The sequence below is a fragment of the Gouania willdenowi genome, chromosome 24, assembly GCF_900634775.1.
Source record: "Gouania willdenowi chromosome 24, fGouWil2.1, whole genome shotgun sequence".
Lineage (NCBI taxonomy): Eukaryota > Metazoa > Chordata > Actinopteri > Blenniiformes > Gobiesocidae > Gouania > Gouania willdenowi.
In genome coordinates, this window is record NC_041066.1 from 14,240,470 (window position 1) to 14,301,417 (window position 60,948).

General features: G+C 38.4%; 3 protein-coding genes and 1 long non-coding RNA gene across 6 annotated transcripts; 2 read left to right on the forward strand and 2 right to left on the reverse strand.

Annotated features, from left to right (window-relative positions):
- Nucleotides 1–8,864: 8,864 nt before the first annotated feature.
- chgb (chromogranin B) lies at nt 8,865–14,278 on the forward strand. Of its 2 annotated transcripts, none has more exons than XM_028439120.1 (7): nt 8,865–9,009; nt 9,128–9,174; nt 9,271–9,361; nt 10,944–12,522; nt 12,630–12,732; nt 12,883–12,984; nt 14,043–14,278. In XM_028439120.1, the coding sequence occupies exons 1-7, from the start codon at nt 8,967–8,969 to the stop codon at nt 14,121–14,123; spliced, it is 2,046 nt and encodes a 681-aa protein (XP_028294921.1). In that variant the 5' UTR covers nt 8,865–8,966; the 3' UTR covers nt 14,124–14,278. The 2 variants fall into 2 exon arrangements, with proteins under 2 accessions (XP_028294921.1, XP_028294922.1); XM_028439121.1 differs by having other exon boundaries at nt 12,630–12,720.
- A 426-nt stretch (nt 14,279–14,704) lies between these two features.
- trmt6 (tRNA methyltransferase 6 non-catalytic subunit) lies at nt 14,705–22,853 on the reverse strand. Its single transcript, XM_028439645.1, has 12 exons — nt 22,584–22,853; nt 22,227–22,357; nt 20,710–20,819; nt 20,511–20,602; nt 19,762–19,845; nt 19,561–19,685; nt 19,284–19,454; nt 18,941–19,086; nt 16,965–17,050; nt 16,273–16,375; nt 16,014–16,100; nt 14,705–15,108 (listed from the first exon to the last, which is right to left on the reverse strand). The coding sequence occupies exons 1-12, from the start codon at nt 22,688–22,690 to the stop codon at nt 14,947–14,949; spliced, it is 1,404 nt and encodes a 467-aa protein (XP_028295446.1). The 5' UTR covers nt 22,691–22,853; the 3' UTR covers nt 14,705–14,946.
- Nucleotides 22,854–24,685: 1,832 nt separating this feature from the next.
- On the reverse strand, nt 24,686–38,110 carry fermt1 (FERM domain containing kindlin 1). Of its 2 annotated transcripts, XM_028439815.1 has the most exons (17): nt 38,005–38,068; nt 37,487–37,594; nt 36,647–36,801; nt 35,915–36,012; nt 35,210–35,345; nt 34,996–35,133; nt 32,747–32,930; nt 32,552–32,654; nt 32,353–32,460; nt 30,736–30,867; nt 30,529–30,578; nt 29,557–29,681; nt 29,103–29,209; nt 27,905–28,129; nt 27,694–27,818; nt 25,497–25,638; nt 24,686–25,412 (listed from the first exon to the last, which is right to left on the reverse strand). In XM_028439815.1, the coding sequence occupies exons 3-17, from the start codon at nt 36,795–36,797 to the stop codon at nt 25,239–25,241; spliced, it is 1,998 nt and encodes a 665-aa protein (XP_028295616.1). In that variant the 5' UTR covers nt 36,798–36,801; nt 37,487–37,594; nt 38,005–38,068; the 3' UTR covers nt 24,686–25,238. The 2 variants fall into 2 exon arrangements, with proteins under 2 accessions (XP_028295616.1, XP_028295615.1); XM_028439814.1 differs by lacking the exon at nt 37,487–37,594 and having other exon boundaries at nt 38,005–38,110.
- Nucleotides 38,111–38,699: 589 nt separating this feature from the next.
- Nucleotides 38,700–49,177, forward strand: LOC114458018 (uncharacterized). Its single transcript, XR_003672984.1, has 4 exons — nt 38,700–38,786; nt 41,411–41,468; nt 47,829–47,917; nt 48,648–49,177. It is a non-coding gene; the product is annotated as an uncharacterized LOC114458018 (long non-coding RNA).
- The last annotated feature ends 11,771 nt before the right edge of the window (nt 49,178–60,948 follow it).

The window sequence follows — 60,948 nt, forward strand, 5'->3', positions numbered from 1 at the left end:
CCTATGAATCGATTTTTAACTGCCTTACGATTAATCGTTACACCCCTACCAGCAACACAAAGTCTGTATTTTTTTTAACACATTTAAAGTGTATTGATGTCACTTAATAAAAAATCCCAACATTTTCAGACAACTTCCTGGTAGGAAATGAAAGCACAACATGTCCGGATGAAAAAGGAAGGTCGGTCACCCTGAAAAATCACTTTTATTCTTTATGAGGCTACACTAACTCATGGTGCAAAGCACACTATGGACATTTTTTTTAGTCTCAGCCTCACACACTTTACTGAATTTTGATTAAAAAAAATATTTATATATTTTTTTAATTTATTTGATTCATCGGAGAAGCATATTAATACTGTAAAACAAAGATTACAGAAGGAAAAGAATACAAAGTTGCCACTCAAAAGGAGTAGGTGGAAGTTCAAAAAACTTAAAAGAAATCCTACTCCTCTTTCTTCATTTTATTAGTGCTGTATTGACACAATTCATATCCACAAAAAAAAAACAATAAAAACTGAGAAGCATAACACATAAATATATTATCATCATCATCATCATCAAGTATCTCTGGTCTTTGGAGAGAGCAGACGTGTTTTCATTCGCTCCAATAACACGACCTTGGCTACAGCTGGCTACAGCTGAACAGCCTGAAAAATTGGGCCCAAGACAAGATAGGATATGGAATGGGTGAGGAATAGTTTTAAGTGATGCGATGTGAAATTGTGGTTGTGTATATTGTGTTTATTGTTGTGTTGTCAAGCCAGTTTGGTGACCAGTGTGTGGTTTAGGAATAATGGTGGTGGCTGTGAACAGAGGAAGAGGTGAGTGGAAATTCCATAAAACAGGTATTTGGGAACAACGTGTCTAAGGTTGAGCCCAGTATGAGTGTTATCCCACAGCCCAAGGCCAGTGCATCCATGACAAATGTATTTCCAAGTACCGCCACTGCAAAACCCAAGAGCCGCCCCCGGGCCCGAAGAAGCAGTCAGGCCAGCAGCAAGAGCAGGCAGCCTAAGGGCCCCCGGCGACCACCCCACGGCCAAGCAGTCCCCCGAACGCCCCCAAGATCCCAAGCCGAGAGGCAGCCATCGCCCCCCCATACACACCCGAGAAAGCCCCAAGGAGCCAAGGACCCAGCGCACCACGCCACCGATCCCACCCCCAACCCCCAGACCCCCCACCCAATTCGGGTTCGGAAGAGGTCAAGGAGATGATACGCGAGGGTCTATGAAACCTATCTGCCGAGATAAAGTCGTTGGAAAAGACGCTGGAAAACTCACTGGAAAACCTACAAAGCGAAGCAAAGGTACTGAAAGAAAAGAATGAAAGAAATGCTGAAGAGATAAAATTGTTGAACGCCAGGGTTGAACAGCTGGAACAAAAGGAAAGAGAGAAAGATGTCATCATCACAGGCCTAAAGATAAAACCCAGGAGTTACGCGAGTGACAAAGAAACAAAATCGATTGAACAACAGGTCATTGACTACCTGGAGTCGAAGGACATTGTCCTGAACCCTGACAACATCAACTCCTGCCATCTCCTGCCAAAGAAAAATGATGCTGTACAAATAACCTTCACAAATATGAAATTCAAAGGAGAACTACTGAAGCAAGGAAGAAAGCTGAAGGAAACGAAGGTTTTTATTAATGAAAACCTGACAAAAAAAAATGCAAGCATTGCATGGAAGGCACGCCAAATAAAAAAAGGAGGAAAGATTTTAAAGACGTGGACAAGGAACTGCAGAATTTACATCACACCACTGGGAGAAGAGAACGGAAAACCAATCCTCATCAAAACGATGGAAGACTTGGGAAAATACGAAGGATCCACCTAAACAACAACATTACTGATGGTAATCATGGATATGGACCCAGATCTATATAAACACTGGAAACAAAACTCAGACTGTGATTATTTTACAGAGACTGAATTAAATGTGGAAACCAAGAGTAAAAAAGGTCTGTCATTTATTCATTTCAATTGCTAGGTGGTGGGGTGATTAAGGATTACATTAAATTTAAATTCAAAGTGTTTATTGTCATATGTGCAGTTAGAAACACGTTTTCCTGTACAATGAAATTACTACCTTGCTTATGAACTAAGATATAATAATGTGTTTATACAAGTTAAATCTAACAGTGGAAAATACAACACTGCCAATAGAACTAACAACAGCTGGATTAACCTTGATGTAGAGACAAAACAAGCTGCAAACTTGTGTGTCCAAAAGAGACATTCCCGAGTGGTGACACTATGGATGAAAAGGGAAAAAAACTTCCAAACACCTTCGAAAGAGGAACTATTCTTGCACTGGAGGAATGCTAACAACATCTGGCAGGGAACAAGGCCAACACGAACAACGATAGAGAGGAGGAGGAAAAAAAAAAAAAAAAAAGACAACACTGACTACAGATGAGAATACACAAAAAAGGACTGTTCAGAACAACTCAAGAATGTTTGACCAGAGAGACATGTAAACCCATGTAAATTTGCGATGGTAAAACAGGGGACGGGACCCAGATAAGCAAACTTCTCTTGTCTCCTTTTTCGGCATGTACAAAAAAAAAAAAATTGTAAAAAAAAAAAAAAGTGAACGTAACCATGTCGGAAATAAACTGAATAAATAAATAATAAATAAATTATCGTTTGTGGTCTTACAAAATAAAATATATAAAAAGAAACTGGAGAACTAGTGTATAATGTATTAATTTATAATAATAATAATAATATATTTCAAGTAAAATACAGACTTAAAACGATCTTTTAATCTATAGATTTTTAGTAAAGCAAAATACTGCTGCATGGGATAAAGTTTTGCTATTAAATAAGTGCTTATTTTCACTGAAACATTGTGTTTTATATTTGGTGTATGCCCAGTGGTATGTTATATATAATATGGTATATATAAGAGACATTTTTTTATAATTATTTTCATAAAGTATGACATAATTGTTTACATGTTTCACAATTAGTTAAAAGTTGTTTGTTAGCAGCTAGTAAAATAGGAACATGATGATTTTCATTGAAATGTAATGAAAATGAAACAATTGAATACATTTCCTACCTTTTTAAGCTACTGCTGGCTTTCCTTATTAGCCTATAGCTAATAATTTTCATGAAACCATGAAAATGTAGCATTTATGAACCTCTTTTCAGACTTCACAGTACCCATAAAGTAGAGTTTCAGAAAGGTTGGTGACTCCTGATTTACAGTTTCTAAATAATGTAGAGTCAAAGCTTTCCCAATATAGAAAACCTCCAAGTATCCATGGTAATTCTTGTGAAAGCTCATCTGTAGAATATCAATATGTTACTGTCTGAAGTGTTTCCATGGCTTCTTATTTAAATCTTCTGTTTCATCCATAAATACTGTGCCTGAGAACATTCGTATGTGTTCTGACACCCTTTGTGATTAATATCAACAGCTATGAGAGTTTCCATTGGTGTAAAACACTACAGATATTCTTCCATTCACGACCATGTCCGGGTCTTTACCTGACCTTATGCACTATTGTCATTATGTCATACTCGGTCCTTGTAAACGCTGTTTGGTTCGGTCTTTCTCATTATTTATTCATATTTGCCTCCTTCGCTTAAAAATCTTGTTTAAATTAAAGCAGAATAGGAAACTTTAAATACAACTCAATAGTAGTATTATAATTCTATAAATAGACAGAAATGCTATTTTCTCTGCATTTTCTATGAAAGTAACTATCACTGAAGCAAAGCCTTGTCCAGATTTACTACTGAAAGCATTGGGTTGTAAAATTAGCATACAGCGCACATGATAATTAGTGTAGATTAAAGGTTTTATTACTCAATAAATCAAAGCTGAATCCACTTTATGGACCATTTGATGATTAAATAGACCTCTGGGGTAACCCTGAGTACAGTTTGGAAATAAAAAAACAACAACACCTAAGCTGATACAATAGTGATGTTACTAACCTGATGGTGTTTCTAAAACAGAAGTAGGAGCCTTCTTTGTAATGAAGTCTGCATTAATCAATATATAATGTATCGTCTTTAATGCTTTCCATCAATCTTTTTTGTGCAGATATGCATTATCTTTTATTTTCCTCCTTATGATTATTAGGCATAAAAAAACCCAAATGATTATATCATGAAAACACATTTATTTATTTACAGTATGCTCAGGGACATTTATTGGAGTTGACTTCCTCTGTTGTACAGTATACAAATGCTTTTGTACGTAACAGAGTGCGGTATTTTATTGTGAAAGGCTATAAGCTTGAGTTTGTATTCTCTGTGAGCACAATAGACTGAACAACATTAAGACTGATCAAAGTCAATATGCTAAGGTTTCATTTATTCAGACAACATTTTTTAGAAAATTTACTTTGATCTCCTGACATGTTTTGACTGCCAACTGTCAGTCTTCCTGCTGATTTCTTTCATGACTTATTTTCTGAGAGGCATATATCAGTAGATGCCTCTGAGGAATACTGGCAGTTGGCAGTTGAAACATGTAAGGAGATCAAAGTAAATTTCAAAGTAAATGAACTAGCTGGATTTATGATCAAAGCCAATTTACTTACAGTATCTAGAATTATTATTATTATTATTATTATTATTATTATTATTATTATTATTATTATTATTATTATTATTATTATTATTTAAACTCAGTAATGATCTTGGGAATGAGGTTGAATTGTTTCATGTGTTTTATTTATACAAATTCTGTTTTAGGTAATTATTCTACTTTATGAATCTGTTTATTTTTTTTAATAAATCTACTGCTGTCATTGTTTTAGAGAATCCAATTTGAAGCACACATGCTTATGCTTTATAAATATATATATATATATATACTCTTATAAAATCACAAAAGACCAAAAAACAAATGACATTTGAATGTTGTAAATAACATTAAATCTGTAATAAAAGTTTATTTTTTTTAAAGAAAAAAATTAACTGAGGCACTCGACCACGTCAAACATTGTTGGCTCTAATCTCTCCTCACGTTGCATCCTGTCCCATCCAATGACAGATCAATCACACTTATACCAAAGGCTACGAGACTAAAGTTCAACCATTTTCATGAGCACAGCTAGCTGTACCGAGGGCAGGAAAACCTGATTAGCACATATGTTGTCAACTTAGTTAAGTTAGTGAAGATAGTTGAGATAAAAGGCGTTCTTTCATTCTCAGACAGAAAGGTTTTTGCTGACAAATGAACAACAAGAAACAACTGGCTCTTCAAAGCAAACATGAATCAGGCTGTAGTGATACAATAACCACAGAGTTATGAATGTATTTGTTTATTTATGGCCACAGACAGACCCTTATTGTTCATAGACTCACATCAAAGCCCCTCAGCACTCAGATCAAAGCCTAATGTAGGCTTTCATGGTTGCATTTGGCTGGACAACATCCCCTTGTGTTCATGTGTGATGAAAGCGATGCTGTAGAATGCAGGGATGCTTACTCAGGTCGAGCTCGGAACGACTTGTCTGAACACACTTGAGCTTTGCTTCTCAAATCTCATCTCCACTGCCTGCGAGCGTCCCTATAGCTTCACGGCTCGATAAAATATTAATCAGGCCGGGAGCAAATGCAGTAAAGCCACCAAGCCGCATACACACGGGCGTCACATGTGAATGCACACCATCATTGTTCGCAGCTTCGGACTTGTATACTCAGTTCACTGCGTTTAATCTAGTGGCTCACTTTGGAATATTGGAGCTCAACCAGGACGTCCACCTAAAACAAAACAGGAAACACACACTTCCTTCCCCCTAAATAAACATCAAATAAAGAATATGGAAAACTTTCCTAGTGAAATGTACATACATGGTTCACAATATGGCCCTAGGTCAGCATTAATTGCATGGGCTTCACACTGTGACTGGTGATTATTTCAGTCACCACCCCAGAGGAGCTTTTCTGCACAAACTGAGATAGATGTTAGTATAACCAGTGAAGTGAGCCTGAGAAGTGCAGGCATGAGAGCGGATTTATGAAGTGCGATATTCCCATTCTGCTCGCAGCTGTTCCAGTTGCTGGGCTTATGGTTTCCTAGACATGATTGGATCTGAATGCACTGTGCCGCTCGCGAAGGTCAGAAGCTTGTTGTGTAAACACACACAGGGCACAAACCCATAACTTACACGGAGTTATTCCGTGACGTCGAGCTTTTAAATCAACAAAATCCCATCACGTTACTTGTTTATGATTAAAAGTAAAGGGTACACTGTAAACCAGAATAAGTTAGCAAAGCAACAAAAATTGGGCAACTGATTGCCTCAATTTTATTAAAAAAGTTTATTAACTTAAAGGCACAGTGTGTAACTTTTGGCCACTAGGGGCGCTAGACTGGTAACTTTCACGCAAGCGCCCCTAGTGGCCACAAGCGCCGCAGTACTGTCACAAAAATCAACAAACAGTCAGTCGGGCCAGCCTCCCTTGTCTTTTTATTGTGTATGCAGACAGTGATTGACCTGCAACTTCGGGATCAGGATTGGTGCGAAGCGGGGCTGGGCTCGCGCTGCGGCTACAGTCTATGGGTTGGAGGAGCCCTCCGTCCCCTCCGCCCAGGTCGCTGCTGCGCCAACCCTCGGCGAGGCCAGGGAACGGGGGGGAAGTGCCACCAACGCGGTGAGGAGGGCTGAGCACCGGGTCTCTGGCGGCAGGGAGAAGAGTGCGGCGGTGGAGGCTGCTCCTCACGCAGCAGGAGCCCAACCCCGCTTCGCACCCCATCCCTGAGAGCCAATCCTTATCCCGAAGTTACGGATCTGACTTGCCGACTTCCCTCACTAAAGAATCCACGTTTAACTGAACTATCACGGCGATTAGTGCACCATTAACCCAACACGAAACTACCGTATTGTGCTTTTTTGAGGCTAAACTTGTTTCAGCTGCCCACAGCAATAGCGTCGGGTCGGGAAATGCTCGTATGTTGTGACGTCACGTGGGAACTATATATATCCGAGCCTGTGGCCACGTGACTTGCCTTAAAGTGAAACGTTCTCCAGGCATTCTCCAGGTCACATGACCTGGCCAAAGACGGTCCGTCTCTCCAAACTTTACATGGGTGGTATTTCAAGAAGGAAGCCCCTCTCAGAACATTGATACTGTCAAGCGCTGTATACTGGCGTGAGGAATCATTTAAAATAACTCATATGGGTCAACTCTTTAGGTCAAAAAGTCTGCGGTGTGCCTTTAAAAGTCAAAATTTTCCAGAACTTAAAAGGTTGGATGATTGACTACTTGTATTTTTTGATAAAAGTTAAAGTTAATTAAAGTGCTATGTGAATTAAGTTTATTTTTTTTTAAATAATCCCTATTTGAAACAACAGAAAATTCTTAATTCTATTAAGTTGTACTTAAGTTGTGTTTTTAAGTCATGCTTATTTATAAACAGCGATAGTTCCATTTACTCAAAATACATTAGCTAAAGTAACTGAAAAAGGAAGAACATGTTATACCAACTTGACATTATTAAGTTAGTTGAACTTTTTGAATATAAACTACTTAATTTATTCAATAACTTCGAGCATTCAGGTTTACAGCGTATAGATTTCGACGTACAGGAAGGCAGAAGTTGTCATTTTCAATGTTCTGAGACTTACTGTGCAACACTTACTACATTTGAACTCTGTCACTGCACACGTCAGCTTCTCCACATCAGAGTTTGTCATGGAAACCACAAATAGCCACGGATAACAATGAACTGGGTGGGAAGAACTCAAGATCTGATTATACAAATAAAGATGCCCACATCACATCCACTCCACACACTTTGCAAATATTTGTGATTTACCAACTTTATTTTATGGAAACTTTTTACTTTACCTATTAAAATATATTAGCACTTTGCAAATATATTAGATCTTACATGATTGAAGATGATCTATCGCAAATGCTCTATGTTGTAAATGAGAAAAGGTTGGCAGAAGGAAACAGTATAACTCATTGAGTTTATGCATCTTGTTGTTTCCACAGTAATTGATGCTTTTTAGGGGTGTTGATATCATGAAACGGTTCTGGAACGTGTCCTTTGCAACTAATATTATTCTTTCTTCTACCTTCTGTACATTCCTCAATTTTAAATCAAATGTCATTTAAATGAAATAACAATTCTTCTTCTATACTCAGCCCACAAGCAGCCAAAGAACTGATTTCGACAATGAAAATACAGAATACTGAGATTTAAACACTATTACGAGAATTACACTGAAAATTAAAGAAACTTGTCGTCAAAACCTCAGAATTTCCTATTCTTTCAAAAGACAAATAGTGATTTTAGAAATTTGCTAAGTTTAAAACAAACAAACTCACAACGGTTTAAAATAATGTTCAAAAATATGAGGTTCATGAGGTAAAAAAGCGTGTGTAGAATGTCTATGTGACAGGTTGTGTTCATTTCTTACATCTTTCATTTATTTATTATTTATTTTAACAGCATGCGTACAGTAATCCTGAGCCCGCAACTGCCAGTTTGTTATATATTTCATTACAATGACAGTCAATAATCTAAAATATTGAAGGAATTACAAGTTTTAAAAGTCGTTTTTGGTTTTGAAACAGAAAGATTGAAGTGTTTATAATTCATCTTTCTTGTTCTTGTCTTCTTTTTTTTTTTTTTAATTCTTTGCACATTTAATATTAAAAATTCAAAAAGATTAGACAACCTTGCACACACACACACACACACACAGCATTAACACCATCATCTGATTAAGCTGAGGCACCCACTTCATTACAAATGTGTTTTTCCTGCTAAATGTCACCGTTGTGCGTGCTTTGGGTTTCACTCCAGCATCTTTCTCGGCAGGTCTAATGAGTCATGACACACACGGAGCCTGAAGGCTTTCCTCCCACGCTGCCCAGCCCTCCCCGTCTCCCCTTATGAGGAGCTGCTCGGCTGCAGCCCCTCAGAGCAGCTCCGTCCTGCTGCTGCAGAGTCACTTTGTCTGGATGTTTTCCTACAGATCACCATGATGAGGCTCGTTTTTCTCCTGGTGGCGGCTCTGCTGTCTGGTAGGTAGAGGTGTGAGAGCATGCTGCTTCTATCTGCCTTAGTGTGTTGCTGTAAGTTCAGCACTTCAGCACCACGGACAGAGACTGAACTTATCTTTTATTCCAATTTGTTGCACAGAAAATCTTGCGCTTCCTGTGGGTAAAGAAGAACAGAGAGAAGACGTGGTATGTTTTTGGTTTTTTTTTTCTCTTCCCATTGATGTTTGATTTATGAAGATGCATGATGGAGCTGTGTGTATGAAACGAAGTTGCATTTTGCAGGTGACTCGGTGTTTGCTTGAGGTCCTGTCCAAGGCTCTTTCCCAACCAGACTCTCGGCTGGATCAGGAATGCAACGACATCCTTCAAGCAGGTTTGTCAGCGCCGAAAACACGCAACATTTTCCTTTTGTGTTTATTTTTAAGTGAGAAAGACTCTTCTGTTCGATGATGTAGCACGTTTCATCTGGAAGATTAGAGACTTCAGTGAGATAAAAGATACAGATAGAATTTTAGAGATAGATTTAGGTCACTCAGAGTCTCATATTTATAGCTTCTAAGATTACCTTATTTTTATATATATATATATACAAAGTTATTTTTACATGCTGTCCTTTAGGGTGGTTCACAAAAGTAACTTTCATCAAATTCTGCCAGATTGCTTTTTTCCTTGTTTCAATTGTAAGCATCTGCACCACAAATGGAGTCATTTGCTGCACATTTAGGGGTGGCACACTTTTTCCACAATGTTGACGTTTTTTTTTTTTCCATTTTCCGGAATAGTGTTTGAACTGTTCTAATGTTCTTATCTCATTTAGTGTAAATACAGGGAAAGACTATTAATGCTTAACATTTTATCATAACGTTTTCTGATGTGTGTGAAAGTTATACATTCTTTGGATGAGCAATAAAAAATTGTGGCTACATTTTTGGTACAGATGTTTAAAATATCAATAGGAACAAGGCTAAATATTTTTTAAATCATAAAACTATATTTTCCTGTGCAACATGCAGTTCAAAAAGTTTCTTTCAAAAAAAGAGAAATGAAGTATTTATGTATTTTTGACCAGCTGTTGGCGACCCACCCAGTATAGGTTCGCGTCCCACTTTTGGGTCCCGACCCACCAGCTGAGAATCAATGATATAGTTAACCACCCTACTGTCCATTCAGGGAAATTGTTTAACTTCATTATAAAAAAAACAAATCACAGAGTAGTGGGAGAAATGTAGAAGTTAGAAGAATTAGTGCAGGTTTTTTTGTCCCTATACCAAGATGCAAGTGTTCAAAACTGCAGAACTAGTAGTGAGTAATAAAAGGGTGGTACACAAGGAATGCAGTTACAGTTTTCTAGGCAGCCATTGCTGAGGTGTAGTTACTTTGATAGATGGTGTGCTTCAAGCTGATGAAGCTAATGCTGGTTACAATATAAGGGCTCAGAAAGCATACAGCACCACAGTTTGGCAGACATATTAGAAATCTGAAGAAATGGTCAAATTTAAGCCTAACTTAAAGCAAATGTTTTAAAATTACAAGTCCTTTATCTGTTTGCTCAAAATAAAATAACTTATTCAACTTGATGAGGATTTCAGAGCTTTTCTAAAGCAGTGTTTCTCGAAAAAAAAAAAAAAAAAATGTCTTAGGGGTCGCCAGAAATTCTTAAATATCAAAATGGGTCATGATCCAAAAAAAAGTTGGGAACCACTGCACTAAATACTGTTTCTTTCCAATGAGATTCTTTAAAAAAAAGTGTCACACGTTCATTCCATTATTGTTATCTATAGTTGTTTTTAAATAGTTTTCTAAGCAAAATGTTGTAGTTGGACAAAGGGGGTACTTGGATTCAGAAATAAGAGAAAGGGGGTACTTGAGCCAAAAAAAAAAAGATTGAGAACCACTGTTCCAAAGAAATCCTTCTCTTTTTATCTATTTTTGATGTTCTGCTTGACCTGTAACAGGGATCAAACATGCTCCATTAGACAAGAAAAGTGTTGATGGTACAGCTGCTAAGGAGGACAGGGTGAAAGGTCAAGACGAGAAGCCTGAGGCTCAACTGACAGATGTGAACGACATCGAAAAACTTCTGAAACCTTTGGAGGGCAAAAAGGAGACGCCGGAAGATGAGCGCAGCCAGGAATCCTGGAGTCTGGTTGACGATAAGGACAAGAGGCCTGAGGACGAATTGGAAGGGAGGGAGAAGAGAAGCAACTGGAGGCCTGGGAGGGTCCACCAGAAGAAGCACAAACGTGGAGAGGAAGAGGAAGACAACGAACGCAGCCAGGAAAGCTGGGGATTAGAGGAAAAGCGATCCGATGATGGAGAGGAGGGTGAAGAAGATCGAGAGAAGAGGGCTTCATGGAGGCCCGGGAGACACTACCAAAGAAAATACAAACGAGACGAGGAACCCCTGGGGGAATATGGAGAAGAACCTGAGGAAGAACGCAGCCAGGAATCCTGGGATGTAGACAAAAGAAGTGAGGGAGAGGAGGAGAGATATAAACGCATATGGAAGCCCACTCATCGGTATCACCACAAGAAAAAGTACCACAAGCGCAGCGATGGGCCATCGGAAGCTGAGGAAAATGAAGAACGCAGTCAAGAATCATGGGGCCTCGACAAAAGAGACTGGAGAGGAAGAGTCCACCAACATAGACGCAAACGTGATGAAGAACTGACGGAGGAAGAACCAGAAGAGGAACGCAGTCAAGAATCCTGGGATTTCGACACTGAACGACAGAAAAGAGGCTGGAGGCCTGGCAGAGTGCACCAGACGAGACACAGGCGGGATGCAGAATCTGAGGAAGTAAGAGACAACCAGGACGAGGAACGCAGTCAGGAATACTGGGATTTTGACACTGGAAGAGAGAAAAGAGGCTGGAGACCTGGCAGACAGCACCAGACGAGACACAGGCGTGATGAGGAACTATCTGAAGATGCAAGGAATGAACCAGAGGAAGAACGCAGTCAGGAATACTGGGACTTTGACACAGGAAGAGAGAAAAGAGGCTGGAGACCTGGCAGACACCACCAGACCCGACACAGACGGGATGAGGAACTATCCCAGGACGCCAGAGAAGAGCCAGATGAGGAACGCAGCCAGGAATCATGGGATTTTGACACTGGAAGAGAGAAAAGAGGCTGGAGACCTGGCAGACAACACCAGACCAGACACAGACGGGATGAGGTACTATCCGAGGAAGCCGGAGAAGAGCCAGATGAGGAACGCAGCCAGGAATCATGGGATTTTGACACTGGAAGAGAGAAAAGAGGCTGGAGACCTGGCAGACAACACCAGACCAGACACAGACGGGATGAGGTACTATCCGAGGAAGCCGGAGAAGAGCCGGATGAGGAACGCAGTCAGGAATACTGGGACTTTGACACTGGAAGGGAGAAGAGGGAGTGGAGAGCTGGCAGGCACCATCAGACCAGACACAGACGTAATGAGGTGGTGTCAGAGGATGAGCCAGAAGAAGAACGCAGTCAGGAGTACTGGGATTTTGACACCGGAATGTCCAAGCGGGATGAAACAATGAGGTAAATCTGGGTTTGTTAATCTGCTTTATAGTCCAGACAAAGACTGCTGACTTTAATCGTACAGCACAAGCTATTTACAAGCATTAAATGAATGATTTTGTTCTCAGGGATCTGGCAGAGAAGCGGAACCCATGGATTTTTAGAGGTTATTACCACCCTGCCTGGTACAAGAGAGATTCAGACAAACATGCAGCAGAGGTAAGCATTCAGGTGAATTGAGATTAGAAAATATCAATTTACATTGATCATTTAGACACATATTTGCAACAAAAGTCAATATCCACAACTTACATTCAAAATATACTCTAACTTCTGTGCAGTGCTTCCTTTAATGTCTCTTCTCGTGTCCGCTGTGCTCAGGTGGATAAACTGGCCAAGCTGCTGAACTACAAGCTGAATAACAACGCAGATCAAGTGGAGTCAAAGAGGAGCATGCAACAAAAGCCACTGACACCACAAGAGGTAAAGAACCGCAGTCACTGCCTGCAAAGCACCACACATGATGTAAGGGTAAGTTCAGTCAATGCAACTATGAAAAATAATCTTCTATGAAGTCATTTCCTGTACCGATCCTGATGGTGGAACAAAATAAAAACCCTAACAAGTGCAATAAAAGGGCTCGATCTGTAGCGGCAGCAGCATTTGCCACATGATCAGTTGGCCCAGTCAAGCACATCACATCTCTTCATTCACCACTGGGGCGAATGGTCGCTCATTATTTAAATCTGTGCTTTATGTGGACACGTGGATGGTTGAACCTACAGAGGATCAGTGAACCAGGATCAGCACACTCTGCACATGGAGAACAGCCACAACTGCATGAGAAACCTAATACAGATCATTCAATAATACTGACAACACACACAGTTAACAGAGCCTTAAAGTAAGAGAATCAGCCCCCCCCCCCCACCCCCCTCTAAAATAACTTTTTGATCATGTTTATTATACTGCGTTACAAATACCGAGTAGCCAGGATTAGTGCAGATTTAATGACTAAATTAATATATATATATAGTCTATAGATTATTTTGTTTTTTAATTATCTTTAAATAAATATTTTTGTTATTGCATAATTGTGACTAGCAACAGCCCTCCTAGAGTAAGAAAAATCTTATTAAAGGGACAATATAAAAAGGGAGGGCAGTGTTACATCATGTTGAAGGGGGAAGGGAACACGGGAGAGGGAGTTAGGGTGAGACAATGGCAGGGAGTGGGAACGAGATAAATATTTGAGAAAGTGAAAGAATAGAATACAGTTGTCTGAGATAGTGTGTGGTGTTTTCATTTGAAAAATTATCTGAATTTAAAAAGAAAAACAACCTAAAAATTTGATTTTTAACTAGAGATTTTCAGGTGAACCCAAGATTGAAAAAAAAAAAAAAAAAAAGAACTGTCTTAGACCTTTTTTATTTTTGCTAGAAATCAGCAATGGGCATTAGTGCATCCTCTTTTTTATTTTTAGAGTATCAGTATTTTTGAAGCATTCAGATTAAAATGTCCCAAATTCTGTCATTTTGCAGGAGAAAGGGTTGGAAAACCTGGCAGCACTGGACCTGGAGTTGCGAAGGATTGCAGCTAAATTGCATGATAACGCTGCGTAATCCAGGATCTTTGTGCGACTCCCATTAGCCGTCAGTGAATAAACCTTGCTGTCTTAATATTTGTCTGCCACTTTTAAATGTGTGGTGTGCTTAGTGTTCAAAGTGTTAAAAAAAAAAAAAAAAAAAAAAACCCAGAGCCTTGCCAAAGCATTTTATCAACTTCTTTTTCTGTGTCTTTTGATGTCGACTTAATCCGCATGGGAATGACTGAAACGTCTGTAAATGGTTTGAGAAACATGAAATTATTTGGAAGGGAGTTCTATATGTGAGAAAAACCTTCTTGTTGTAATATTATGGACTGTGTTCTGTTCTGTTTGCACTCAATAAAAGGAACTATAATGAGGATGTAGAAATCTTGTCATTTTTTTCTTCTACAGCACTGAGATGACGCTTCAAGGTTTCAAAGCTTGGTAATTTATTCTGTACAGACACAGATGCATTTTAAAGTATATTCACTGTGGATACAATATTTTTAAATTTCAGCAGGAATAAAAAAATAAAATAAGTGGAGAGCTAAAAATTTTTTTTTTTTTAAAAAAAAAAAAAAAAAAAGGAGAAACACTACAAAAACAAACTGCAAAACAAATACTTCCCCACCTTTAAAAGAAACAGAAGTCATTCTCAATAGTTTCATCTCAGCATTTCACATTAACCTGCACTGATTAGAGTAAACAACATAAAGATAAAGTGCTGTGACACGGTGTCTCTCTTACTCCAGATGTGTCTAGTCAGTTTAACAGAAATGGAAATGATAGTTGAAATCAAACAGTCTGGAGGCTGCTGGTTGTGCGTCCCGAGGAAGATGCTTTGCTTCTGGCTTCGTTTACCCTTCAGTGTTTTCTAGTTTTGGCCTCTTCGGTGCTGGTTCGTCAGTTTGCTGGGGGGCAGCTGGTTTAGAGGTGTGTGTGGCTATAGTTGTCCCTGAGAGGAGGTAGCCCCCGCCTCCACTCATCTGCAGCACGGGATGTGTCCTGTTTGGTAGCACCTACAGGCACGACAGGAAGAACAATCAGGAGTCAGAGCACGACTCTGAAGTGGAGTTCAAGATAGAAAGTTACCAAGAAAAAAAAACAAATAAATAAAAACATTTTGCCCAAAGGAATCCAACCTCCCAGGACTGAGTTTTAAAATCTCTTTCTTAAAGGGACCTTCCACTGTTTTTACAAATACGGCCTAAACCCTTTGAAATGTCATTATTAGAGGATATATTCTTAACAAAACAAATTACGTTGCCCCATATTCGTTTTTATTAACTTTTAGAAGCATAATTCCACGATCTTTAAATCATGATTGAAGACGTCACACAGCCCCATTTGCTTGTAAACATTCCACTGTTTTCTACCGGAATGAAGCTGATGCTCTGGTGGCTAAAGTTAGCGAGTAATCAATAACGTAAATCCTGAGGACAGAAGTCCTTTTGAGTGGGAGTCCTTCCAACAGTCCGTGATCACTCTCTAACTTCAGCCACCAGAGCATCAGTTGTGCACTGTTTAAGGAAGAGTAAAGGTCCCTTAGGAGAGCTCCTCTTCTCGGCTTCATTTTCTATTACCAAACCGCAAAGTTGGCTAACACCTTTTTTTTTGATTATTTAGGGTAAACAAAAGCAGCACAAGTTGTCATTTTGACCGAAAAAGCTGCTAAATGCACTAAAAAGCAGGCTGAATGCTTCACTTCAATAGAAAACTACGGGATACTTACAGGCAAATGGGGCTGTGTTCAATCACGTGATTTCAAAATGGCAGTGAAGCAGCCCCATTTTTTAAAGTTAATAAAATGAATATGGTGCAAAATAATGCATTTTGTTGGCATAAATCTTCTAATAAGGACATTTCAAGGGTTTTAGGCCACATTTGTAAAAACAGTGTAGGATCTAAGAAAACAAAAATTGACCTGGTAATGTCTCGTCCATGTGTCAGTGAGTCTGAGGTTCACGGTGCCTCCTTGTTCTTTCAGCTTTGTGAAGCACTCGATGAGAGGCTGCAGAAAGGAGATGCACACAATGAGTGCTTTAACAATGTTCAGACACACAGAGAAAATATTAACATGCAACTGGAAGGCGATGTATCTCAACTAATTATCTGACCTGCTGCAGCAACAAAAACCATGTGTTCTGTAACAGCTTATGAACTAACTGATGTGAACATGTTACCTCTTTATACTGGGAGTAAACCACAAAGGGTCTGGAGGGTGAGAGGAATTTGAGGAGGCCCAGCACCACTGGACATGGGTGAAAGCGGCTTGCAATGACCAACCTGCAGGGAAACAAAACAAAAAGCGATGATCCAGCAAAGCTGTCCGATATAATCTAAGCGTTGGAATTGGAAAAGTGAAAGTAAGCAGTGATGTAATTTCTAATATCTGTGCTGTGTGCGACATGTTTACTGCCTTTCTGTGGAAGACGTTGATAACAGATTTTATACAGTTGGATGAGTCAGACTCAGGACAATAACTGGACATGAGGATTGTGGTTGTGTTTATGATATAGCTGCTGTGATATACAGGCTAATCAATGGGCTAACACAATCAATACCTGTATATCAGGCTCAGATGTCACCTTGACATCTCAGCCATCAATCATAGAAAAGGCTGTGCAGCTCGTGTTTTATTTGAAAGGAAACTGCAAAGCAATCAGTTTCTTCACCCTTTAAGGGACTGATGCCATTCAAAGCCCCATCATTTTCCTCACTACCTCCCAGAAGTGCAGTTACACACACTTTACTTAGCCATAAATTTCTCATCCCAAATATGAAATATGAGTGTGATAAAGGCTGGAGCAGAAACAGAGAAAGAAGCAGAAAGGAGTCTAACTGAGAGCGAGCGGGAGGAGGTTGTGATACCGACCCGTCAGCGTCTCTGTCTTCCAGCAGAGCGGCAGCAGCTGCCAGCTTCTTCCTCTTCTCCTCCAGCTTCATCTTTTTCTCCTGGGCCTGGAACCAACGCACGAGAAAAGAAAGAATGATGAAGTTACAGAGCACTTACTGCTCACCATCCAACATTACAGTTCATAATTGAATACCTGTACAGTACCTGGCAACTCTTTTATAAGAACTGTTCATCACCTAATGGACTTTTCTTTTTACTAAATAAAACCTAAAAAACCCCCAAAAAACCACAAAGCAAGTCCATTTATCCAATTGCTTTATATACTTTGTGCCTTTTTGGCTGAATTAAAGAACATAAAAGCTTCATTGATTAAGTGGTAGTGGTGCAACGGATCATCACTGATCCATGATCCGCACGGATCTCTCCACAGTACGGCAAGCACGTGGTCCGCGGATTTGGTTGACGTAGGAATTTTTTTTCAAATAAATTACTTTTTATAATGATCCGTATCATTAGTAATGCCTCAATGAAGCCTGTTCCGTTTGCAACATCCGTGTGTGTGTGTGTGTGTGTGTGTGTGTGCGAGCGCGACTGAGAGCGAGTGTACCTGCACGTGTGGTTCATGCTCCTGGTCGTGTATCTGTGTGTGAGAGTTGAAGAGACACACACACACGGAGGGAGGGAGGGAGAGAGAAAAGAACAGCTCTGCGGGCGTAATAAGTCCGTGTGAATGTCGTCATGTTTATGCCTCCGTCCATCCACGTCTTTTAAGGCTCTTATTAAATAAATATTAGCTCTAGTCCGGAAGGCCATCCTTGACTATTGTAATAATTTGAAATTATAAACTCAAAATTCTTTTCTTTTCCTTCTTTCATTCTTTTTTGATGATGTGGGCATAAGCTAGTTTTTAATTCACTCTCCATGTTTTCTTCATACACTTACTGTACCTGTTTAAAGGATGAAGGTGTCAGGCCTTATATTGCACTTGAATTTGTTTTTATATGATTCAAAATTGTATACAAGCTTCGACACCTCATGTAAATATTGTTTGTATTTAATGAGCAGAAAAATGTTGCACTAAGTGTTCTACAAAATACATGGAGAGCAAAGTTATTTGTCTGATCGTTTTCTTTTTTTTCTGCTGACCCAAAAAAATCGTTTCCGATCCGTGACTCAAAACCGTGATACGATCCGAAACGTGACTTTTTTTTTGATCCGTTGCACCATTAGTAAGTGGACACATTCTTATACCTTAGGCAGGGTTCTCACCAGGAATTTTTTACAGTGTCGGGGGATCGCGAGGCGCGTGAGCGAATGCAGCCGGTGCAAGTCTTGTCGGAGGGTCCGGTGCACATCCCACCCCAGAAAATCTGAAAGTTAAAGCCTTCCGATGGCCAAAAGTAAAACTTACTTTTCTTTTAATCTTGATTACTGCCTTACTATTAAGCCAAAAGTTAATTACGGAATTAGTTAAGGGTCATCATGAATGTAGTAAGGTCCTCATGCTTGGTATAGGTCCTCCACTAATAAATACTCACAGACACCATGTGTTTTATTGTGCTCAATGTGTTGCTGTTGTGACCGTGTCAAAAAAATAATTTCTGTCACTGCTTCAGGACAGAAATTAAAGTCTTCTATCTATAGAGAATAAATAACATTTTATTCAAACAATTCCAAGAAGCGCTTTTCAATTGTAAATTAAATATATGTGGAACCCGCAGTAATATTAGGGCTGTTATGGACCTGTATTAAATAGATGATGCGGCTGATGCGTTTCTCAGTTATGCAGATTAAAAAGAGAGTTTAGGCAACAAGGGCACGCCTGGAAGTCCAGGTGTGCAACAGTTTTTAAAATGGTACTAAAATAACAGAAAATCCCCCTACGCTGGTCGAAACACACATCAAAATTACACCGTAGGAGGGGCCCCTACGCTCAACAGTTCTGGAAATAACCCTGTTACGTGTTGTTTAAGGCGGTAAGAAAGTGATCGTACTTTGGCTTCCCGGCGTTTCTCCTCAGGGTCCTGACCAACATCTTCAGCAGTGTTTGAGTCCATGTTCTGCTCTGACGGACTGTCCTGCTGCTCTGCTTCACGCAGGTTTGGCTCCTCCTCTTCAGCCAATTGGAGCAGTTTCTCATCTGTAGCGTTGAACATAATCACCGTTAGTCATTCAGGAATGTCTTAATCGTCCATCTAAAATCCAATTATTTTCACGTGTAAGCATTAGTCTCCAATCCTTTCCATTATTGGATCACCTTCAAATTTCACATTCACATCTTGACCATTTTAAATCACTATGGTGTAAACACTGGAAAGACTCCAAACTGTGGACTACCAGCTGTGGCGTCTTTGGCAGCGGTGTCCAGATTGCCTTTCAGCAGCGCATTGACATTGCAGATGGGAAAGTCGGTCAATGTTTCATGAAAATGTGCAGGAAAACCGAAGCTCTCCACACCCATCCGGACCGGCCCAACTCCTGCGTACATGTTTATCACCGAGCCGTAGCCTGGATGAGAACGTGAGAATTAATAATGAATTAAAGAACAGTGGAAAGCACAGGAGAATTAAGAAAACAGAAAAAATATTTTAATAAAACATTATTCAACACTAACCTCCCATTCGTTCCATCACGGATCCCAGTACAAGCCCAGCACAGGTTTCAAACACCAAAACCTTACTGCCAGCGTGAATATTTGCCAGAGTTAACACCTGAGCGAGTGTGTCGTAGCGTAGATGGCTGTATTTCACAGAAAGACTCAAAATTACAAAATGAAAAACAAACGCACTGCTTTCTGATTATTGTGCTGACTCACCAGATCTTTCCCGGCTCACGGCCATGGTACATCATAGCCAGGATGCGACAGGATGGTTTTAGGATCTCCACCGTGTTCTCATACCTGGAGATTTAAAACATGAAAACTGTTGAATGCAAATAATGTATTTAACACAGAGGATTTATCAAGAGTAAACACAGGTAAGGTTTATTATTCATCTTTGAAAAACACTTATTCTTAATTAAGGCAGATATACCTGTAAATATGTGTTTCAGCAACTATAAAGACAAAATCACCAGTTCCTTCTTGTAATTTCAAACATTTCAACATTTATGTTTTATATGTTGACATATAAAAATCAATGAAAATTTAAACAGAAAAACAGAAACTAATTGCATAAAAATGAATAACCACATAAAAATAAAACTCAAAATTACTTACAAAATATATTAATGATCTGTTATTTTGGTTCGTATTTAAGGAAGTTGGATTTGTTGTAAAATGTAATTAGTTTTGTCTTTAAGTTAAATACTAAAATGTTTATTGTTTCGTTTTACCTCAATTTGGATAAAAATGCACTGTTTAGTGAAACACTGCAGCTATTAGGCCTTTTAATGACGTAATTCCGTTTAAAAGTTTATTTCGTTCGATTCTTCTGTGTTTTTTGTGGAATAAGTATAAGAAGCATAAACACTGAAATGTGTGATTGCTCCGACATGATTAAGCGATTAAAACATTTCTAAATTAATTGATCACTAAACTGCAGCTCTAGTTCAGATGCCACTTACTTCTTTTTCTTCTTCTTGATGTACTTGTCCTGAGCATAACCCGTCTTATCTCTGAATGTGGAGCTGTTCTCTATGAGCTGCTGAACTATTTCCTGCAAGAAATCAACATTTAAAGATCAATAAAATATACTAATGGAGCGTTCTTTTTTTACCTGAAGCAGTAATGTTGGTGGTACGAGGCTGCGATGTGTGGATGTACCTGACCCTTCAGACCTTGCTCTTTAAGCGTCTCAATGTCATCCTGGGTCAACTTTTGAGATTTACCATCGTCGACAATATTTCTGTTGTCTGTGCCCGCCTCCTTGGTATCTGGAAAAACACAGGTAAAGTTAATTCCCCATCATAAATAAAAAAAACATGCACAAACTGTAATTAAGGGTGGTATTAAACCAAAAAAAACTAACCTAAACACGACACAAAAAAGGAGCAACACATGATGCGGCCCCAAAATGACAAGAAGAAAAATCTTATCAAAAACTCACAAAATTACTCAGACAGTACATGTGACAGAAACAGAAATACATTAATTACTCCTAAAACACAAACAATAACTCCAACAATGCACAAAAAGAGCAATGAAAAGGCAACAAAAGCCCACAAAGTCTCCAAAAACACAAAAAACAACAAAAAATGTACTCAAATTAAGGAAAAATTATGCAAAAAAAAAAAAAAAAACCCAAAAAATAAACAAAAACATTGTTCTGTCCTGTATTATAGCTCAGATTGGTGACATGAATTCTAAAAATGTCCCCCTCGAATCAGAAAATCTCATTTTTTGTGGGCCCCCCTCAACTGATAAAACATGCTCATGTACACGGTAGACGTTTCACACTACTGAATATTGTTTCATAAAAACATATTAAACAGGAAAGTGTCATTAATTATTTGCTGTTTAGTCAAAATGTGTTAATGCTAATATTATTGTTTGTGGTGTAAGGAAAGAAAAGTTTAGAAAACCACAAAACAGAGACGTTACATTAATATAGTTTATACGACGCAGAAAATCATTTACTTTGATCTATAATATGTTGGCAGTGGCTAGCCGAACGTAGCCGTGTCAATATACCGACATTCTATCCGTACGCAACGCCCCTCATTGGCCAGTTTAGGTCATGTGATTAACACGCTACGTACAGTACTTGTACTACTGTTTGCTATTAATACGTAGATTCCTAAACTACGGTAGGAACCAACTAACCCTCACCTAAACTATGCTACAGACAAACTAACCCTCACCTAAACTATGCTACAGACAAACTAACCCTAACCTAAACTATGCTACGGACAAACTAACCCTAACCTAAACTATGTTACGGACAAACTAACCCTAACCTAAACTATGCTACGGACAAACTAACCCTAACCTAAACTATGTTACGGACAAACTAAATTTCTGAAGTGGATTTGAATTTTCTGGCACCGGGAATTCATACGTGTATCGCTTGTTCAGCCATTATTCCTTCTGATTTGAATGTACGGAACTGTCACATGACTTCCGGTAAAGTCAGAGGTCACGTACGAATAGCACCCAGGTTTGTCCGTACGACTAAGTACGGATAGCCACTTTGTAATATGTTTTTTATGACATCCCAAACAATATTTTTAATATCTACCACCTCCTATATCTGTAAAAAGTAAACATACGCTCATAAAAAGAGAGAGTAGTTTTAAAACCGGGATCAGGTAAACATGCAGCGGGTTGCCAGATGCACACACCAGGGGGGTTCTCCGTGTTCTTGGCTGCTTGTGGCTGCAGTTCTCCTCCAGATGCGATCTCAAATGCGGTTCCATACAAGTGTCCCACCGCCTTATCCAGGAAAAACCACTGCTTCTCAAAGATCAGCTTTCTGTGACACACACGTGAAAGTAATAATAATAATAATAATAATAATTCTTATTTGTATTGCACTTTACACATGACAACACATCTCAAAGTGCTAGTTAGGTATTGGTTTGAAATAAAGCAGCACATCTGATCTTTTAACAAAAGTAAAGTAATTCACTGACAATGTCATGGAAATAAATAACTTCTACATAATGATATAAGCGGTATGTTGACAGTCTCTTACTTACTTCTTCGGTTGAATCTGCACAGCTTTAAAGATCCCCCCTCGTTTCAACACAACATGGTCTCCTTCTTTGATCCTGTGCTCGTGATCCTCTTCTCCGTTGTCTGCCATTGTTAGCTAAAGCTAGTCTATCAGTACCAGAGAGTAATTAGCCCTCTCTCAGGCTAACCACACAGAACCTTAAGCACCAAACACACAGTCCTGAAGTCAACACAGCGATCCGTGGACTGGTTTTCTTCCCCACGTGTTAGCTTTCACTTCCGTAGCCTTCCGGGACGGCTACAATTGGACGATCTGATTGGCTCAAACCGCCGTCGCTTCTATTGCTGTCCAATAGGAGGACTGCTTCTTACAGCGCAGGTGTAGATTTCAGATCAGACACGCTGTATGTAAATACAGTGTATTTACAGAAGTATTGGGACTTCTGCCTTTAATGTACGGACACACACTAAAATGACAACTATTTTTTTTTTTTTCACTATTACAGCAGCAACTGTCCACCATATTCTTCACTATCCTGCAGTTCCCACAAAGTTGGGATCATGAAAATGTATAAAAAGAATTATTGAGAATATGTAATTATGAAACAGAGGACCTACATGGGAAAAACTACTGCACACTATAATAGACAATATACAAAAATAATAATGTAAATAATAAACATGATTTTCGGGTCGTGACCCCATTTTTACATCACAAATTTCTGGCACAATGGAGACATATTTTCTCTAGAATTAGGTTTTTTTTTTTTTTTTTAGTTAGTGGAAAAAGTGTCAAGATGTGCCAGCTCAGATATTTTTATATCTGAGAAAGTTTTTTAATATTTATATTGGAGAAAGTGAAAGTTTAGAAGACTTTGGTTTGAAATTGCAAGGTAACGAATAATAATAATAATAATAGTAATAGTAATAATAATAATAATAATAATAATAATAATAATAATAATAATAAAACAAGTGATAAATTACTAGACATATCTGGAGACCCCACATTGGGTAACAACCCCAAGATTGAAAAACGCTGGTTCACACCAAAGCGCTTGGGGAAGTATTTATTGTATTTGATGATCTGATCTAGGCTAACCAAAATTTAGAATTTAGAGGTTTGTGGCATAAAGGGCTTCTCCAATCTTTTGCCAGCATCCACTATAGATTTTAGAAAATCACCACCTCAGAAAAAACACACAATAGCTACAGTTTTTTTGACCCATTATAAGATTTGCCCTTATCCAAATAGCTTAAATAATTCATTTTAGCTTTCTAATTTATCCCAAAGTCCGGTTGTAAGTGATCAATACCATGTCTTATGTATCTCGTATATCTACAGGCTAATATGCCATGTTAAATACAATAACATTAAGTACATACCGAACATTATCTGGTTAGATAAGAGTTGAATGTATCCCTTCTTATGTGTAAGGTTTCTTACTGCCAAACATTGACTGCGCTAATGTGTAAGTTGTTTCAGTTTATACGCAAATATCGACTACTTTAGTCTGAATTGATGTGTCAATTCTACTCGCCAAGAGGCTTCAGCACCGAAGTGTAGCAGTGAGAAAGAGAAAAGTTACTGTTGCACCATACAGTTGGAGAAAATTACTGAAAATTACTACAAAAAGATACAGAGAATCCCATTCTCAATATTTATTAACATTTTACCTCAAATGTACAACAAACATGCATAACATGTACATTTCTTTTTAAATGGTGGAAGGAAAATAGAGTTAATGTCCATAACTTATCAATACACAGGGAGAAAACGTAGAAAGACAGGGATTTAGGTGAAATTAAACTTGGGTTCTGTAGGAAACAGGCAGTGTTGCTAACCTCCAATCCATTGTCTAAATAAAATATATTACACTTTTCACGATATGAAAAACATATGGCTTTTTAAAATGCATTGCCAACCAAATTCCAAATCAAAACATGTTTTTGGAGTAAAAGCTTTTTTTTTGTGTGCGTGATCGAAAACTAATTACCTCAGAATAAAATAATCCTTCACTGTGTTTTCAAAGTCACCAGTGTTTCTGAAAAGAAGTCAAAATGAATGAATTCATAAACCCCAATCATGATTTAAAATATTGTCCGAGTGTGTATCATTGAATGGAAAAAATATTAAAAATGGACTTCCATTTTATAATCATGCATAGGACATTAGCCATAGTAGTTTAATGGGTTATTTTCCTGTTATTAAGACAATTAAAACCTTAAATTTAAAGGACACAATTTGTGAGTGTAAAATCTCACATTTCTTTAAGGAAATGATCAAGGGTGAAACAGGCTTCTTATCAAAAATATTTTCCTGTACAGTAAAAGCTATTTTCTCTTATTGTCTTTCAATAAAAAGACCTTTGGAAAAAAAAAAAAAAAAAAAAAACCTTCTTACAAAAACTGTCCAAATTTGAAGAGACAAAATATACCTGTATATTTACATGAACACTTCTTCTGGAGCAGAGTAAATTTGACTAACTATTCACACACTGTATAAAAACTGATGGTGCTTGATGGAAATGTCTCCATTCAGCATCCAAAGTTACACCCACTTACTTCTAGATTACTGTTTATCTGACTACTGAAAGTGACAACATGTCCTTTGACGTTAACGCATCTAGAAATAAAAGAAAGATTCCCTTAAAGGAGCCGGTATCAAACTATAGCGTTCACTCTTGGCCTCCTGTAAGTTTATGAAACAGTTCTTCATCTAGTGTTTCGTTCTGGTCTTTAGATCGTGTTGACAGGAAGATGTAGCCACCGATGAACTCGTGCACCACTTTGCAGTCACAGCTCAAACAGCAAAAGGCTATTGTTACATTCTGGTCAAATTCAATTGTCACCTGGAATCCCAAACAGGATACACGTTAGTCATTTCTCTGCTGTGAAAACTTCAAAAGATAATGATTGACTGAAAAATGACATACCTGTCTTATTTCCCAATTTACGTTCCACTGCTTCATGTTGGCAAACCTCCACGTGGTGACAGGCAAGCCAGAGGACATGTCGATACGAATCAGGCGGTTGTAGGAAATCCCCAAAATTTCATCCTTCTTGCTGCCCTTGAACCTTCAACATATAAAGAATCATCTGTGATATAATATACTGCTTTAATTCGAACAAATGCAATAATAGAATAAAATCAATATTACAATAAGTGAAAGATTTGATGCAGACAAAACAAAACAATTACATATATTACTGCATACACATACTCTTTGTGTTCCAAAGGGGGTGGGTGGGAAGTATAAACTTGTTAGTCCCACCCCCTTTTCCTATATTACAGTTACAAATAATACATTATTTCCAGCCATTGCTGCTGTTAATACATTTTGTCAAATCGTTATTAGATTTTGATTAAATACACAAACAAAAACACATTACACACTTTCAAAATTGTCATACAACGTAAAAATATTTTCTTTATATTTTCTTTTAAATTGATTGACATCTGTACACTCTTTAACTTCCATGGGTAAACTGTTACTGTTATTCCACATACTGATATAGACAAGCTTCTCTTTGTTCCCTCCATTCACAGACCTAAAACTAATTTTATATCTTAGTTTGTAAGCTCCTCCCCTCTCAAGAGCTTTTGAACGTTTTCAGGTAATCATTTATTCTTGGCCTTAAATACAACTTGAAGAGTTTGAAAAACAACAAAATCGGCCAATTTGAGTAACTTTGACTTAGGAAACAATGGGTTTATGATATCGAGTCTTCTCCTGATTGGTTTACGTTGGCAGCACCATTGGAAGGCGCAGTCATCGACGAAAGGAGCCAAACTCTCCGAACTCTCTCAGATGGATTCTGGAACTTTAAGAGGAGTGGATAGTTTGTTGGCCACACTATTGGATTACTGATCGAATTGACGAGGAACAGTGAGGCTGGCAGTCATGTTATGGCTAGCCCGTCTCAAAACACCTTATCTATTCTCACACCTGTCCCTCGTGTGATATGTTATTGTCTTTATGTCGGTCGGGATGTAACTGAAACTGAAGTTCCTAATGAAAAAATGAAGGTCTTTGAATTTGAATTTGTAGGATATAAATATCTGGCATTATGTATATAGCGTATTGCTCTCTTTTGAAGTTTAACTATTGAGTGTAAATTTGTTTTGTATTTATTTCCCCACATTTCTGTGCAGTATGTGAGATATGGCAGCACCAGAGAACAGTAAAGAATATACAGTGATCTGTGATCTAAAAACCAGCCTTGCTCTACTGAGGACTGCAACACTTTCTTGAAACCTTTTTTTTTTTGCACGTACCTAACGTGTGATTTCGATCTACCAAATGATCATTCCCAACATTTCCTTGTTGCTCAAATGTAAAACTAGTAACTAGGACTCGGTTTTCCAAAAGTAATCAGCTCGGGTTCTGGATGACAGATCGAATCAAATCTTGAAAATGGGTTTTTCAAAAGAAAAAAACTGATTAGATCATGATCAAACCTTTAGTTTAGGTTTTTCAAGAACTTTTTAGTTCAAAAAATTTGGATTAAACTGATCCCATTAGAAGGGTGGATTCAGCGTGGATTTCAGACCTAAAATATAATGAAACTTTAGAAATATATCAAATAATACTATATTTGGATCATGCAGGGTAAGGCCTACAAGATATCCAATTCATTCATAAGGTTCTAATTTAATTGGTTCATCCATCAGGCTACAGTGATTAGGTAGGTCAGTATAGGCCTACAGCAAAGTAGAAAGAGTTTGGCTTTATAAAATAAAACCCCCAGACAGCTGTCAATATTGACCACAAATAATATATTTAATACTGTCACTAATTGATGTATATTTATCACAATCAAAAATATTGTACAAAACCAAATCAGAAATATTGTCTAACTATTGCGTCCCTTGTTGCACGTGCTGTTTGCTGGTTCTGGCAGAACACAGGAGGTTGGTCAGGGTCTCCAAAGGCTTGAATTAAAGATGAGCACTGGTTATCCAGATTTGGTGATACTGAAATGTTTCTATACGGATCAGATTGATTCAATCCGATGTTGCTTTGAAAAACTGGATCAAAAGTAAGATGGATTACGTGATCATAGATTGCAAAAAATGATTTTCAAACCTTTTTGAACAACTGGGCCCTGTGCATACTACATGAACCATACCTGACGATGTAATAGTTAATACCAAACTCTGGAAGTGACTGCCAGGCTTGGATGAAACGCATCTTGGCCTCCATGAGTGAGAGGCGTGCAATGTTCTGGTGAGCCTCCAGGATTCGTGCCGTCAGCTTTAAGCCACAATTAGAGAAAAAGCTTGTCAATCACACTCACATTCATAATAATAATGTGTTTTTGATTCTCCCTTTGAACAAACCTGTTTGGTTTTGTGCTTCTTGGCGGAGCGTGGAGAAACGAAGCATTCTGCGTTCATGTCCATGGCGTTGAGGTCAGGCGCAGCTTGACCAGGAGGGGGCGCTAGGCTTTTCATTTGCAAAAAAGACTGGATGTTCTTGACTTCTGACTTGTAGGAGCTGTAGGCCATGGTCTTGCCTTTGGAAGCCAGAATACAAGCAGCTTTCCACTTGGCGTACTGTGTTTCCTGCACCGGTGGAAATGCCACATGACATCGTATAAGACACGTTCCTTATGACATTATAAAATAACACAGATAATGTTCAAAGCAAAAATAAATGCTCTTCCAGAAGGCGTTCAAAAATACTACAGACCAGCAAATACAGCCTAAGAGATCAATATAGTAGTAAAACAAAGATGGGTTAATTTGTGGAATACTGTTGATAAAGAAATAAAAACACACGCACGCACGCACGCACGCACACACACACTTTCTTTTATATACAAAAAAGGAAAAAAGAAAGGATATAAAATATATTTGTTTTTTTTTGCATTATCTAAAAAAAAAAAAACAACTGAATTTCATTTGTGTGTATTATTGAGAAAGGTTGAATGTTATGATTTATGTTGGGCAAATAAGCATTTTTGCTTCTGCCTGTTTCAGTCTTGTTATAAATTTCTACATTGCAATTTATGTTTGAATATTTTCTGTTGGACTGAAACAAACAAATAAACTGAAAAAAAAAAAAAAAACTGAAATATTCAATATGACCTACTCCCCACTACAACAGTGGTTCTCAAACTTTTTATTTCCAATTCTACGTATTTCTGAATCCAAATTCTCCATTTTCTCTGAGATAAATGATTGATAACACACATTTTAAAGAATCTTGCTTTGTAAATAAGTGAAATGAAACAGTATTTCCTCCTGAATAGATTTATTTCTGTAGTTTTTATTTTTTCCAGTCGTCTCCCGCCTGGCGTGGGACCAAGACTGACCTTTGTATTTTTAGTTCATGTTCTAAGTAAGATCATTTCTATCAATATTATAATCATAATTTTCAACTATAAATAATAAAAAAAAAAAAATGATGCTTTTGTTAGTTAATTTTCCACTTTCTCTCTTTTTCTCAAGTACCCCCTGTTGTGCCATTGAGTACCCACCAGGGGTACACGTACCCCCATTTGAGAAACGCTGCACTACAAGCGAGAAGCCTTACATTATCACATCGGATGTAGACCTCATTCATCCCGTCAGCTACGGGGAGCAGGAGCTTGATGCCAAACTTCTTGTCTGTGACATTGACATCAGGGACCACCTCACAGCCTGGAGGGGAACACACATCCTGCTGATGTTATCAGAGAGTTCCCTAAAACTACAACTACCGTTGCAATACAGTTCATCCGTTACACTTAGAAATGAATCCTTGCAGATAGCGATGAATTTAAAACTCACAATCACAAATATTTCTATCAGGGTCGGACGGAATGCTCCGAAAAACAAGATTAAGGGATATAAGTTTCAAACCAGTAATCAAGACTTGATAACATTTTCGAATCAAGCAAAACAGGGAAGTTCCTTTGTTCGCCCCGTCGTAAGTGATAAAACTCACTAAACATATTAAAAGTGACTAAAAAGTATGTTGTTTTTTTAAAGAAGAAGAAATAACTAACCTCGAAGGTGAAACTGTTCGATTGGTTCGCCATTCGATGCTTCTTTGTTCTTGTAGTAGGAGATGGTAGTATCCTTAAATACAAACCAGTACTCTTTGTAAGGCCGCAGCGTCAGCCTCCTGGGTCTGATGGGAGAGAGGACGATGCAAGCATACAAACAATAAACATTCATTGCACTGTTGCACTATGTGGCATTTGTACTGCTGTACCTTTGCACTGTATGTAGATATTGAAAGCACTTAAATATCTAAAGATTTTATTGTTATTTTATTGTCATTTTTTAATGTGTTGTAACACGATTGCAAGCTGGTAAAATTTTGTTGTATGACTTGTCTTATACAAGGACAATAAAAAGCTATCTATCTATCTATCTATGTATCTATTTAAATGAATAAATTAATAGGTAATCCATACAGACGGATAAATATAGGCTACATTTTTAAAACTGCAGAGAGAATTATTATGAAAACACCCATAAAAGTGAAGAACTTAATCCAAATGTTCTGCATTTATCAACAAGTTCTGCTGAACTACATCCGGACCCGCGCCAAATAGCCCTTACCACGTTCTCAAGAATTCAGTGGAATGACTTGGCTCCACCGAGTAAAACAAATGAAACTGTGCAACGTCAAATCATAATCTACATTGAATTGCCTTTAAAATGATATATCACATGACTATGTTCTGATAAATGTAGAAATTACCGGAAAAGGGGGTGCCCCCCATACTTGGTCCCTGAACTAAAATGAGTTTGACACCCCTGGTCTAATGGGAGCATTTTTGTAACTGTCCGTTTCTCAAAACCCTAAATAAAAGTCCTTTCTCTGTTTCCCCATTTCCTTTCTGTGTCTTTCCTCTCTTTTTTTCGGTTCCATTTCTGGCAAAAAAATATCGTATATTACCTCATCATACAATCTGTAAAACCTTGATATGAAACACAGCTTATTTAAGATAAAAGCAGTCATGGTTTACCTAAACAGCCGGAGGGTATCTGCCAGCTCTGGAATGTCTGTAATGTCTTCCTGGAGGAAAAAAACAAACACCAACCTTGTGTCATCCAGTGACGTAATATGTTAAAACAAATAAAACGTGTTTTACTATGACAGAATAAAAACCTAAAACTTTAGATTTATGTCATCATCACCAGCGTGTGAGTGTTATAAGGAAATATATAATTACCAGAATATTATCTGCATGGCCACATTCCAGTGTCACCTCCAGGTTGGAAAGAGCAGCTTCTACTTCATCAATTTCTGGTTCATTGGACTTGTCCAACGGCTCACTTGACATAGTTAATTTACAAATGTGATACTGGGGAGGAAAATGAAGTTTTACTCAACAAACAGACACTTTAACTTCCTACTCATTTTGATTTGCCTTTCTCTTCCCTGAGAGGACTTAATAGGTTAAGCAGGAGGTGGCATGAGTCAGAGGGAGATTTTTAAGTGCAACAATGTGTAGGTGAGTGAAACACTGTCTGTGAGTCACTGTGATTTCTAAATTTTTAAATAGAATAAACAATGTTAATGCCACTCTTATAAGTGCTGTTTATTGCAGCAAACGTTTTAAGGAAAACACTCATTTGTCCACATATTCCTTTTTTTTTTTTTTGTCCACATATTCGTAGCTTTCAGACTTGAGCACAAGTTATCCACGGACATGAAACAAAAAACTGTTAGTAAAAATAAATAAAAATAGTTTAATGATTAAAAACCTAAAGCACATGCGTCAAACTCAGGGCCCGGTGGCCAAATCAGTCCCTTTGGAGCACCCAATTCGGCCAGCAAGAGAAAGTAAAAATGACAGAGAAAACATGAATTACTGTGTAAATAAAATTTAACAATATTTACAGGGGCTCACAGTTTACTTATATTGCATGATTGCAGTCATTTTTAATGTTAAAATGATGAAAAAACTGAAAATTCTTCCAAAATCCTTAGATTTCCCTCAAATTATGACGTAATATTACCCTAAATTAAATAGAAATTGGTCACAAAATCAAGGAAATTTAAAGTGAAGATCCTGTTGAGACTGATTTGTGTCACTTATTGCTTGGATATGGTCAGTTTCTTACATATTTTGGTATTTTATGTATACGTAGAAGTGCAAACTAGGGCACAATAATGTTGAAATAACTCGTTTTCCCGCAACAAATCTGTGGCTCACTTGAGATAAAACTGCTCCACATTTGGCTCCTGAACTAAAATGAGTTTGACACCCCTGGTCTAAAGAGAGCATTTTTGTAACTGTCCGTCTCTTGAAACCCTAAATAAAAGCCTTTGAAAATGTATAGCAAAGGCAACACAGCACAAAGTTATATAAAATGACAACAAAAGCCGACAATGACCAAATATGAAAGCTTATCAGCTGTTAGTTTCCAGTGTATACATTTGACTGATTATAATTTCTGATGCTGCTGTCTTTTTCAATTCATTTAGGTAGAAAAAAGGAGAAAAATTATACATCAGGACTAAAAACAGGCAGAAAACACAAATGATAGGTGTTATTGACTGTTGTAATGACTGTGGTTTTTTGCTACCCTGCTGAATGGTAATCAGTGGAACATCCGCATTGTGTGGCCAGAGAATAACATTAGTGTGTCAGCTTCCTCTTGGCAGGTCTAAAGCATACTTTTTGTGCCTTACACTATAATCAAATTGAGAAACAATGGCCAGAAATGAGCAAAGTAACACCTCAGTTGGAGTTAGCAATGCAGAAACTCTAGCTGCAAATAATCATTTAAAAAAAAAGAGCACAATCTGGGATGATTTTAGAAAGTCACAGGTGGAGTATCACCTGCAATGAAGCAAACATCAGCATTTCCTCCTCAGTGCAGTCTATTTCCTCCAACAAGATGGACCAGCGAGCTTGTTCATATAGCTGAGTTATCCTGACAGCATCGTACTAATAGATGGAAACAAACACAAAAAAACTTAAACAACTTATATACAGATATATATTTTTCGCATGATAAAGTCAACACTGAGACTCATACTTTAGGGTTGAGGTCAAAGAAGACATTGTACTTAAAACGAAGCAAAAGCTTGTCATCATCTTGAATATCCTGCTCCATCAGGGACCGAGATGAGTCCAGCCACCTGCCAACAATCCAAACACTTTAGCTCGATTTTCAATCAACACAGCATTACTTTATTTTGTTAAATTTGGCTGAAAAGCTTTTGGTTTCCACCCTGCATGGTTGATCGCTTTGTCCACTAGCGACAGCGGCTGGTAAATCTTGGCTAACTCAGCAGGTGGTAAGTTTGGTTGACTCTCAGCCAAAGGGTTTTCACCAAACCAAAGGCTGGTGGCAGACATGGGCATCCCATTCTCTGGGTCATAGGTCGCCGTCATGGTTTTACTGTACATTGGACCTGGTTTGAGAAAAATACAACAAAACGTTCACTTTCTCTTGTTTAAAAGTTACAAAAACCCTGTTTTTGACGATTTAAAATGAATGTCTATTGGCTTGAGAGTTGCTGACTGTAAGAATAGGGATGTCCCGATACAACTTTTTCAGTTTCGATATAATACCAATATTGCAGCCGATACCGATATAGATCCAAGACGACATCGGCACGAATCATATATGCCAATAGAGTTCATACTCCTGTGGTCATTATTGTTGAGAAGATTTGGATGAAATCTATTCAAATTAATTCTAATTTGAAAGTTTGGCCTGATGGTGGCGCTAGAGAACAGGTCGAGGTTTCATTATCAAGGGGTTATTTATGTATTCAACGAATAAACAAAGTGGCCGACTCAAAAACTTGGTCAACAATTTTCCGAAAATCATTTTCTGGAGGCAAATATCCCTGGGGTCAGATTGACCTCATGGGTAAAATGTGTTAGTAATAGTTGAGGTGAATAAGAGGGTTAAAAGACATCATCGGTTTTTCAATTTAAGTGTTCACTACTAGAGGTGTATCAATCCGATATTGATATCGGCCCAATATCAGCCAGAAAATGAATATCGGATTTTATCGGACTGCATCTAAAATCTCCGATATAAGCTCTCCGATGAAATGTTCTTCTTCAGCACTTCTATATATGATACCGATATTGCAGCCTTGCATATTGGTCGATACCGATATTGATCCGATGCAATATCAGTACGAATCATACGTACTTTTATTACTTGTTTTTTAGTGTGGAATGTTAGAAAAGGCTTGATCAAGTGATGTTACTCAAACAGAGAACAATAGTCAGCAACAGTAGGTTGGATAGAAGTAGAGGTGTCCCGATCCGATATTGATATCGGATATTGGTTCAATATCAGCCAGAAAATGAATATCGGATTTTATCGGACAGCATCTAAAATCAACGATATAAAATTTTCCGCTCCAGCACTTCTATCTATAGATGACTATGGTTCACACTCCAACAAAGTAAAATACTGTTGCTGACTGGATCAATATCGGTATCGACCGAAACACAAGGCTGCAATATCGGTATCAAATCGGAAGTGAAAGAGTTGTATTGGGACATCTCTAGATAGAAGTGCTGGAGCAGCAAATTTTATCGGAGAGCTTATATCGGTGATTTTAGATGCAGTCCGATAAAGGCCGATATTCGTTTTCTGGCTGATATCCGATATCAATATCGGGTCGGGACACCTCTAGTAGAGAACACTGAAGTTGAAAAACTGATGATCTCTTTTAACCTCAAATCTTACTAACACATTTTACCCATGGGGTCAAGCTGACCCCAGGGATATTTGCCTCCAGAAAATGATTTTCAGAAAATTGTTGAGTCGGCCACTTTGTTTATATGTTGAACACATAAATAACCTCGACCTGTTCTCTAGCGCCACCATCAGGCCAAACTTTTAAATTAGAATGAATTCATCTTGAACAACTTTCATCCAAATTTTCTCAAATTTACTGACAACATTAATGACCACTACAGTATGAACCCTATAGGTTATGGTGATGATATGATCTTATCTCTCGCGCCACCATCAGGTCAAACTTTCAGTTTTAGAGTTAGTGTATCTTGAAAATGTTTCATCCAAATCTTATGTAATTTGGGGTGCACATTCATGACTCTCACAGAATTAATCATATCGATTGATGTTTTTATGCTTAATCAATTGCACCCATCAAATTAGGAAAAGTCATGAAATATGAAGCAAAAATAAGAAGTCAACTGTTATTCTATTAATGATAAACATGGAATGGTGTCAAATTGACTCCAAGGATAATAGGAGGGTTAAGAAAATAGTTTGAGATAATCTGAGCAACAAGTGCAATTTCCTACTATTAGTACACTGTTCATATTTACTGTTCTTTAATAAATATATAGCTGACTTATCTGATTTTTTTTTTAATGCAGTAATTTAAATTAAAAATGTAGTTGATCAAATTGATATATAAAATACAATTATTTTACACCAACACTAGAGCTTGTCCTCTCCACTTTTTGTGACATTTAAAGCACCTGTTCCACTCGTCCCTCCACTAAGTAAATCAATATCCCAGAGGTCCTCATGTGGCGAGTTCTTGTCTTTCTTCTTCTTCTTCTTGGAAGGATCATCTGGAGGCTTCAGGAGTGACAGCTCCTCTGATCTTCTAATGTCTACGATCAATGGAAGGGCAGCATATGTCATTTGCCGTGTTGGGAAAGGGCGTGTGGATTTTGGACGTTCACTCACTGAGTACTCTGCAGATCTCTGCCACTGCTTTAAAGACCACGCTGGAGAAGCTGACGGTCATTTTGACGGTCTTCATGTTGGGAAGCTGCAGCAACAGTGGTTTGTGCTGAGGCGTGTAACGCAGATCAGCATCTGCCTATAGAGCAAATCACAGCTGAAATACAGTATATTAATGCTGATCACATCTTTCTTATTATTGGTACAGCTTCATGTGTGACAAACAGAAGAATGTATAAAATGCATTTGAATAAATACAATGACTTTTACCAACTTGAACCGATAACTTAACTCTCTTTATCACTGCCCACACACAGAGCTTTAAGCAGTTTCCAAACCCTCCACAATAAAAGCCCTAGATTGAGCTCGTAGACGTGCAATCAAAAGCTAAATACAAAACCTGTTTTCTGTTAAAAAACAGAAAAAAAACTTGTTTAAAAAATCTGCTTGATTACTAAATAAATGTAAAAAAAAAAAAAATTCAGGAACTGCCAACAAACCATTATTGCCGTACTTAAACAATTGATGAACTGCAACTTCTGCTATCAGAATAAAGTTTAATATATCAGCAAGATTGTTTCTAAAAAGCAGCGATTTGTTTGTAATCTCTTAATGTATTAGAAATAAAAAATCTGGGAAATTCTGAATTAAATTGTGGCTAACATCTACTATCATTTCATATAATTTGGTTCCCGACATCTGTATTACCTGAATCCCATACTTGTCCAGGGTCCAGTGGGTCTTCAGTAGCCAGCATTTCCTCTGTTCCCACCATAGAGCATGATCCGACCAGTCCTGAGGAGCCTCTGCAGACAAAAAATAAAGAAAGTGTCTATTGGTACGGACAACCCTTGGTGCTATTGGTACGTTTATCAAAGTACACGTACGTAGCTTATTAGCGTTAGGTTTAGGGTTAGGTTATAACCCTATATCGCAACAATTTTTAGGGTAAGGTAAAGGTTTACGGTTAGTTTTAATCTTAGTCACTGCGTACGGATAGAATGTCAGTATATTGACATGGCAACCGTACGAATAGCCACTGCCAATAAATAAACTACTGATGCACACCTGTGACTCTTATTTTGAAGGAGGTTCCTATGGTTGTTGCATATTCTTAAACCACCTGCATGGAGTGCCTTCATTTCAGTTACATTTGTGACTGTGTTTATTGTGGATTGTAAAGTAATCTGTGATAAGATCCTGGCTGATCTTTGCCCCCCGAGGCCAAACAATTCAATGAATGGTGAGACAACAATGGCAGAGCAGAGCTGAAGAATGTAGGGCACACATAGGTGTGGTAGCGTAAATAACAAGGCCTACTGTTGTTGCTGCCGGGGAATAAAAAGCAAGTTGTTGGGAAACATTGAAGTCTAGTTTATGCCATTTAATTCCACCCACACTTAAGGAGTCGCCTGCTACCCACTGACTACAGATACTTACTGATTTTTTCCACCAGCTTCAGCATGAGGCCACCAATGTGCAAGTCCCCCTTCACCCTCAGCTTAAACTTCATGGATTCATCCCCGTCTTTCTGATCAATTTGCACAGAGAGCTCCCACGAAGTCTCTCCATACTCTGCGGCTGTGATCATGGCCCTGTTGTAACCGAGACAGAGGCAAAGGGAGTTTGTCCATGTAGTACTTCAACGTTTAGATATCAGTATCACAAAGGACCACGAGAAACACACGTTGATGAGAAAAACAAGCTTGGATGTCTGTAAAATAAATAAGTTAATCTCTTTTTGTTTTCGAGCATTAGGAAACGTCTGCGACGGCGGGATGAGTCAGTGGATTATGTTTCTCAACAACTAAAAGTTGGCTAACAGATTTTTGGTTATGTGTGAATATATTGGACTTGGACCTTAGACAACTTGTTTCTAGTGTCAAATTTGAGATATCTGAACAGATAAGGGCAAAAAAAAAACCCACAAAAAACAAGACAACCACCTAGTTTGGAACACATCAATATGTAATACATAGATATTCAAATTAATGTGACTTAATGTAAGATGTAATGAAGGTAGGAAAGATGAGGGGAGGGGGAGGGGAAGGAAGGGTTCAGCTATGGAATGTGTGGCAAGCAGGGACAAGAATCTGGCTCAGGAGGGATCTACAACACTATAATCGCCTCGCGCTGGAATGATCTTTCCTGTCTGAACACTAGAATAGTGCTGAGTTAGCGCTGAATACACAAACTTTGAAACAAACCGGACTGGAAAATGATCCACAATTACATCTACTTGTTTTTCCACTTGACCCGGCCAACCCAGTGGAAGTGTACCTCCACTGTGCAGAAGTCTTTTGCCGGAAGGCGTGATTTAATGAGCACCTTTTGTCTTTCCTTGTGCTGCTCCCACCTCACACTTCATAACATAAGACTTGACATAACCTGCACAAAAATATAGCTCAAAATAATGGTTACTTGTAGACACAAGACTTTAAATATATATATATATATATATATATATATATATATATGAAAATTATTGAAAGATTTCTCCTTAGAATGGCACCCAGGTACATCATAAATGACTCCACATTCAGCAGAATACAGGACAAGTTCCATAGCAGCATCCATTATTGTGGTTTGCCCTATTACTTTAAACTAATAGCTGTACAAAGTATCACTTGCAATAAAAAATAAAATAAAAAAATTTGAAAAAGCAAAACAGAACCAAGAATGAGTTTTAACAGTAAATGAAGCCCACACAGAATACAACTTTCTTCATTCTAAGCGAAAATAATGGAAAAACAGTACAAATCCAAATAAACTAATGATAGAAAATCAGTTTTTCTTACCTTGATCAATAGTACAGTCAACTATTTTCATTAGGATTTTCCAGAGAACTGCACTGGACCAGGTATGAAGTCTTGTAAAGAAACCACGCCCAGCCCACGCAGGTAGACCACACGTTGGTGGGGAACTGGGTTGCCAGATCGGGGTGTCCTATTTCAGTAACAGCATCAAAATGTGATCCGCACTTATCGAATTTTTCGTTTTGAGTTGTTACTTTTTGTAAAGGCGCTCAAAACTTAACACACCACTATTTTTGCGAAGAAGACTTGACAAACAATTCAATAAACATTGTATAGTTGGACTACAGTATTCAGGGAAACACAAAGGTAGGCTTGGCAGTCAAATAGTAATTAGTTGTCAGATAAAAAATGAACAGCTGGTGATTCATGAGAAAATGAAGGAAGAACGAAACAAATGTGTATTTGTGGAATTTACAATTTATTCGGCGGGAAATTATAAAACGTATCTGGCAACTTTGAGACGTCTCAAGCTAATGTCGGTATGTGAGCTAACGTGGCGTAAAAGTTCGACCTGGAAAATGTGTACATTTTGTGTTTCTTTACTAATTGTTCTTATTGGAAACCCATTATTTACGACACTACGGCGAAATGTGATATTTGAGCAGCACCGAGTTCGCTATTGTTGTTATTGTTGCGCTATACAAATAAAGTTGAATTGAATTGAATTAATTCGGTAGCGAACAAATCGCACATGCGCAGGTGAAAGCAATTAATATCAGTCATTTTCTGTTTACCTCCACATCAACGACAATGGCTTCGGAAAGGTAAACCGAATAACACTGACAATAATGTTTTATTAATTGCAGCTTCTTCATAGCATAATACTAATACAGTAGTCAAAGTTTTGTATTAGAAGTTGAGTTTTTAGACGAATAAATACTGGGTTAAAAGCTGTGTTTGCTTGCAATAATGTCAGACAGTATTGCACATGATATTCAAATGTCTAGTCTACTGTTATTGCTATTTTTTCAAAAACAAAACAATAAACTTCCCAGACCAAACAATTACATACTGATCTACTGTCATCTTCAATTTAGAGAAACTAAAAATAAATGCTAGGACTTGTTTAAATTAAATGTCGAGCAATGGTTCACGTATTCATCTATGGAGGTTAGATGTGTCTTTATTATTAGATCAAAAAAGTCGCTTCAGTTTAAAAAAAAAAGTATTTTCAATCAACAAAATGTACTTGAATTTAAAAATAAATCACATTTTCAATCATATAAGAACGTGTTCAAATGCAATTTTTTTTTTTTTTGGGTGTCAAATATTCATTTGTATTTGAACAGGTTTTTTTTTTTTTCTCTGATTTTTTTTTTAATTTAATAATAATTAAAAAAAAATAATAATCTACCTTCATACCCATCTTCTATGAATGTTGTTGTTATTCTTGGTTATGGGATGAAGGTTATCTCAGCTGACTTGGAGTGCAACAATATTTATGTTAAATAGTTTAAACAAAATGAAAAGATCATTTAAAAAAGAAAAACAAATTCAATGGTTTTTCCTTAACAACATGTATCACTTGACTTAGTCTTCTTTCGTCCCAATTTTTACTGCAACTCCAAACTCACATGAATTACAGTGATGGGTGCTATTTTTCTAATTTATCTGTTATATAGTCATTTTTTCTATCATGTGATCTATTTTGTGAAGCCTGCCACCTTCTGGTTACTTTTAGCAGATGGAATTGAACATAAAGAATTCTAAAATATAACATCATGGGGATATCAAATATAAACAGAGCAGATAAATTAAATACAGATTATTCACATTGAGTCATTTTGTAATCTAGTCAATTTTATCAAGTTCAATCTGAATGAAATCAAACTTTATTATTAATGTTCCTGCATCTTATCACTGAGTATTTACACTTTCTGACTACAAAATGAATCTTGAACATTGGGAAGGGGACATTAAAAGAAAATAACATACATTGGAGAACCTTCTAAAATTCATATTTTATAAAACACATTTGTCCGAAAGCTAACATTGATCTTAGGTACTCGATGTAGCTGCACCACCAGACATATGAAAATATATCCATGAATATTGGTGACAATAAATCAAAAAAACACGTGTGTGTATGCTGTGTTCTTCTCTGCGCCTTGGCCTTGCAATGTGCACATCAGAATCAGCGTCTTGCAAATATTATTATACAATGTAGAACTGTTGCCAATTAACCACAGTATTTTTCACCAGACTGTTTTTATTCTGCCACATTGATTAAAAACAACAATTCAACTTTGATATATGAGAACTAATATATAAACAAAGTACATAAAAATTTTATATTAAAATCCATTCATTTTCAAACTCACTTGCTCCTGTTTTACAGGGTCGCGGGGCTATATTAAAATACAAATTAAAATATTAATTGAAGATCAAAAAAGAAATACAAACTTAAAACGTATATACCGTACATACACTCTAAGGCAGGGGTTCTCAACTGGTTTCAGCCTGGTACCCACATTTTCCCACGGGCATTAATTCGCGACCCACTTTTTTTTTTTTTTTTTTAGAATTCTTCAGACCAAGTTTTGTTTTTCAAAAATAGCTGTTGAAAACACACACATACATAATCTTTTTAAAAACATAAGTCTATATATTTTCATGTGCAACATGCATTTCACAGCATGCCTGTCAAAAAAAAGTTTATTTCAAAATAAAAGACAAGTCCAACATGAGAGACTTTATTTTTTTTATTTATTTTTGACCAGCTGTCCGCGACCCACCTAGTACTGGTCCTCGACCCACTTTTGGGTCCCGACCCACCAGTTGAGAATCACTGCTCTAGGGCAGTGTTTCCCAACCTTTTTTGTTTCATGTACCCCCCGAGGCCTCTCTTCAGATTAGGAGGACCCCTTCATCACTCCAATTTAGTAACATTTCTTGTTTTATTTACATGTTAACATGTTGGCCTCTGAAATCTCCTACTGCTTGAAAATGTCAACCTGTACCTTTACCGCACACTAAATAATAAATGTTGTCCATTAGAGATTGTATTTACCTCAATTTTTAGTAATGTGCATAACATATTAGTACAATTTAGTTGGATATCAAGGCCACAATATTGTTTATTCCATTAATGCCATTTATTGTCAATGGGTAGAAAATATGTTGGATGATCATGTACAGTGCCTGAAATAGGCTTAAAATTGACTCAGCATGATGGAACTAGATTCATTAATGTTTCCAAGTACCCCCTACAATGTGTTCAAGTACCCCTGGTTGGGAACCACTGCTCTAGGGCATAATTTAAGCTTACAAAGTGTTGAAAGAGTGGTACACCATGACCATGTTGACAGTCCATCAAAGGTACAACGCATAGAATCTGCTGTGCTAAATATACCATCTTCAGTAGCCTTATCCTGTCATACTTTTTCAGAAATTTTTTACAAATACTTCAACCTGGAAAAGCATCTTTCAGGGAAAAACTACTCATGGTGAGTTTGATTTCATTGTTTCTGTCAATAATTGCATTGCTATGACATCCCCTGTTTTGTTTGTTTGTTGTTATTGTTATTTAAACAATCAACACGTTTCACTTTTATCAAACACTTCTTAAAAAACTACATAATTTTTCAGTTGAACCCTAACAGTATATTTTTCTGCCACTTAGTGGCGCCAGCATACTATCCTGATCAGAAATGTTTGCGTCAGTTCATGCTGAAGTTTGTTTTGTTTGTTAAAAGCACATGCACTAGATTTTTTTACCAATAATGTTGGGATGATCAAATCAAGCTTATGATCTACATTTGGGTGTCAAGTATATATTATAATTATGTTTCCTCCTTAAAATGACAGAAAACAACAATAAAACAAGACAAAAGAACATGGTCATGTCATAAGTCTACATTGAAGAAAAGAGTTTACAAATGTGCAGTTCACTTTATTAAACATGAACTGAAAGGTGTGCAATTTTGACTAGCAAAAAATCAAATGGAAAAACATTGGGTTGGAACTAATTACCACAGAAGCCTTTAAATGGCAATCACTCATCAATACTCAATATCACACACGAGTTATTAGGTTTAAATTGTGTACCGTACTATGTTAGCATGTAGCTAACCAAATCAAACTCTACTACTTTCTTGGATTAATGTTAATTTTATATTTTTAAGTGTCCTCACCATCTTATTGTGGCTTCACTGCCTCACAGCATGAGAGTATGAATTCAAGCATTCATAATGCATTTTTTTTTTTTTTTTTGTGAAATTTGTATGTTTATGAACCAAACCGTGAACATTGTCAGCTGCACGATGAACAGCTGACACACAATTACATTAGAGATACAGGTTTCCTAAAGTCAGAAGACATCAACTGTAACAATTATTATCAATCTCTTCAGAACATTACACTTAGGCATTATCAGTGGTTTTGAAATTAGTTTTGGATTTTATTAAAATTTAGGGACTCTGTTTCTTTTGAGTGGCTATGTGCATACGAGATTAAAGACTATGCTGAAAGACTGAATAAATATAAATAAATAAAGCAAAACAGATAATACAAGCCTTACTTTTAAGTCTACACATTAAATTGTTTCCTCCATTTAGAGGTTAAACCAAATTAATGGTTTAGGGCTATGTTGCTTTTTATATGGATTTTAGACCATCACATGAATTAACATAAAATAATAACTAAATAATTTTATATTTTTTTAACTGAAGGTTTGAGAAGTGAAAGGCACTTTCTCCGGTAAGTTACATGATCGTTCGGACTTGGAGGGACCAAACAAGCCTGCCAGTCCGTCATACTCTCCATTGTAGCTGGATTGCACATCTTACTTGAGCCTTATGCAAATGCCAGGATATATTTTCCATGACAAAAACAAATAACCTTAAGTCTCATAAACTATGCCCTTGTTGTGACAACTCAAGGAAAATAGCACTGTTTGAAGCTTTTAGGCTTAAATAGGCTACATCATCTTAACATCCTGTAGTTCTGATGTTGACCCAGTGTCCAGGCTAAAGAAATGGGGAAAATCTAAATGCTACTTGTCTGGTGGAATGATAAAAAGTGTTTTTTTTTTTTTAAAGTGATGACGAGAGAAAGAGAAGGAAAACTTTTAAACTGTGGGTTTGAATACAATAAATCACATGTACTGGCTGAAGTTTGCCTGAACCTACTTGGAAGCTGGTGGGAAACAACATCTGTAGAAGCCCTCTTCGGCTTTCTAAATTTATGGAAAGAGAAACCTCCTGGTGACCTGGGAACACGCTTACCCAATTAGCAGCCTCGCCGACGGATCAAATGGAAGTGAAAACATTCACTGCCGTGACGGAGTCGCATCACAATGCTCCATTCATGCAGCCAAGACTTATGTTTTTGGGGGATGAGGAGAGCTGAAGTTGGGGGGGGGGGGGTCCCTTTTAGGCATGTAGTGGGAAGGTGGGATTGACGAAGAGCTAAGAAGGAAGCAGAAATGAACTTACCTCATCACCTTAGAAGCTCTGAATCACGACTTCACATTGATTCAGACTGTTCATGTTTCACACTGTTCAAAGGTCTTCTCACTTCGTAAATTCCCATTGAACGCAGACTTTCTGCATCCGCTTGGAAACCACAGTCTCTCCAATCCAGCTACCTTTCACCCCGTGGGATCAGTGCTAAGGGGTCAGGAGAAACACCACTAGAAGCGAGACCCTTGACAATTCAAGGCTCAGAGTAACAAAGGTTCAGCTGCCTTATGGCCTTTTTCGTTCTAGCTCAGATTTTCTTTTCTGCCTGAAACGCCGATAAAGAAATATAGTTTTGAGCCTTGTTTTAAATAGTCATTTATTCTAAATCGCTTCGTCTTGATTGGAATCATAATAATAGGATTTCTATATGTTTCTGCGAGCGTCTAAATATGAAGTTAAAGATAATATATTGGTTTGTTAAATGTCAGCATTTGTAAACATATCACAGAAAGCAAGATAGAAAAAGAAATAATATTAATCTGCAAAAATTGTTTGGAAACGCATGAAATATCATTTTTTATTCTCATGTTTCTGGTTTGATAAAATTCCTCTTCTCTTTTTCTTTGAGCATTCACTGTTTCTTGTAATGATGAGTCTGTTAAAGCTGATATCCGGAGTTTCTGAGAAATCTGTGTTTATGTATCATTTTTTTGAAATGCGAAAAAATACTTAACTAGTCTACTAGTGGTCTACTGCCGTTGGTCATTCATATACATCAATGCATATACTGTAAGTCCCGCCTTCGTCCTATAGACCCCGAAACAAATATAAAATTGCGCCGCGATCGCCCAGCCAATAGGCTTCGACTTCCTGTAGCGAAGACTGTCAATCAAAGTGAATGCGCGTGTGTAAACTGTGCACGAAAACAAGGCCGCGCGTCACTACAGCAAACAGGTATCACTCTGAGCAGCATAGCGTCATGGAGGAGCGCTCCGAAACTCCAAAGCTTCTACTAAAAAACAAAAGAAAAGTCCGGGTACAAAGCTTGCGGATGAAAGTCTTTGTGACCGCAACAGAATTTATCTCAGAGCTGCTTTTCAAAGGTGGAGGGACTTGCAGCTTTTAAAAGGATTCCGAACGGACCCTGATTTGGCGACATTTCTCATGGACAGGTAATAAACATGTTTTAATCAAGCTACCATAAGTGAAAAACAATACTACACGTGTGTTGGTGTGTTAAACATTGTTGTTATGTTCCGCGATGCGCAAGCACAAAAGTGAAGGCTTGGCTTCTGGTAGATTGGCAGAGGCTGGAGGGGAAGTGGACTGGCTTAGGGAGGAACATGGAGACATTCGCTTTTGAACTTACTCTCTCTTTTCATCCTCCGGATATCGGCTTTAAGACAAATGCCACCATCTTATCTCTGTATGGAGCGATAAGGGGGCACAATGCAAAATCTAGCAATAAAAACCTAGATATTATATTGTCTTTTAAGAATTTGCTGTTTATCTTTTAAATGTCTATATATTTGAAATGTTTTATGTTTTTCTCTTGTTTTACAAAAGGTAATACACACAAGGTCATGCCTTTTATACACAACAGTTAAGACGGATTTGTATTATTTCATCTCTCAATGCTTTCAAACATCTGACAGAAATAAAGCTTTTTATGGTGTCAGGGCAGGTAGCCATAAATACAAGTACTCAATGCATTCCAAGCATTACTATTGGAAGAAACATTTCTAAACTACGGTTTGAAATATGATACTTATTGTATGTTTGAAAAATGTGTTTCTGTGGCTACTGTATTACAACTTACATCACAAGATATCACATTCCATGACAGTGACAGTATTTCATTACTTTCCAGATGTATAAAAGATATGAACACAGACATGCAGAGGGATGGTGAATATTTGCTAGAGGCAGAGGCATGGCTCATTTAAAGTTAGAAAAAAGAAAAGAAAGACACATATATGACATCTTTAAAAAGTTCAACCTGATGACTTTAAAGTTTCCTTCTGCTGAGGCTTTTGTCCATACTTTATCCATCATTTTCAGTAGGTGTGACTGAAAGTTTGAAGCAGCTGACATCCCTGGTCCAATGTGAAGCTACCAAAGTTAGGGTACGAAAAGAAGGATTTTAAATGCTATGATTTCTATTGGAGTTGTCATGGTACAATGAACAAAGTCAAAGTGGTCAATCAAAGTTAAAATAACTCTGGTGCAAATAATTTCACTGCCAACCAGCCACATCTTGTGTTGCATAGCAACAAGAAAAAAACTGCCATTGATACTATAGCTTCAAGTGACTGATCTTAGAGGTACATAGGGCGTTGTTTTCATTTTACACACCACATCAGTTTGCTAACCGGTTGTGAATGGGTGCCATTTTGAATCATGCAAATATAGGTAGCCTCTACCTATATCAGCTGATGGGGTCAGTGTTGTTTTTGGCCAAGTCTTAATGGACCATGGGGAGAAAAGTCGTACTGAGAGTTAGAAAAGGTCACATAAACTCTAGCGGGATTACTTTACCAACACTTTCCAATGCTGAGATCTTGTGAATGGATCCATTATGGGTTGGGTCTCTGCGCACGGAAAGCAAACCCTGTCAAGATTCAGTTCATTAGCACCTAGTCTAGTGTTTGAAGTCTAAAGGGGAACCCCATTCAAACATACCTAAGTGTGCATGGCGTGCGGTTGTGAATCACAGTGTTCACGTACGCACGTGTTCTCAAGCACATGCATGTTGCCTTGACTTCCACAAGCATCGGAGACTCAAACAGTTTCCAGAGCAAATGGCTCTAGAGCAAATAAAATTTTCCATGGAGCTATAAAATGTATGGAGAACGAACAGGGGCCACATTGGTGCTGCTCTGAAGGTGGGAAACAACCCTGAGAATTTGTTGAAAAAATATATACATAAGGGCTTGATGTATTTATGTTCTGACAGTCAGTGACCTTGACTCTGTAAATAAAAACATTTCACAAGCATATGTTAAACAAAGCACATTTATATTGCACAGTGTTGAGTGCACTCCCCTGAAAGAAATTGCACTTGACTTGAACTCGATACATTAAAACTAATCAAGAAGAACTCTCAAATATGTAGAATACCGTCGCAGTTTTCCTGAAATTAGTCCGCTGTCAGTTTTTTCCTGTATTTCAAGCTATCGTGTGAGAGGGGACCGTGTGTGTTTTTACTTCTCTTTTCTTTTGTGATTTGTTTGTTCTGTGGAAGGAGTCCCTGTGCCTTTGGTCAGACAAAAGTGCCGCGTTGAGCAAAACCTCCACTCCACTTTTATGGTCAGTGTGGGCCGTCCTATTTGTACATGCTTAGAGAAAATTAGACGAGCAGCTGCTCATGGCTGTCCTATTTCTGTTATGATCTGGGGTTGTCTGTTAAGGCCCTGGTGGGGTCCTTTTTCAGTTGGCTTTTTATTTAGTTTCTGTTTCCGTTTTAAGTCTTTGATATGTTCTCTCTAATGTGTTCTGCTAGTGTATTGGCCTTCGATTTACCTTTTTCTGTTGGTATGGATTCTTGTGTGTCTTCACACTGTGATTGTGTAGCTCCTCCCACTCCTACACAGGTGGGTCTCCCTGATTAGCTCCCTTCCTTTTAGAAGTGCTAGGTCATTGTGGGTTTGTTTGGTCGTTGTTTCCCAACTTGTGTGATGTGACAGATTCCTCAGTGAAGCCAGGTTTTGTGTTTTGGATTTTTGTAATAATTATGGACTGGGTTTATGAACGCTACTCCTGCCTGCTGCCTCCTTTCTACTCTGCATTTGGGTCCTCTCCCACCACACCACCCTGTGACAATTTCATGTTGGCTTTTCATGATAAAAATATGCAATGGTAAACCTTGCTGTTTGGATCCAGAAATATGCGGCCTGCATTTCTGTACAATTACCACTGCTGTATTTCTGGCCTAAAAATGAGCAATGGAAACAAATAGAGGTTTAGGATAAGCTAAGGTTGAGGAAAAGAAACAAGGCAGGCGACACGTAGATGCTTCTGTTACAGAGTGAGGATATTGGAGAAAAACTGTTCAGGGTAATTATTTGATTAAAAACAAATCATGAAGTAATTCCACTTGACTCAGAGAGAGAAGTTGAGTAACAAGTTACAAAGTAAACTGCATGGAAAAAAAACAACACTGGTTGCAAGTTCAAATATGAAATTAGAAAATTCTGGATATATATATATATATATACATAGATAGATTAAAGAAGGAAATGAACAGATTGTAGATACTGTAAATTAGTTTGTGTTGGAGAAGTGTGGGTATCTGGGTTGTCTCTCTGATTCTGTAATTAATATATTGGTGTTCAAAATTAATGATTTTTTTGTTTAACAAAGGAGAGATTTGATATGGTAATTACAAACCTCTCTCTTTTTCAGATCTGGCCAAATACTGCACACATCAAGGTTTCTTGTGCATCTGACCAGCAACCCTAAAGCTTGACTCCGTCTTCCAAACCATTATAACAGTAAGTCTAAGGGTTAAGTTCTTATGATCCCCTCTATAACAGTGCAGCATTACTGTTGGACAAATGGCTTTTGGCATCGTCATGATGGGACTTGTTGTGTTAAGTGGGTTAGCCCTTTACTAGTAAACTCATTACTGCAATGGAATTGGCTCCAGCAGCTTGGAAATGGATATATATATAATTATAAAAATTGGATGGCCTGTTTTATCCACCAAGGATGCAACAATGATGAAGAATCGTTGAATTGTACATCCGTTTTACCTGTTGCTTTTGTCCATCTTGCTAAAGCAGTTTTCTACCACATTCTATATTTTGTTAGACTCACAAAGCACTTAGAGCTAAGTTTAAATCATGAAAAGACTTGAATATAATTGCTTACATAAATAAATGTCTGTTGTGGAAATGCTTCCAAATTGAAAAAAGTAATGAATTTGCGTAAGAACCTAATTTACATGGATCAGTTAAACCTCTGTTGATGCATGCGGACGGTTGTGAAATCTTGTAGGTAAATATAATATCTGACAGCGTGACAGGAATAAGGAATAGTCCTCACTCGGAATTGAGTTCTTAGACTAATCATCCATGATTATAGCCTTCCAAGCCAAAGTACACTCCATGTGAAAGAGGTTGTTTTCATCTGCATGCTTTAGCAGAACAGCCGGCTGACAGTGTTGCCTATTCTCCTGAGGCCTCTCACTCTTTTTTTTGCTTTCATTTGATGGGTCTGCAGCAGCTCCGTGAGCTCCCAGGGACTGGCCTGGAAGACCTGGACAACATTGGCTCAAGGAAACTTAGTGGTGTCATTTGGCCGTGGTAAACTGGACAAAAGCATCCCTTGTTGTCGCAAGCTGTTTATGGTGCTGCTTTCTGAGCACCGGGGAAAGGAAAGAACAGCCAATGAGCATTGCCAAACAAACCTGCTCCAGCTCACCTGTGCAGTGAATGTGGACCCGAGTGACCCAGATCTGGATGGAAACCATTGCAAATATTTCCCAGCAAGGTCTGTGGAAGAAACCTTTAACAGGGCCTCTCAGCAGGGAATTTACCTAACTGTAAATGACTTTGACTCCCTTAGGTTTGTGTCATCTGTTCCTCAGAAGTAGTAAACAGTGGCCTTACCATCAACACAAAGCTCAGTCTGCTGCAAAGTGTGGGCTAAGGGATAATAAATCTTCAGTGCCTGGGGCATCCCATTACTATCTAAAGTTTTTATTGAACAGCGGGGCAAGGTGTGAAGGTAACTGAGATTAGGATACTTGTTGATGGGCTGCAAATCTGTTTATTGCCTTGTGTGTGCAAGGTGTGCTGGTCACAACACAAATAAAACTAAGTTTAGAAGCATGAGTTCTGCAGAAAGTATTTGGCTTTGCTACAGAAATTGAGTTACCTTGGCTCAGCATGCATACAAAGAAAGAAAGCAACCTTGGGAACAAATACATAAAATAAAATGTGGTTTAACGAAGTGCTATTGCTTTTTCATTACATCCAAATGTTAAAAAAGAGAAAAAAGCTGCTTTATTGACGATTCACCTTATTCAGGTGCTGAGTTCAGATGTGATCGTGAATAATTCTTGTAGGCAGCTGATAGGAAATCAGCACTGGGTTGACTTAATGAAGTATTTTAACCACATAATCAACATTTAATGCATATTTTGAGATTCTGTCAAGCACCAATTGTGTGTTTTTTTTGTTTTTATTCTGCTTAGTAAGTTACTCTCTGTTGCCTAGAAAAGTCTACAGAGTTAAAGTACTGTTTTTCTACACTGGCTTTTATTTTGTAACTTTTTTATTTTTGAAACTGAAGCGAGAGCCAGCGTTCTAGACTGGCATGATGCTGCAAATGGCTTGATGTGCTTTGCTGAGGTGTGGTTGCACACTAATTCATCCTGGTTGCCCGGACCACAGCGTACCATTCCCAGCCACGTTTAAGAAATGAGTCGAAATTGTGGTCTTTGTAAATGAGAGAATTGTGTGTGTAAAGGATTGTTCCAGCAGCTGATGGTACGGAATGAGGTGAGGTGCTTTTAAGGTTGAAGCTAAAGCTGGAATCACAGTCTAACCCAAGCTCTGACCTAAGGTTGTAAAATTCTCAGTGTGGCATAATAGGCTGCCGAGTCCTTAAGACTCGCAACAACCTAGCTACTATATGATCAAATCCCATTTTTCTTCATTTTGCAACCAGTTTAAAATGAGAAGAGTTGAGGAAAATTACAAGTGATTATAGTGTTATATTATTCATTAACATGAATAGTAATAGGGCCGTGGCACAGGTGGTAGATGGCTTGGCTTCTGATCAAGAGGTCCCAAGGCCATATTTGTTAATGTGTTGCTATGTAATTCTAGTACATTTACCATATAACAGAAGTCACCTTTTTCTGCAAATTTTAAACAGCATACATACATTTTGAGCGCCGAGAATAAAAACCATTCCATAAAAGCATGGACTACATGAATACCACTGTCCAAATAAACCGCTATCATATGCTGATACTCTTTTAGAAAATATAGAGAAATCTGGCTTTGTAGTCAGGGTGATAAGTTGTGCAAATAAGCTTCTCTCAACTTCTTTAATTAGACATTGTGGGCCCACCTGCAGAACACAGGAAACTCCATGGCTCTCACTGACACAAACACTAATATGCGTAGCAAGCTAGCTAGCTAACATCATGCAAACCGTTAAGCCATCTTTGTTTGCACACAGCTGAGGCTAAAAAGAAAGGCAGGACCAATGTAGAAAAGGCCCAGCTTTGACAATTTTCACACAAAGAGAGCACTGTTGGCTAACAGTGAACGGCCTGTTTCTGTGAGGTTTGCACTGTTCCTGGGGCCCATTTCATGGAACAGTTAGCAAGGCCAAAGGCAACCCCATGGACTGGAGTGATAGTTGCAGCCCTCTGGGCCAAACCTGGGTCTGGGCCTCTGGCACTCCCCGCACAGTCCCAAGGCTTTTACACAAAGCTGACTGGAGAGGCTGGGTGCTGCAGGTGTCTTCTCATAAAGACCCACAACACATGGGCTGACTCACAGTTCAGACCGGAACATTGGGGGTTTTTCCCCCTACACAGGTGTGAAAAATTAAAAACAATAATCAGGCTCCTTCTAATCAGACTAAAGCAGCTTATTAGGTTGCATCATATTTGTTATTCTTTAAACTACAGTTAGATATTGCAGCTAATGATGGATATAAATTAAATTATAAATCATCTATAGACCTAAAAATAATGTAGTGGTATGGAGTTAGTGCTTGATTTATTGTAGATAAAGCCAGTACAATTCTTTGGAGTGAAAAACAGATTAAGTAACCCTTACCGTTGCCTGAGTCACTGCAGTGAGCGTCACTCTAACTGGTCAGTTTGCTATTTTCTCCATTTCTCCCTAAAATTTTAGCATTTAGTGGATTGCTTAGCCACCTGCTTTGAAAAAAGACATACACTACTAAAAGTGCTCTGCCTCGAATAATTTTAGCTTGATTAGGAGGTATGGATAGGCCATAGGCTACAGTTTGTGTGGCCAAAAAAGAGGAAGGGGAAGAAAACGTGAATAAAACCTTGAGAGAATCAGATTAATATCCAAGCTTCTCTCCTCCTGACCACAGAGTGGGCATAAATGGCCTGGTGCTTCACTGAAGTCAACCCTAGCCGTTCACGTCCTGTAGTTTTCAGTTTGGTTTGGACACAAAAGGGAGCCTGGCCTACAGGAGTTGGGAGGACAAGGCCCAGTCTTTCCCACATCACTCTGATAGGCGGTTACACAGGCAAGTAATGACAGAGGGAGAGATTTAGTATTAAAGTTTCCTCTCCTGCCTACTCTGCTTCTGTCTGACGTCAGACTGTTAAATACAGAGATGAGAGCATAGTATGATTTACAGCAGGGATGGGCAACTCTCTCACAGCGGGGGCCATAAAAATGTGATTGTATCTGATCCGAGGGCCACATTATCAACATTTATGTCAGGCTCAGCATCGAGAATAATGACTGATCCAAGCATTAATTAATACAGGGGTGGGGAGGGGTGAGCGGGAGGGATTTTCTCTTTTTTGTCTTTGTGTTTTTGTTATTTTTCCTGTTCTTGGTGTAATCTTGTGTAATTTGCTGTCGTTTTCTGCAATCATGTTGTCTATTTGTGCATTTTTGGGGTCACTTTCTGTATTTTTGTTGTTTTCTTTACTTTTCTGTCATTTTGTGTAATTTTGTTAATGGTCTGTGTGTCTTTGGAGCCATTTTGTAATGTGGTGTTGTTTTTTGTGTTTTCATAGTAATTTTGCATAAGTGGTTGTTGTGTCTGTCTTTGTTGTCATTATGTGTATTTTTTTGTGTACTTTGTGCATTTTGCTGTCAATTTGTGTGTTTTGGGAGTTATTTTGTTTATTATGTTGGGCTAAATGATTCCTTCCAACTTCTTGAAATACAATTTTTGGGGAGTTGTTTTGGGGGCTGCAAACAAATGGGTGAAACGGGTGACAATATGACCTTTTTGGCAGAAGTAAAAATGCACAGAATGCATGTATAATTTAAACTGGGGCACTCTTTAGTGTTTATGCTCTCACTGAGCAGAAAATCAAATTACCAGACATGACTTGACAACAATCAAATGCATCACATCACAGCCGACCAACCAGATTAAACGTAATGCACCGAAGAATTCAAATTCATAATTCAGACCAAAAACAATACTGTTGCTGCAGTAAAAAAAGCAGCAATTGACAAGGTTAATGCTTAAATTAGTGAGATTATAAACGGAGAATAAACAGACCCTCTGATAAAGCCTGCGTCCAGTACTCGCTCATATCCTAGGTGGAACAAAACCTACTCCCCACCAGGTTAGTCGTTCAGCCTAAGGTACCATGGTGATTTAGCCCGGTAAGACGATTGCCAGAAAATCTCAAATAAGTGCACCAGAAGCAGAAAGCTAAGTTTAACAATGTGTTATAATATAGGTTGATTTAAGTGTACAAAGTCTAAAACATGCTGTATCACCTAATTTAAAGATAAAATTGTATGAGAAGGTATAAGTTTTAACAATCAATTTTTGAGCATATGAACTTTTGTTTGCTTTTCCAAGGGAAAATTATTATGGAGAGTCACAATTATTATTCTTATTATTATTATTATTATTATTATTATTACTATTAATTAATTATTGTAATTTTTGTCGTATGATTGATCATCACAAATGTTTCACCCATTCTTAATATAGAAAGTATATTATCTATTATTGTATCAGTGGCGTGAATATTATATATTTCCTCAGCATCCTCTTCTTTAAAGATCTAGATTTTAAAAAAAGATACGTTTGTTCAAACCTCTCTCGCTCATAGCATATGATAAGTGTTATAAACTTATAAACGCATGTCTAAAGTAGGTTACATTTTAAAGAAGAGACCACTGCTAAGTATCTGAACTCTAATTTTGTAGAGATCGCTTACATAGAGCAGGTCATCCAATGAGGTATAATGAGGGTGACCTTTGAGCTTTCTTTCTATGAATAGCTGAGTATTCTTCAGGTGTCTGAGGAAACACAATGACAGTAAGGGTTTAGGATAAGTTTAAGGCAACAGTCAAGGTTCAACAACAATAAAAACTGTTTTACCAACGATTTCATCTGTAGAAAGAACACACACACATTAGGGGCAGTTCTTCAAGACTTTATATGCTGTACATGCGTATAAAACAGCCACAACCCTGAAAAAGAGTACGTGGGTCATTAAATGGATGGATGGATGATAGATTACCTACCATGGATGGTAGATTACCTACCATGAGATACAGTATTCACAGTGGATGGGGAAGAGGTCACCTCTCGGATACAGAAAGGCCAGCGTACAGCCCAGTCCCCACATGTCAATGGCCTCTGTGGAAGGAAGGCCAAGACTAATCTCTGGGGCCCTGTGAGGCAAAATGAATGAAATACGCTTTAGAATTCTGGTGCTTAACACTAAGTATCAACATTATAATGACACAGGTTTGTTACAAAAACACACAAGTCACTCAGGGTGACACCCTCATACCTGAAACCGATGGGCTGGAGCGTCATCCCGTAAGTGGCATAAGAGGATGGAATAGCTAATCCAAAGTTAGTGAGCTTGACTCGGTATGGACTCTCCTCAATGTTGGCCAGCATAATATTGTCAGGCTTTATGTCTGCATGCAAGATTTCTAGACCTTTGAGTGCCTGTAATGCTACCAACATCTGCAGGGACAAGATGAGAAAAGACAGGTTTTAGATCAGATTTTAACTCAAGGCTTTCTTAATCGATTAGCAAGCAGTATCATATGATTGTAGTCAAACAATTAAAAGGATCATACTTGCTTCACAATAGGCTGGTTTTAGTGTGCATACATTGAACTACACTGTTATTTCCTGAGTAATTGAAATAAGCCCATGTCAAGCAACTCAAAGACAAGGCAGGTACAGCGGAAGTTCTCAAAACTCTCGTAGAATTTGATCACATTAATGTTGTCTGAATTCAGCACGCTGATTCTACTCAACATGGACAGCTGGAGGGAAAAAAAAGGACAATTAGATAATTGTTACATCACTATTTCCTAAACAGTTCATAGTTGAAGTCTTTTTGGATTCACCAAAAATAGGAGAGATCCAAACAATCACCTCGTGCTATATGTCTTCTATGTTGTCTATGTCCTTAAAGATTTTCACCACGACTAATTTGTTGGTGGGACCAACCTGGCACTTGGCCACTTTTCCAAAGGAACCTTCTCTAGTGAACTCAAGGATGGTGTATTTAGATGAGTTGCTCCACAGATCCTTCCCTACCGTTAGTTGAGAGACAACTAATCAAAGTGGATAGACAGAGCACGAGGTTAGTATTCGGTATATATTAGTATACAAATTACAAGAAGACGACAAACTCTGAAGTGTCGTCAATAAAACAGAAGAAGAAGAACCCGGAAGTGGATAGACACTCGCAAATCTCAGCAAAAAGAGACATAGGCAGTACTGTCCGTCAATTTTACAGCGGTCCTATGGTGTTTGCGCGCACCAGTGTGAGAGTTTGAGGTAAGCCGGTCCGTGGCACTGCTTCAACAATGCGATACACTCACGAGAAGTGACAAGGATTTTAAACATGTTTGATTTTCTTGTGACCATACGATTGCTGATTGGGAGCCGGTCGTGAGGTAGTAAACGCTTCTCGTGACCCCCTGTATACTACACGATGCATGAAACACAATTTAGCTCAGACTCTGCCCAATCTCAAAAATAGATGCACAAGTAAAAAATTGTCTCAAAATGGGCCAAAAATCTCACAGTGTATGCCCGCCTTAAAGCAGGGATGGGCAACTCTATTACAGCGGGGGCCACAAAATTGTGCTTTTAATCTGATCTTAGGGCCACATTGCCAACATTTATGTCAGAATCAGCATTTAGAATAATGACCAATCTGAGCATTAATTAATCAAAAGAACTATGCCAGCGTTATTTGACACTGTTTACAAGGACTATAGACAGCAATAGGGAATCTGGGATCAATGTCGGTCATTAAAAGGTCAACGGAATTATAGGTACATAATGCTAAAGGGTAATGGACGACAGAATTCTCCCTGAGATGATGCATTCACAGATATTTTAATGATGGAACTCATGATGGAACTAAAATTCAGTTTTAGCCAAAACAATCAGTTAAACTACACTCAGATGCCACTTTAGTTGATCAAATGTCAAGGCCAACAACTTTAAGTGTGTGAATTTCATTACATAGTTTGGGTTTACGACTACTAACCTTTAAAAGTCAAGTAGGGAAAATGACAGGAGCAAGGGTTGTTTTTTAAAATGTCATACATATACTCGTATAAGACCTTATTGTCTGTGCCAGTTTCCAATTGAACCATACAACCAAGACCCAAAGCTGCTCAGAGACTTAAAAGCAGCTGAATGGTGCACCTGCATCCATAGATCATCACACTATTGTGGCATTTCAAGAAAAGGCCTCAGTCGAGCACGCCCCCTGACCTTCTCCAGCTAATATAAACTAATTAGGGTGGCTCTGAAAGGAATGGCCTACCATTGAATTAATCAACCTCCGCAGATCTGGACCATGTAATGCTGCTTCAGCTTGCTCTCCCCACTAGAACCTCATTATCCCACATTTTCAAAGGCGTGCCACAGCAGATGGACAAGACTGATGGGTTGGAGAAATGGAGGAGTTGGTGGTGCAGGAAGGGCCTTTCCCAATTCCTCTTTTCTCACATTGGACATCGGAAAGAAAATGTCAAGCGTGAAGCTCCAGGAGTGGTCAATACTGCTCAGTCCAGCGGGCCGCACAGAGGGAGCCTTTGTCTACCATCACTTAGCACCAATTACAGCCCGTCAAAATAGTTTTTCTGCTGTGTGGCGATGTGTTAATGGGCCCGGCGTTGGGTGTGAGGAGCGACCTTGTCCACACACACCAACCAGGGGTCAGGGGTTAATAGGGCCCCTCTGATGTGGCGGATGAGATTTTGGCAACCTTTAGCTGGCAAGGGAATGCCGGGACAAAGCCTGTAGAATGTGATACAATTAGGCGGACAGCTAGCCATCCTGAATGAAGTTAGACGTGGGATGGCTGAGTTAGCTCAGAGCAGATGGGCAGCCGCGCGCTAGCCAAACAGGTGCTGTGGAAGGTCAAAATATTTTGTAAAAGACAGCCACGTTGATGACAGCTTTGCTCAATGTGAAAAACAAAAAAACATATTTGTGCACAAATAATGGCTCATCTGGACAAAGCAGGCGCCATTGTGCTTGTGAAAAAGTCAAAACATTGATTCTCTATGCTTTTTTCCATCCCAATCCTTAGTTATTGATGTTAGGGTATTCCTTAGCGAATGAAATGTGCCAGCAACTCGTATATCAACATTGGCTAACCTTGAAGGCTGCACTGTATCACAAATTAAACTTGATATGACCCATACTGTTATTCCTGAGCTTTAAATATCAACAATTATCTGATTTGAAGTGAAAAACTTGGAAGTTTTCTTAAATGTCAAGAAGCATGCTTGATCTGGTTGTTATTCCTAAGCGGGCATCCATCTCTACCTTAAGTGTTGGAACCACTTAAATGCAAACTACCCATGCAACCCCAGAAATCTATAGCATGTTGCCAAGGTAGGTGGAGATCATTTAAAAAAAAACAAAAACAGAACACGTCTACCACAGTGAGCAAATCCAACCACATTCAAGCATGTGGGATCTAGCAAATGGCATAGGAATACTTTCTGGTTCTTTTGGTGTAAAGTTGATTCCCCTTACACATATATTTTAGAACTTGTCCCCAGCATCAACCATTGATTGATTCCCACCTTGAAGTTGGATTTGTTTAATCTGCATCAGATTTAAACATCCTGTGTAAACTCCAACGTTTGCAGATGCCGGAAGCACTTCATCTGGAAACATAAATGACCAAAGTTGACTTTGGGTGCAAATCAGAAGAGCAGGAGAGAGAATACATTTTTGACAGAGGCTAGAAGACTTCCATTGTTTCTAAAGGGTCCAAGGCTGCTTGTTCACTTGACAAAAGAATATGCTGAGATATTGTGAACTGAGTATGTATGACATGCCAGTATTGATTGATTAAAAGAGATTTGGCAAATGATACTGCTGCATTCATGACATTTATATTTGTCCAAAAACCCAGCAATACTCTAAACTCCCTGCCAAAGGTAGTGTAAGCAAAAACTGAGCAAACACAAACATCATTACATGTTCATGTGTTCCAGTTGAACAACCCGTTGGTCAGACTCTTTTTTTTTTTTTTCCTTGAAAGTACTGCAGATGCGGCAAGTCCCCAATGATTAACTTCTTTTTTCTTCAAAAGATAAGTGAGAATATGACTTAGCCATGGTGGGATTTATTTGCCTAACAGCAATGGCTGCCCATTTTCAGGCCCCGCTCATTAGAGAGTGTGTTTTAGGGAAGGGGGAAGAAAGGAAGGTCACCAGAGGTTAATTCCAATCGCAGTGCCTCCTTGAAGCAGCGTGACAGCATGTCTCCTCTGCTCACAGATTGGATGAGTTCTTTAAACTGACCTGATGATGTGTGCATGAGTCACTCACTCGCACACACACACACACACACAATTTTTTGTCTTCTACACGCATGGAAATACTTTTCATTATTAAAGAAATTTGTGCAATGTAGATTCTTTGGCTTGTTCTATTAGCTTACAATTTTTTCGCCATTGTAATGGTTGCAACATGTAAATATCTGTAGTTTTACATCTGTTCCAAACCAAATTCTTTGCCTAATTTGAATATTTTGACAGTTTTATGTGATTTATCCCCTCTATTGTCTAGACAGCTATGATATGTGACTGTGTTGCCCTTGTACTTGCTGTTGTCTTTTATTATTTTCATCAGCACGAGATGTTGCTTTATGGCCTATCAGAGTACATACCTTGATGTGAGGAGGTGAAAAAATGCAACAAAATAATGAAAGAAAATGTAGGAGACAAAGGGACAACAGAACAGAGAAGACATAACATCAATAAAAAAAGAAGAGAAGAGTAAAAAGAGAGGAAATGGCGATTAAAGGAAAAAAGAAAGAAAGAAGAGAAAACAAAGACAGGTGACAGAGAGTGAGATGTGGGCCATTCATAAGCAGACTTCTCCAAGGGATGTTGGGCCAGCACACCTGCTACTATTCACTTCAGAGGAAATAGACACTCTGTGGAAGAGAGGCTTTTGGCCTCCGGACAAAACCGCTGCAGCGCCAAATTAGAAACAGGAAGGACTGTGGCTGAGGCTCAGATTAAAAACGCACTCCCCACATGGACTCAATATACTGCAGCCCTGATCCCGCTCTGGAAACCCAAAACCCAACAGCACTACTTTATGTCCCAGTCAACAGAACGCCTGCTGTTTGCACAGTGACAGTATGAAGATTTAGTCCAATGTCAACTCGTGAGTGTTGGTAAAGTGGTTTTCTGAATTCCGCCAATCCTAATGAGGAATGGAAGTAATTTAGCTAAAGTACACTTGCAATTGCAGAACAATAATACTTCAAAATGTTTTGCATTCATTTACAGTGATTGTCCTTGAATTACTACCGTACATTTTCTGCATCACCAATGCTGTATTTTAGTCTCATCACCTGCGTGGAAATGCTAAATAAGCCAAAACAAAAAAGAAAACCTGGCTCTTCCTGTTGATTTTTCAACATTTCAGTGCCATCTATAATCATCAGGGTCAGATGATGTGATGCATAAGGATAAAGAGAAGACACTGAGTTCAGGTTCCCACAGTCAACCATTAGAATGGCACATGTTGTCAACAGGGAACGAGAAAGAACTAATGATTCATAAGACTATAAAGGAGTAAAACGAGGTCTGGGAATGTACTACAAAGGGAAATGAATATTGATATATGCCTGCTGCCTTCTTCCTTCAACCCTTGACCTCAAACAAGTTTCTCCTCTGCTTACGGGAGCTGTAAGGCATTTCCTGCCCGTTCTCAAATGAACACTTTCAATCCGAAAAGAGTGTAAAAAACAGAAGAATCTTTTTTTTAAGTCTTTTTTTAAGGCCATAGTGGGGGAAAGTAGTATTCGCTCATACAATATTTCCATTTACTCATTAGTCTGTCCAAGGAGTGCGTTCCACTCAATCTATCATTTTCACTGTGGCCACTGATGGTAGGAAGGCCTACTGTAATTATTTCTACAGATATTGAGGACATCAAGGTTCTTTCTCCACAGTGGAAAACATAACTACTCTCCACTCATAAAGGTCAAGTTCTTATGTGTTCTCTTACAAGCTCTTGAGCAGTGCACACAAATAAGTAGGCAGCAAAAATGACTTCTGTGAATGTGTGGGAAGAGAGGCATTGAAGAGAAAAACATAAAAACAATCTAGGTGGTGTGGTTCTTTTCCTCCGATGTCAGTCTGCAAAGCCGTCGTCTCACAGAGGAGGTCATCACTAAAGCAATGAAGGGCCACATTCACCACAGGTCCTCTGACTGATGTCTGAGCCAGGCCCACTGATGGATGTACACAGAAAAACACACATGTAGACACACATTATATGCCAGATAGGGAGTGTGCTCAGTAATGCAAGTCAAAAAGGAAAAACCTGCCATGACATCACCTAGGGGAGTGCAGGTGCAGGGCCATGACAGGAAGTGAGTCACAGGAAGCTTAGTTAGGCAGACTTTGCCAAGCCAGGGAGAGGCCAGGAGAGAGAGCATGGTGTGGGGCTTGACAGAGGAATTACTCTGCATAAACAGGCATCGCTCATCTCCTACCAGGGGTTGATGAAACCTTCGCTAAAATTAAACTGGACAGGTTTGCAGTTTGCTGTATGAGTTGAGAGGTAGCTTTTTTTTGAGTAGATTTAGCCTTTTTTGAAGATTGTGATACCATGAGTTGTAGCTAGGGAGTTGCCATTGGTGGCATTGGCCACACTTCGAACCTGATTGAACACCTCACACCACCCTAATAAATGTTTAGTATTTCTTGAAGTACAAGCACACACAGACGACAAGCTTCATGTAAATACATCATTTCAAAACATTGTTTCTCCAGCAACATGCATGACAATTGCAGTGTACGAACCGATAAATGATGGAGGTAGTGCCTGTGTCTTTGATGGTGGGGGTCCGGTGGTTTATACATAGCTTAATGCCCTAATGAGAAAAGTGTGGGAGGAGGTTTGTTTGATACCACACAGGGAAGCAGTCCTGTTTCTCTCTGGTGCACAGCATCTGGAAGCAGCCTCCTGGTAATCTGTTCTAAGTACAAAAGGTTCAGCACCAGCTTGTTCTCATAGACCACCAAGTGAGGCCCTGAACTCCATAACAGGTCTCTTTTCAAAGCTGGGGATCAACGGATACTTGGTGGATGATGTTGAGGGCCTGGAGCTCCTCAAGGTGCTCCAGTAAAACTCTGGACCTTTTTATTGTGACGTTGGGGCATTTTGTAATCTTACACGTTGACAAAGTCAAGCTTGTCTTTTTTTTTTTTTTTTTTTTTTTTTTACACGAAGGTGAGGACAAGCTTACTAGCAGTCTCACCAAAGCTGTGTTATGCATTTCCCCATTGCTG

Excerpts from the sequence above, each read along its gene's own strand:
- chgb (XM_028439120.1), top strand. The coding sequence starts at position 8,967 with ATGATGAGGCTCGTTTTTCTCCTGGTGGCGGCTCTGCTGTCTG. Across the intron at positions 12,523-12,629 it reads AAGCGGGATGAAACAATGAG|GGATCTGGCAGAGAAGCGGA; the intron begins GTAAATCTGGGT and ends TTTTGTTCTCAG. Across the intron at positions 12,985-14,042 it reads AGCCACTGACACCACAAGAG|GAGAAAGGGTTGGAAAACCT; the intron begins GTAAAGAACCGC and ends GTCATTTTGCAG.
- trmt6 (XM_028439645.1), bottom strand. The coding sequence starts at position 22,690 with ATGGCAGACAACGGAGAAGAGGATCACGAGCACAGGATCAAAGAAGGA. Across the intron at positions 16,376-16,964 it reads GAAGACAGAGACGCTGACGG|GTTGGTCATTGCAAGCCGCT; the intron begins GTCGGTATCACA and ends GTTTCCCTGCAG. Across the intron at positions 16,101-16,272 it reads TTTACTCCCAGTATAAAGAG|CCTCTCATCGAGTGCTTCAC; the intron begins GTAACATGTTCA and ends TCCTTTCTGCAG.
- fermt1 (XM_028439814.1), bottom strand. The coding sequence starts at position 36,797 with ATGATCACAGCCGCAGAGTATGGAGAGACTTCGTGGGAGCTCTCTGTG. Across the intron at positions 32,655-32,746 it reads AAAGCGATCAACCATGCAGG|GTGGCTGGACTCATCTCGGT; the intron begins GTGGAAACCAAA and ends GATTGTTGGCAG. Across the intron at positions 32,461-32,551 it reads TCTTTGACCTCAACCCTAAA|TACGATGCTGTCAGGATAAC; the intron begins GTATGAGTCTCA and ends TCCATCTATTAG.